Source organism: Lygodium microphyllum, chromosome 29 (genome assembly GCF_053477565.2).
Source record: "Lygodium microphyllum isolate KBCC chromosome 29, Lygodium_microphyllum_v1.1.10, whole genome shotgun sequence".
Lineage (NCBI taxonomy): Eukaryota > Viridiplantae > Streptophyta > Polypodiopsida > Schizaeales > Lygodiaceae > Lygodium > Lygodium microphyllum.
The window spans coordinates 74,048,348-74,120,436 of NC_141163.1; the positions used below are offsets into that span (position 1 = coordinate 74,048,348).

Below are 72,089 nucleotides of genomic sequence, written 5' to 3' on the forward strand. Positions count from 1 at the left end.
ACCTCTTAGATACATGTAAGATATCAACATGGTATTTGATATAATTGAATCCACAAAAACCATTCAAGTAACCTCTACTAGGAGATCTAAGGACCAAGCATCACTCCATCCATCCTCTAGAGGATACAAATGCATAGTAGACAACTTCATATAAAAGGCTAGCTTTTGCTGTTGATAGTGCACAAAGAAAGAATGATCTTGTTGTTGATAGTGCACAAAGGCTAGCTTTTGTTGTTGATAGTGCACAAAGAAAGAATGATCTTGCGGGATGATGTATTCCATAAACTACTTAAACAAGACCACAAAATATCCATTATAGATTGAAGCCTTTCCACCTTAGCTTGGAATAAAGGATAGAAGGTTCCATTACCTTAGAGAGCAAGCACATCCATAGTTGATAAAGATGGTACTGATGGTACATTAGAACTTGGAGGAATGGAGCGTAGCTGAGCCAATTGTTGTTTTGATTCCTTAATCTTGGTATTTTGATGCTTGACTGTACAACTTGCTTATTGTAACTCCACTGTTTAGGAAACCATTAAAGCTTTAAGATCTTGGGACTCCTTAAAAAGATGCTCTTTATTCTCATTGATAGTAGCTACTTCAGTCCCCTTTGCTTAAGTCAATTGGTCCTGTAAAGAGGATATTTCCAATTTTTGGATGTCTAACAGTCTAGTCTATAACTCCATTTGTTTGAAAAGATCAAAAAGAGTTTCCTTAGCTAAGGTAAGCTCAACATTAGCCTTATGTAACTCCTCCTCAGTGTGTTGTATCTCCTCATAGATAGAAGAGTACAATTGTTGAACACAAGAAGCTGCAACTAATATTTCTATAAAAATCTAAATGTCTTTACACAAGAAATGAATGGCATCTCCTACCATGAGGTGATGCAGAAGAAACTGGTGTGTCCAAACTACCATATCTCTATGCCCTGAATAAATTGATAGTTGTAAGGAAAACAAGAAGGAAATTGCTTGATATAGCAAGAATCCACACTATTCAACCACATGCTAAGTGCTTCCTTTGAATGATCCGAGAAGGAGGGGAGTCATAATCTTCAAGGGGATAGGTTTTGAATCTTCATAGGAGAGAAACCACTAGACAATTTTCAGGAGATGGTGGAATTTCCTTTGTAGGGGTAGAGTGTGTCAGGGAAATGTACAAGTAAGAACCATATGTGATATTAGTCACATTACCCCTAGTCACCTTGATAAAGTGTTGATCCATTTTGGCAAGGAGATAGGAACTCCAATCAATAGTCATGACCTTGAGCACCATTTTGGAAGCAATGAATAATTCCTTGGACATGCAATAAAATGGAATAGGTTGGCCTTAGTAATAAGGTCCGATTCCAACAATTGAGAATAATCATGACTAACCAAAGAAATATATTGGACTAGGGAAGGAGTTCGAGGTGCCATTTTGGGAAGAATAGAACACATAGACCATGCAAATAGATACAAAGGAGGTTTGCAAAATAGGAGAATAAAAAAATAAATAAGATCTTGATAAGGTATCGACCTCGTGCACAACACAAAAGACCACCCCAAGCAAACCACATTCTGGAAAAAATTCGTACACAACACAAAAGACCACCCCAAGCAAACCACATTCTGGAAAAAATTCGGCATGACCTATCCACACATGCGACTGATAGCTTTATGCAATGCAAACATACAAGTACCCTGATCCTCATATCAAGCAAGAAAATAAATAAAAAATACACTTTATAGCCTAGACTTTATTAGTGTGACCATCAAAACAGAAGAAATACCACAAATTACACCACAGAGACATAACTAAACCAAACCTGACTGAACCCTAACAATATGGACTAAGTAATAGACTACGCCATCTTCATACCCACACATCGTGTTCATTGATTAGGTAAAACATGTGAAGATGGACTTAGATTTAATGGTAGGTAAATTTTACCAATTATTCACAATGGGTGAATTTTTTATTAGGTAGTCAACCTTAAAAAGAAAATCGAGGTTCATTTTATCCATTAAGAAAAATCACTACATGTTCACGGTGCATTAAACAAACCCTAACTTCGGTCTTGACTCTGAAGGTCTCTAAATACATATTCATTTTTACTAATTATTATGTGTGTAGAGCTTTTTTGCCAATGCATGCAAGAGTGATGGTTGGTTCATTTTATTACAAATTAAAACTATATGTGTTTAATGCATGAAGCACATGCAATGTGAATGGTGGGTTTATTTATTTTATTTAAAATGGTGTGTTTTTAGCATGCATAGACATGAAAAATGTGATCAATTGATTCATTTTAATAGTTAAATGTGGTTTGCGGTACATAAAAAAGCAAATAAAATTTTGATACCTATAAGGTGTGTGAATGCACCTTGAATATCAACTATGGGCAGAAAGAAAACCATGGTCACAAAGCAATCCAAAGGACAATCCAACCAAGCTAAAAATTTACAACATGAGGAAGAACTACCAAAAATATCACATGTAATTATTTTCTATATATTTAGAGATATTTTTAAATTTTATTAGATTTTATTACTATGCAACTACCAATGAAGATTGAGAATGGATGATGTAAAATTTTAGGATTTTTGGAAAAAAAATTAATAAAATTTCAGCTACTTGTTTAATTTTAAAGAAAATTTAATAGAATAATTAGGTCTTTATTGGTATTTTAAAAATTTTTCTTTTTTCTTTGTAATTTGTAGTTGATGTATATGAGTAAAATTTTTAGTGAAATTTTGGGTTTTTTGGATTTTTTATTTTTATTTTAATTTTATGATATATTTGATATTTTAAGTATTTAGTTTTCTAGTAATTAAAAATTATAGAAAGGCGTGCATCATGATGCACTACACTGTGCGTAACAGCAGTAGCTCCACGATATGGTTGAGACTCCATACATGGCCTTGCGTGAATGCCAACTTAAACATCACACCTACTTGTCAAGAAAATCCCCACACACGATAAAGGAACTAAAAAAAAGACCATGCACATGGCTCGATGTGAGACCACGACATGTCCGCACGATAGGAGCCTCACAAGGAGTTGAAGTTGGTTTTGGGTCGTGGTTGTGGGGTGCATAAACTTTGGGAGAATGGGGGCTTCGAAGAGAAGGTGGGGCAGGGGGTAGGAATGAGAGCTATAGGGAGGGGGATGTTCTTGTGGGGGGGAGGGTGTGAAGGGGGGCGATGGGGGTGGGGGAGGGTAGTGGGGCATGAAGAGGTTGGGAAAAGTAGTGGTGGTGGGCAAGGGAGGGGGGAGGAGAAAGAGAGGGTAGAGGAGGAAAGAGGAGAAAGAAGGTTGTGGGATGAGGAGGGGGAGAGGAAGGGGGTGGAAGGTGGGGTGAGGAGAAGGAGAAAGGAGGAGGAGAAGGTGACATGAGACATGGGAGAATAGTGGGGTGCAAGAGCCAAGAGGGCGATGCAATGGAGGACTAGTAGAGGGGCAAGGAGGAGGGTTGACGATGAGTACAAATGTCAGTAGGGTGGACCGGACGACATGGGGGGCATAGGGAAAGATAAGGGGGGTGGCATTGTGGCCAAGGGAGAGGTTGGGGAAGGAGGCAGAGAAGGATGCTGGGGGGAGAGGGAGGGAAGGTAATGGGGGCCAAGGGGGAGGGAGATGAAGGAGGGAGATGGGGAAAAAGAACAGAGAGGGGAGATGGAAGAGGAGGAAGCAGGAGAGACATGGAGAGAGAAAGGAGGAGAGAGAAGAAGAAGAAGAATGGAAGAGGGAACTAATAGGAGGGAGGGATAGGTTTTTCTAAATTTTATTTTTTAATGATTTTTGTTTTTAAAAATTTATTTTAAATAAAGAAAAAGGAGAAACTCCTTGTCTCGCGCCTAAGCGCTGGGTGGGGTAAAAAAATTTGTGGTGTTAGAACGAACATAAAGGGAGGAGCACGGGTGGGTCGGCCACAGACAATGGACCCAATAGCATGCATTTTGAGACAAAAATAAAGTGATTGAAGACACATAGGGCATGAACTTTATAGAAAGATTCATTCAAAAAGATCAGGGCCTTGGATTGACATGCAACAAAAAAGAAAAGTGGATAGGACGACAAGGGGAATAGGCTGCATAACATGAACGATACATTTGGCATGAAAACAATAATCCATTTGCTAGAATGGAGTATAAAGAACAGAAAAAATGTTCAGTTTGATAAGACAAACAAGGCCATCAAATCAAAACATAGATTTGATGAGAAACAAGGGTGCTCACATGGAAAAACCAACCAAAACGTACACGAAAAGTGAAACAAAATTAATTTGAGACAACCCATCAATCGAAATAGAGGACAATGAAAAGGAAAAGTATCAGTGGAGCAGTGTTCGATAAGGCTGCTAGGTCATAATACGATTTCAGGGTATATGTGCATGAAAAATGTTAAAAATGTGTATGGAAACACAATAAAAAATTAATAACATAAAATCTGTGTGTAAAAACAAAGGGAAGGAAAAATGAAAAATATTTGGTTAGATGTGTGGCTCATGGCTATTTAAGAAACACACCATTCCGATGAGAAAAATATATGTTTACATAGAAAAATAACAAAAATCATGTAAGAAAATACCCGCAAACACACAAAAATGAATAATGGCCAATTCGTGCAGCAAAGTGATAGGCCGTAAAAAAACATTTATGTCCAAGAGAAGGGAAAAATTAGGGCTATCAGGTCAAACTATAGTTTCGGCGCATGAAAAGTATACATTTGCATGGAAACACATCCAATTCATAGAAAATTCTTCAAAAATTAATAACAAAGGAATCGTTGTTGGAAGTAGAGGGCAATAAAAAGAAAAACTATCGGGGTCAAAGGGACAAATGGGATTATAAAGCCAGGTTTCAATATTGATGAATGTAAAGAGCATTCATATGGAAGAACACTAGAATGAGAAAAAAGAAGAAAGCGACAAGAAAAGAACTTAGGGAGAGGGTAGAAAATGACAATTGGGTGGGGAAGGGACCTCAACAGGGCATAGATAAAACATTATATTATATCGTTTAAAGATTAGATAGTGGGGTGTTCATGAGGGTATGTATACAAGACACGCATGAACATGTCCCCACACTTAAAAATCTTAATCGGCTTGACTGATCAACACTAGGGGCCTAGCTTTTGACCATGAACCGAATCCCTGTGTCCCCATACTTAAGTCATGGCATATATATGTAAACACAAGAGGTAGGGTTACAAACACTTGGCCCATTCACATGGTCAAGGTGGGACCATTGACGTGCTAGATATCAGGGTCATCCACAAGAGGTACCACAGCTTGCCATATCATGTGTCCAACATGACATGGACCATGTAGCACCATCCAGGGAGGTAGCATTGTTAATGGAGAACTGTTAAGTAGATGCGAAGAATATAGCACTCAGCTCAATAGGCGCTCATGTGAGAATGATAGATATGTCTCTCGCCCTACAACTCATATCACTCAGAGAGAAAGAAAGGAGAACACATATCTCACACCCGATTGAGAAATCGATAAAAGGAATGATGTAGAGAGAATATGCCAGCATGCAAAGTTGATAATGCATCAGTGCATCCCAACCCATCTAGTGTAGGTGCGAGAAGGCATGCCAGAGAGCCTTGGAGTGCAATATATAGAGTAGCATGTTGTGTCTGATGGTGATGGTAGAGGACCCATCCTATGTATGTATAGGGAAATGAAAATATACCCAATGCTAGTGTCATAATGTCCCTCAATCCTTAGCTCTCAGAGTTGGTTGAAGGGAAAATCAGTCATACTTGGCTCGGCCTCTGTCTCATGTTTTATAGATAGATATATGAGGAAAACCTATACTTACATCCCTATCTGATTAGGATAAAAGCTCACATCACTCAAGGGGATGTCAATGAAGAGCAGCTTCATCTTGTTGATATTATCAAATAGTGTTTGTTGTGATTAAGAGGTGTACCCAAGGAGGTAGCCACAAGAGATTAGAAACTTGAATTGCATGTAGAAGAGGTCATTTGCTATGGGGCTTATAAGAAACTATTGAAGCACATGACACATCACACCGAGGGAAGTGGCTTCAGATTGTATCTTGGGGATATCAATTAAGGATTCAACTATTCTGGACTACAGGGTGTTGCCATGTTTTCCACAACTAGTTTCTTGTCCAAGGGTGTTTGTTACCTTCTCCTAGGACGAGGCCTATTATGACAAGGAATTTCTTTCTTTTCTCTTATAATAATTTATAGTATTCTTTTATTTTTTTGGTTTCATTTTTAAATCTCTTGTTTATTTGTATTTCTTTCATTTTCCCTACTCCCAAGGGTATTTCCACCTTTTCTTGAAGAGCAAGTTAGCATGACAGGGACTGAAGTCTTTTTCTCTCATGACCTTTTTTTCTTTTTGTTCTTTCTACAGGCAAATAGCAAAACACCATAGATCAAAACCAACCTCGCCACATCAATTGGATTGAATAGGGAGACAATTGAATAGAGGCAAGAGGTGGACACAAGGGGCTAAAAAATGAGACCACATTATCAGAATGAGAAGTATGGATATCAACAATAGCACGAGAAGTAGTAAGGAAAAATACCTAAGAGGGAGAGAGATTGCCGACTGTAATTTTCAGGATCCCCAAAGACAATAATCCTTCTTTAGGCAGTAACCATTAATGAGGAAGGGATCCACAAAGGCATCAATGGCTTGCACTTGGATAAAGCCATTAGGATTGACATTGATGCCCATCAAGCATTATTAGAGCTTTCCTAGAAACTTGGCAAAGCATGAATCATAGGCAAGGACTCGATCACCTTCCTTGAATTCTTTGTGCTTGATGAAGTTGTCATGATAAGCCTTTCATCGAGCATGTGTGGCTTCCATACATCGTAAAGCCATCCTATGAGTCTCATCCAAACATTCCAAGTATAAGAGGTAGCAATGTAGGGACTCATCATCTCCCAAGTGCTCTATGATAGCCACTCACAAGGAGGTTAGTTCTAACTCAATAAGGAAGACGACTTATGTACCGTATACTAGTCGGAAATGTGTATGTCCTATAGCAACCTTATGGGAGGTTTTGTAAGCCCATAGGGCCTCTGTAAGTTGATTGTCCCAATTACGGCGATGTATAGCAATCACCCTCACCGAATTCAACCAAAGGATGTGATTGCTAACTTTGACTTGGCCATTCGCTCTAGGGTAGTAGGGTGTGGACATGTGATGGCGGATCTTGTAAAGCTCTATCATCATAATCTTATTCAAAAAGCGAGTACCTCTGCAATCATTGACCAACTCTAAGGAACTACCAAAGTAGGTGATGATATTCTTATACAAGGACATGGCCATGCTATTACTATCATCTCGTTTAAGAGCCTTGACGTCACATCACTTCATCACATAGTCAATACATTCCAAGATGTATGGATTCTGCTTCCTTTTGGTTGATTGATCCCATGAAATCGATGCCCCACTTCTCAAATAGCTTCAGGGGAAGGATGGGCTATAGTAGCATGGCATTAGATTTGATAAGCTTTCCCATTTGTTGATAAGCATCACAACGTTTGCAGTAATCATAGGTATCTTTATGTAGTGTAGGCCACATAACATGGAAGGAGAGCCTTTCTACTTATCGCTTCTTTGACCAAGTGTTTGCCACAAGGCTCATTGTGGCATGCTTTCAGTACTATTCCGATCTCATCTCCCGCAACACATCTCTGCGCACTTCATATTTTCCTCTCTTGTATAAAGCATCACCTAGTAGAATGTAGAGGGTTGATTCCAATAGAAGCTTCTTCTTCTCTCTACTAGAGATGCCAATGGGTTATTGCTGTGTGGCCAAGAGTTTGGCAATGTCTACATACCAAGGGATTACTATTTAGACTAGAATAACAGAAACATTAGGAATGTGAGGATCATCCTACTCCTCTTCTTCAGTCTCTGAGGGATCTACGATAGATGATCAGCTAAAACATGGGAGGGAAGAAGCTTGGTAACCACTTCAAAATCAAACTCCTAGAACAAGAGTAACCATCACATCATTCTGCCTTTAGCATTTTCCTTATTCATCAAGAAGGACAGTGCTACATAATCCACATAAAACCTAAAGTGCATCAATAGCATGTAGTATCAAAACTTTTCCAAGGCAAACAACATCGCCAAGCACTCTAACTCCATTACTATGTAGTTCCTCTCTCAATCAGTGACCTTACGGATTTCATAGTAGATAGATTGATCAAGCTTTTAGGAGTCTTTCTGACATAAGACTACACCTAACTCTTCTATAGATGCAATAGTATACACATGACTCCTTTGTCCAATCATAAGGTTACAGGATGGATGCTTCAATTAGACACTACTTCAAAGTGTTGAAGGTGTCTTCACAATCATTTGTAAAAATGAACTCTACATCTTTCCTCAAGAGCTTATGCAAGGGTAAGCCTTTGTTGCAAAGTGTGTGATGGATCACATGTAATAGCCCACATGGTCAAGAAACCCCCTCACTTGTTTGATGTTGGTTGGTGATGTTAGAGTTGTAATCTTCTAAGTCTTAGTAGGGTTTTGTATAGGTTTATGTTGTGAGGTTCTTCTTGCATAATCAATATGGCTTGTTTTTCCTCTATAGAGTCCCTACTACAGAGGTAGAACCAAAGTCTAAAGAGAATGAAGATGAAAGTCAAGATGAAGATTATGAAAGTGAGATGGAGGAATCTATTCAGCTTGAAGAGGATACTAATGAGGTGGACATCCTAGAAGCTTTAGAAGTAGAAGATCCCATGATGTGGGACAAAATGAATCTAGTGCCGTTTGGACTGGTAAATGAATCTCATCATATACAAAGGATTTATAAGAAATGGATTAAGCAAAATAAGTCCTCCTTTAAAAATAGTGGCTCTTGTCACCCTAATCTACCCTTTTCAAGAAAGGATGATGATGATGCACCTTGCCACCAAATACTATCTCTGCAGTCGAAACTAAACTTAGATGGTTCATGCTATGTTACATTTTTGGATGTGTTCTCAGAAGATGAGTCCTTGAGTCAAGAAGTAATTAACTCTCTAACAAAATCTAAAATAGCCTTGATACCATTTCAGCATCCCAAAGAGCCAAACAAGCCACCATTGAAGGAGGAAGCCACTCCTAGTGGAGCATTACACGAGGAGGCCACTCCCTTGAAGGAGTGAAGTAATTCGAGGGACATTCATCCACCAAGTGGAAGGTGAAAAGCAATTAACTTTTGTGGATGCAAATGGCATTGAATGTCACTTGAAGATGGGTATCAATATTCTAGAAGAGGAGCTATTGGTCTTGCATGACCTAGTGAAGGAGAACTTGGACATGTTTGTATGGTCATATAAAGATCTTAAGGGGATTGATCTTACGGTGTGTCAGCATCACATAAACCTAGAGCCCGATACCAAGCCTGTGTAAGGCAAAGAAAAAGGTGCATGAATCCAAACTACTTAACCCTAGTGGAAGCAAAATTGTTGAAGCTATTAGAAGTTGAGTTTATTTATCCAGTGGTGAGTTCATAATATGGTCGGACTAGCCAATTTTTATGAGTAGCTTAGAATAGTACAAAGCCAGATTAGTTGCATAGGGATTTTCACAAGTTGAAGGATTTGAGTTTCAAGAATCATTTGATCCAACTACTAGAATGACCATTATTTGCATAGTACTTGTAGTGGCTGGTCATAAAAAGTGGACACTTTACCAAATGGATATCAAATCAACAGTCTTGAATGGTGACCCCAAGGAGGAGGTATATGTATCTTAGCCACCACCAAGGTTTGAGTCCCACCATTCTGAGAAAAAAGTGTGTAAGCTAAAGAAGGCATTGTATGGGCTAAAACAAGCCCCTAGAGTGTGGTACCAATGAATAGATAAATTCTTTTTAGGTTTGAATTTCAAAAGATGTGCCTCAGATGCTAACTTACATATTTACATGGATAGTGAATATTTTGTAGTGATTTTCCCATATGTGGATGACCTTTTTATTATAGGTGACTATGAAGATATGATCCATCAAACTCAAAAGGCTTTGAGCTCTGAGTTTGAAATGATAGACTTAGGCTTGTTGCACTATTATTTGGGAATTGAAGTCCACCAACAAGAGTTGGCAAATCTTCATATCTCAAAAGATATATGGGAGATCTTAAAAAGCATTTGGCATGATTGAATGTAAGGAGATAGCTATACCTATGGAGGTCAATGTGAAGTTATCCATTAAGGATATATCATCACTAGAAAATATTGGGAGGTATAGGAGGTTGGTTGGCAACCTCATCTACTTGTTCAACACCAAGCTAGATATCAATTTTGTTGTTGGTGTTTTTGGCAGGTTCTCAAACAAACCATGAGAAAGTCATTAGAAAGCTGGGATGCAGGTGCTCAGATACTTGAAGGGAACTCTTGAGTATGGTATCACATACCGTTCTGAATGTGCTCTTATGGGGAATTGTGACTCAGATTGGGCAAGTGACAATGATTCTAGAAATTTAGTCTTTGGATATTGTTTCTCTTTGGGTTTAGGAATTTTCTCTTGGATTAATAAGAAGCAACCAATTGTGTCATTGTCTTCTATCAAAGCAAAGTACAAGGCAGCTTGCTTTGCTCCATGCGAAGCCATATGGTTAAGGAGGATCCTATGTCATTTGGAAATATAGGATGAAGATCCAATAGTGCTAAGATGTGACAATCATAGTTGCATTGCCATTGCCAAAAATCCAAGTGGAAGTGCAAGGGTAGATAGAGTCATCTTTGTATCTCTTCATTTGAAATTAAAGCAGTCTATATTCTTCTCATATTTGCTATGTGTTCTCTACTCCTTCCTTAGAAACTAAAGAAGAGATTGCATCATGCATTGTAGGAAAATAGAAGCATTAGTGACTATGTGGTGCAAATAGAACAAGTTGCAAAAGATCTTGATTTTATAAATGCACTAGTTGATGATGATGATTTGGTATCTATCACTCTAAACGAACTTGGACCCACATATAAGTGCCTTGATACCTCCATTTTTGTGAGAGAAAACTCTATGCCTAATTTTGGGGAGTTGATTGCTTTGCTACTTACAGAAGAGATCAAATTGGGCCTCAATTTATCTAGCAATGGAAATCATGAAAATCTAGATAGCATGTTTTATCATCAAAGAGGCTATAGTAGCTCATCTAGAGCTCAATGATCATCATATGGCCATGGAGACACATTTTCATGTGGCTATAGTACCTTTGGATGTGGTGATTTTATGCCTAGAGACAGGGGAAGATCCTACCTAGAGGTAGAGGATGTTCTAGTCCATAGAGAGATGGTGCATGCCATTATTGTGGGGAGTTTGATCACTTTAAGATAGAGTTCTTTCATAATAAAAATGATATGTTTAGGATTTGAGGAAGGACCCAATTTGGGCATTATATAAGTGGATATAGTCCTTGGGGGGGGGGACCTTATAGAAGCCCTCTATATAACATGCATTCAAAGGATACTTTAAAAACCCCTTTTTATTAAAATTTCACCATTTTATATAACCCTATTGTGAATTTTGAAGGCAATAGTTATATCCCCTTTGTAAATCTAAAATTCAAATCAAATGTGCATTTTCATGGCCTCTTCTATACAATTCAAATTAATCGTGATACTACAATATTTTAGCCATGGAATTCTCACAATGATCCAATATGGATATCCGAACATGATGTTAGAATTATGAAAATTTTACAATAGCACTGTAACATAGAGCTATACACAAAAGACTCCAAGATCCACATGTCCAAAGCATGTCTTATACATTTGAATTGTGTAGTATGCACTATCAAAGTGATTACATGTGACGCACTACCAAAGCTAGTCATGGAAGACTCTCATGAAGAGGGTTTACTATCGAAAGTTTTGTATAATTTCCCACCACATGATTTTGAAAGGAATCTACTATCTTATTATAACCCTGTGATCCCTCTCCCACAATGATTGTGTCATTTGTAAGGCATTAGCGATGTTATCCTTTACTTCCATAGAATCCAATATGAGTGCCATCCTTCACATTCCACTTGCATAAATAAAAGTTCTCTTTAACTTTCAATATCTTACAAACTTCCTATATATGATTGAAAGTAAAAAATGCTGCAAACTATAAGACATTAGATCTATTAGGTTCACCTTATGCGACGTTTGATGGCTGTCTCATCTTCAACAATGATAATCGGCACCATTGATGTTACTCCATGTTTACTTTTTGCATCCATGTATATCTTGTCCACTACCTCAAAGATATACTCATACTCTCCAAGCATGAAGTGAATTACTTTCTTCCCTTGCCTTCTTGTAATGCACATGGATGGCCCTCCAAGGTTAGTACTCATAAATTCATGCAAGTGTGACCCACCCCAAAGCTTAATGAGCTCAAGCATGGCCTTTGTGGACTCATTGAATCATTGTGCTTATTTTGTTCATACTATATTCTTTACTACATCTTGAAAAAAGTCCCACAAAACTTGTTTACCTCCAAATTTACCTTGTCAATGGGCCTCAACTATATTATTACAAAAGTGTTGCACATCCTTTCTACTAAAGCATTCAAAGTTTGCTTCTTTCAAGGACCTAATCCTCATAGAAAGCATGACAATTCTTGCTTCTAACCACCATAGCTTTCTCTTGGCTTCTTTCAAGTCTTCACTATCACATTTTTCAACTCTTCACTGCTAAGATAATCTAATTGAATTCCTCCTATATTCCTAGCCCGTCTCTTCTCAATAACACGTACTCTCTCTATATACTCATGCAAAAATCATCGCAAGTGGAAATTTATTTACAATACTCACAAGTAAACCTTTCAAAGGGATTTCCACCATATGAAATATGAAGGCAATTTATGTGCATGTAGCATCCATCTACCTTCATTTCAAGAGATCCTCATATAAGATAGCTTTTGTATATGACTATGGATACCATTCCTTTCCTATTTTAAGGTCATGTATGATAAAACTACAAGCAGAGGGAGACTAAGAAAAAACAAGCATAGGTTAGGAGTTCAATGTCAACTTCTCCTCCATTATTCTCCAACCATATCTCCAAAACAGTCCACACACTAAAATGGTATCCTCAAAAGGTAGATACCCCAAACTTAAGGACACTTTACGTACAACAATATGATAAGGCTTAGACTATGCCTTAGAATTTTGCTTATTTCTCAACACTTCCCCTCAAGCTCAGAATGAGCTTGCAAAGGTAATGCTCCAAGTGCACTCCTGAAGTATTCAAACTTATCTTTACCTAATGCTTTGGTAAAGATATCAACAACTTGGTCATTGGTCTTCACATGGACCTAGTCAATCTCTCCATCAATGACTTTTTCTCTAATGAAATGATAGTGCACTTCTATGTGTTTTGTCCTTTCATGGTAGACTGGGTTCTTTGCTAACATAATGCTGCTAACATTGTCACAATACATAATGAATCCACCACCAATCTCTATCCCCATGTCATATAGGATCAATCTCAGCCATGTCTGCTCACATGCTGCCAATGCAATGCCTCTATACTTTAGTTCAGTGCTTGATAAAGCAACTGTAGGTTGCTTCTTACTGCTCCAACTTACCATGGCTGATCCAAATGAGAATGCATAGCCACTAGTAGATCTTCTATCCATAGAGCTACCTACCCAGTCTGCATCTGAGTATCCAAACAATGTAGGCTTGATTCCTTTTTCATAAAACAGCCCAAATCCAGCTATCTTCTTCACATATCTAAGAACTCTTCTTACTACATCCAAATGTGATTTGCATGGTTTCTGCATAAACCGACTTACCAATCCAACAGCGTAACTCAAGTCTGGTCTTGTAATGGTCAAGTAGATAAGACTACCAACCATCTTTCCGAACATAGTAACATCCTCAACATAAGATCCATCATCCATCAACTTAGCATTTTGATCCAATGGTGTATCAACCAATTTGCATCCTGTCATGCCATATTTTTCCAACATCTCCAATGCATATTGCCTTTATATCAGCCATATACCATGAGGTGTGTCAATAACCTCAATACCCAAGAAGTATCTCAACAAACCAAGATCCTTTATATCAAACTCTTTATGTAACCCATGCTTGACTTCAGTAATCTCCTTCTCAAGTGTACCTGTAATAATGAGATCATCAACATAGATGACCACAACAACCATACCATCTTCTGTATGCCTCACATAAAGTGAATAATCAGCTTTGCTCTGCTGAAATCCCATACTGCATAAGAATTTGCTGATTCTATCACACCATGCTCTTGGTGCTTGCTTCAGTCCATATAGAGCCTTCTTCAACCTGCATACATAATGTGGGTATTTTGGATCCACATAGCCCTATGGTTGATCCATGTACACTTCCTCTTCTAAGTTGCCATTCAAAAATGCATTTTTCACATCCATTTGATAAAGCCTCCAACCATAGATAGAAGCCAAAGCAATTACCGATCTCACTGTCGTCATTTTAGCTGCTGGACTGAATGTTTCTTCATAGTCCAAACTATAAGTTTGTGCAATCCTTTTGCAACTAGCCTTTCTTTATACCTTTCAAGAGAACCATCCAACTTACATTTGACCTTATAAACCCATTTACATCCAATGGACTTCTTGCCATAACGTAGTTTCACCAAATCCCAAGTCTTGTTTTTCCTTAGTGCATTCATCTCTTCATCCATTGCTTGTCTCCACTCTTTGCTCTCTACTACTTCTTCAAAGCAAGTAGGCTCCACATGTTGTACATACTTAACCATGTATGCATAATGCATCTTCATGAACCCATTATAAGTCAATCTATCAACTGGATAGCTTACTCTTTCTGACCTTCTCAATTGAGGTGCACTACCGTGTGTCTCATCTGATCTAGCATGTGGTGGCACATATTTTCTTACACTTCTAGTGCCAGGTGTTTTAACATGTGGAATGCTATACTCGTCATTTATAGATTCATCTTCTGAACTTTCAGTCATTGGTCTCTTACCTTTTGCAACTTCTGCACTCTTTTGTGCATTTCTCAATCTACCACTCCATGGACTGTAGCTACCACTGCTTTCCACATTCTCTTGAGGTCCTGAAGCATCTTCCACATGCTGATTTTCAGCCTTGTTGTTTGCTGAAATTTTTCTTCCATAGCCATTATCATCATTGCTTTCATAGGAATCAACATCCACTGCAATTTTGGGCTTGTACCATGATTCATATTCACTGAATTTGACATCCCTGCTTATGTATACTTCCTTACTCACTGGATCATAGCATTTGTATCCCTTCTTCTCATCAGGATATCCAAGGAAAATGCATTTTACAGCCTTAGGTTCCATCTTCTTTCTCCAATCATCCGGAACATGAACATAACAGACACATCCAAAGACTCTAAAGTATGCAACAGTGGGTTTCATGCCATACATTCTCTCATTTGGTGACATATTATGAATCAAGGTTGTAGGTGTTCTATTCATAATGTGAACTGCAGTATGCACTGCTTCTGCCCAATATGACAATGGCATGTTCATTTGGTTCATCATTGCCCTTGCAACCTCTGCAATAATCCGATTCTTCCTTTCAGCCACACAATTTTGCTGAGTTGTATACCTGCATGTCAATTGCCTTTTGATACCATGATCTCTCAAGAAGTCACAAAACTCATATGACATGTACTCTCCACCATTATCTGACCTCAAACATTTTATGTAGCATCCAAACTGTTTTTCAACCATAGATTTAAATTCTAAGAACTTTTCAAATGCTTCACTTTTATGCTGCATAAAGTACACCCAAGTCATCTTGCTGAAATCATCAATCAAAGTGATATAGAATCTACATTTTCTGCTCATGGAAACATTCTGACATGGGCCCCAAATATCTGAGTGTATTATTTCCAAAGGATAGCTGCTTATTCTCCCCCTCTTTGGAAATGGTAATCTGGACTGCTTGCCAAATTGACAAGCCTCATATACATGATCAAAATTCACATATCCTAAATGCGGTAAACCACGTACTATCTGTTTTGATTGCATTTGCTTCAATCTTTGCAAATTAACATGACCAATCTGTCTATGCCATAATTCCACATCCTTATCTTGCCCATGTCCTCTCTCAACATACATAGAGTTTTGAATCACTGGAGTACCTGCATCCAAAGCAAACAATCTCCCTTTCTTTCTACCATGAGCAATCACCCTGCCAGTTCTCCCATTATGGAACTCTTCAATGAAACATCCAAACTTATTGAATCTCATATGCAATCCTTGATCTATCATTTGGCCAACCGATGCTAGGTTCTTAGTTATTGTGGGCACATAAAGTACATCACCAAGCTTGTTCTCAATCCCATCTTTAGTAACAAGTGGCACACTACCAATATGAGTAATTTTGTGTAAAGTATCATCACCAGTGGCAACATATTCATCATTCTGCACTTGCTCCTTGCTATCAAACCACTCAGCATGATGAGTCATGTGGTTTGTAGCTCCTGATTCCAAAAACAAGTCATTCTCACGAGGAGGATGAGTCATGCTCCCAAGCACATGCTCCATAGCAAATAAATGACCTCTAGGCGATCCACCTCTAGGTACATAACCTGTACCACCATAAGTGCCAGTGTAATGGCCTTATTGGGTTCTTCCACGACCTCTAGACATAGCATTCTGTTTTTGATAACAATCCTTCTCAAAGTGACCAAAATGCCCACAATAATGACAAGTGCCATCTCTTTGTGAAGAAGGACTAGACCGTCCTCTACCTCTAGGGAAATATCTCCCCCTGCCTCTATGCATGAAGTCACCACGACCAAAGTTACCTCTTCCATGAGCAAAACCATAATTACTACGACCAGGTGAAGAGCCTCTAGCTCTAGATGAGCAGCCACGACCTCTCTGGTGATAGAAAATACTATCTCCACCTGCATTTTTGCTACTGCTAGATGCATTCAATCCCAACTTGATTTCTTCTATAAGTAGCAATCCAATAAGCTCCTCAAAGTCAAGCATAGAGCCTCCCCTAGCGGAAATAGAGGTATCCAAAGATTTAAAAGCTGGTCCAAGCCTATTTAGTGTCACTGGCACTAAATCATCATCATCAACAGGTGCATTAATAGATGCAAGGTCTTCTGAAATTTGCTTGATTTCTGCCACATAGTCACTGATACTGCAATTGTCTCTCCATGCACTATGTAATCTCTGCTTAAGTTGTATCTTACGAGCCTCTGTACATGTTCCATACATTTTTTCTATGATTTCCCATGCCTCCTTACAAGTACTTGCCTTTTTGATATGAGGAATCAATGTTTTTAAAATACATATGGAGATCCAATGCAAAACCTTCCTGTTCTTCCCAGTCCAATCCTTGTACGCTTTCTTTTGCTCTTCAGTTGGATGTTCAGGAACTTCTGAACATTCATCATCACCTGTTATGAGATCCCATAGACCTCTATCCATCAAAAAATTCTCCATCTTGTAAGACCACACACTATAGTTGTCTTTGGTCAATTTGTCCCCCACGATCTGAGTGATCTGTGCCATGTCAGACATTATGATTGCTGCAAATTCAAAAGAAAACAACAATACAATCTGTCCAGAAATAGTATTCAGCAATATGACTGTCATACATGTGTCCAAAAACTGTCATATACATCCATCCATGATGCCAACATGTCATACATTCAGTTCCCAGCAAGAACCATCCAAATCGGATTCCACATGATGTTTGTATGACCCAAAATGCATTAAAACATGGGTCTAAAGTTGACCACTTTTCCTGCAATTTTTAAATTTCTTTTGGCTCAAGTCTATCAAGCAAGGTATTTGGTTTTTCCTGTAGATTGTGGCATAGTTTGGAGTCCTGGACTGTATTTATGGCACTTGAAGCACACTATCCCTGCACTTGGCACTTCTACAATGGAACACTTCATCCATAATATTCTTCCAATAGCAAGATGTGGACCTAGCCTTGCATTTCTTTTCATCAGGATAGTAGCTGGCTTCTTGGTTTTACTATAACTAGTTACAAGATGTCACTCTCTCCTGCTGTGATGAGCACAAAGAAACACAAACTCTGTATTTTCTTAAAAGGTAATGATTACTGATTATCCCTTCAACTTCTTTAGGCTGTACTTGCAACAAACAGAAACTGGCAGAATACAGGGTTGACCTCCAAAACTGATCATTGCATCATAGGCAAAGATCCTCCTGTAGCTCAAATCTGTTGCTCCAGCTGTAACAAAGTGTCTAGCTTGTTCTTGACCACATAAAACTCTTGCTTTATCTGTTGCAAAGCTTGTAGGCACCCTTACCTTGGTTTGAGCTGTTAAAATGAGGATGATGATGACAATGATGACTGTACTGGCCGCAAGAAGAAGGAGGCTCTCTCTTGAATCTTCAGATTCAGCGTAAAACAAAGGAATGGCCAATGTATCTCTTTGCTATTTTTGCATCAGTTTCAAAAGAATTCACATAATGCATTAAGAATTCATAGACGAGTTGCAAATGTGGCCAGGCTGGTTCCAGGGCAGGTTCCTCCTCTTCAGGATTAAAAGCCTCTGACCCTGAATTCTCATGGCCAGATGATGGTAGGGCTCTGAAAAGGTTTACTGATATCATTCTGAAACATACTTCGATGACAGCTTCTGTGAGTTTCGCAGTCCCAGAGGCCACATATTCAACAAGCTCTAGTAGAGTCTGGCACTTTATCTCCTTCTCCTTCATGTTTTTAGTAGGATCAGTAAAGTTGAAGACCACATAGCACAGGCTAAGTTTCTTCAAAAACAGGATTTGCCTTTCAGAGCTGGGCACGTCTCTGAAGGAGGGCAAGGGTTCAGAATAGTACGAACTGGCACTACCATTAGCGCTTGGAAGCGTCTTCTCTCTGCCAACAGGGTATCGTTGAGCTGCAGGAATGTGAGTTTGCCAATCAGAGACAAAGCTCTTTTAACCCATATCAACTAATCAAACACGGCATGATGCTCTGACAATCCATTCAGCTCAAGGAAGCATTGGATAGTTCAGTTCTTCTTCTTGACCTGAAATCTCATGTATTGTCAATTTTGTAACTCAAATCAGAACTGATTGAGTTCGTCTTCCAAATCTTTCAAGCATTCAGGATTTCTTCTAGGAATTGGGCTTATTCCATTCACAGTACAGCATAGATGGGTTCTGAAGTGCCTTAGCCCTTTGTGCTCCATGTGACGGGTTTCAAGAAATTCCATGGTGTAGATGAGAACCCAACAGAAATCATTGCACTTGAACTGCAAGATTATGTAGAGAAAAAGGGTTTGCCACCAGGAATGAGGTTGGGCAGCATCACCATCCTTGAGACTGCTGGTAGTGGTGGCCTCCCTGCTCTCCTTAACCTATTAGATTCAGCTCTGATACCAAATGATAAAATTGCAAGTAGAGGGAGACTAAGAAAAAACAAGCACATGTTAGGAGCTCAATGTCAACTTCTCCTCCATTATTCTCCAACCATATCTCCAAAACAGTCCACACACTAAAATGGTATCCTCAAAAGATAGATACCCCAAACTTAAGGACACTTTACATACAACAATATGATAAGGCTTAGACTATGCCTTAGACTTTTGCTTATTTCTCAACAATGTAGAATAGAATTTATGTTGACATCACATGCTTTGTAAGCCATGGTCCTTTTCCATAATCCCCAATATAGCAAATTTAAATCACAAGAAGAAGGCATATATGGATCACCTCTACAAGTAGAAGATCCTTCTAAATCTATTAGTATGGTACTTTCTTTGGTTGACTAAAGAAAACAACTTACTGACATTTGCTGTGGATCTGCATGAAAGAGCTTCTTTGGTCGCCCTCTAGCATTTGTCAAAACTACATGGTTGGTAGATGTTTTTTGGATACATCTATGATGTGAGACTTTGACTTGATATGCTCTGTGAGAATCGTATGCAAGTCTGATCTTGAAGGGCACAAATGTAACCATTTCTGATCATACTTGGATACAACTCTTACTCTCCCTTTATCTTTGTAGTCATTCAATGTTGCCTTAATAAGCTCAAAATCAGATCTTGTATGATTTCAAGTCAAGACTCTCACAAATTAATCTCCAAAATGTTTAGAAATTAGCCCTAAGATACATATACAACAGTGATTTTAAAACAAACCCAAACCTTCCTAAAGTTCAACTCTTTCATAAACCAGTAATTGTCCTATATGAAAATAACATTTTATTAGAGGCTTCAATGGTTAAAAATATGTCACTTGCCTCCATGAGTGCTATTAAAAATATCCATCTCCTCTACTATAGCTAAAACCATAATGATATTATCTTCATTGCTTTCTTCTACGTCTTTTGAGCTAGACATCACTCCTACCTTCAACCCTTGATTTGTCAAATATCTTATTTGATGCGCTTGACCTTCCAATATATGGGTTCTCATGAAATTAGAAAAACACAAGTGAATTGATTGCCAATGACTCCTGATCCATAAGGAGCTTCACATTCATGGCACCTTACTCGAGCCAAGGATGCACCATTAAGATATTTTGTGGCAAGCTCAAACCTATCATCTTTTGGTGGGTTTTGCTTCCTCAACTTCTTGCGAGTCTTCTCACATTGGTTTAGCCAACTTTCAAGAGTAAACTTTGAAATCAATGTGCTCTTGAGCATGCTTTTAACATGCTTTAGGTTATTACCTGACTTGTGCAAATTATGATCACCTTCATCGCTTGCATTGAAGTTAGTGTCCTCGAGAGTATCCTTCAAGCCTTCACACATGCATTTTCTAGGCCTACCCTTATCCCCAACCTTATCTACCATGCTTGAATCTCTCTTTATACCAATAAACTTAACATTAGCCTCAAGCCCAAGCCAACATGAGCCCTAAGCCCAAGCCAACTAACAATATTTATTTCACATACATGATAACTTTTGACTTTTAAGTTTTTCATCTTTGTCCTTTGTCATGGCTAGACCTTTTGAATTACTAAGTGTGCTTGATTGGTACACAATAAATTTTTTTGAGCTATTTATTTTAAAGCCCACTACAAGCTCTACTTCCCTTACTAAGGATTTCAATTGTCATCAAAATACAACCTATTATAGCCCCTTAGAACCCACCCAAAATTTTCCAACTACCATATGTTTTGGATTCAATTTCCCAAAACACATGTTTCATGCTCCAATATTGAAATAGAAACATTATACCATGGGTTTTCTTACAAAGCTAGCATTATTTCTTCATGAATTCACCACAATCCTTAACAACCTCCCAAGCTCCTTGGTGTGTAAAAATTTGTGTACTTTGCTTGCAAGAAAACATGTAAAGAATAAGCATATGTTATATCATACCTTGGTGCCTTAAAAAAAATAGTCACAACTTGCTTTCCTTCCATAGATGAGTTGCTGTAATTCACTGCCTTGATAATCTTTGTGAGAGGAGGATTACTAGGCGTGCTTGGTTGGGAACATTGGTTTGTTGTGGTAGAAGGGAACTTTGTTTCAGAAATCTACAACTGTGAAGGCTTAACTTCCATGTGCCCACCTTGTGTGGACAACAAATTTCCCTTCAAATTGTTGTCCTAGTCCACAATTTCCTATGACCTCTCCTCATCAGCAATTGTATTTGCATCCTATTCTTGAGAATCCAAACTTAGTCGAACATGTCTCACAAAACCTTGTTTCCTCTTTTTTGTCATTGTTAGCACTCTTATTAAGTTCCCCATTGCCGGATTTTTTGTCCAGCTAAGCATCATCCTTATTCAATGTTCCTTCATCTGGCAGAGAAGATTTTGATGTCAAGCTACCGGGTAGCACTTATATCACTTTGCATAATCTCCTCCCTAGCTTCATGATGTCCATTGGCTCTGCTTTTTTCTGTAGCTTTGTTGTGCTTGCCTCCTCCTCTAGTTCCATGAGGTGAGATAGAACCTAATTGTTCTTGCGACAACTTTGGTTGGGGCATGTCTGTTTCCAACACCAACCTACTTGAATTAGATCCTTATTGGTTAATCATAGGATTTATCACCATCTCTTTTGTTGTCTCAGTTTCAAGGACACTGCCATTTCCAGATGTTAACCCTAAAACGAACGAAGGTGGAAAATTCGGAAAAGCTAAAGCAAAAGACAAAGACAAAGGCCAAGGCAAAGAGAAACGGAAGACAAAGATGCACAAGGAGAAGAGTCCTAAATAAGGGAGAAAGGCGCACAAGGAAAAGCGCAAGTCAAAAATTTTGTAAAAGAGTGCAAGCGCATCATGGTTTAATTCAAGGAGCGTCGGGCTCTCACTTGTGCAATTTGTAAATGTAGATGGGCGGTGGAAAGGAAGCTATGAAGATAGAAGGACAATGGGAAAAAGGGCCTAAGCTATGGCCGGCCATGTAAAAAAGGGGAAAAGGGGATGACCGCCCAAAAGGGATTTAGGGTTTTGTATATAAAGTTGAAAAGTGAATGAGAAGCTCATTCTTGTGTGTGGCCAAAAGTAGCTCTCCTCCTCCTCCTCTTCTTCTTCTTCTTCTTCTTCTTCTTCTTCTTGTTCTTACTTGCTTGAGCTTGTTAGGAGAGAGGGAGTGTGAGAGTGTGAGGGAGTGAGTGTGTGAGGGTGAGGGACCGTGGGGTGGAGAAGCTCTCCATCTTCTCCTCTCTTCTTCTCTTCTCTTCTCTTCTCTTATCTTGCTTGTAGCGATGGAGCTTGGATCTTGGAGTGGGAGGATCGAGCTTGCTTGAGAAGCTTGCACTTGAATCGTGGAGCTACCGGAGTGTGCGGGAACGGAGGCAACTCGCTTGGCATGAAGGTAAGCTCACTACACTCATAGAATCAACGGCGCATCGGCTAGGTGAGAGATAGCCATTAGAGCTTGCTTGAAACGCTTGAAGTAATAAGCGGTCCGTGGGTCTTGGCGGTTGAGCGTGAGCTCCCACTACATTTTGGTTCCATTGTGCCAGGACCAACAGATTCAAGCTTGAGCACTTGCGTGCCTCATATCAAGCATCGAAGTAAGGGATTCATCCCCGAAACGGAGCTTGAGATAGGTAGGAAGTTTGGGTGTTTTTGATCTTCAAAACAAGTAAGTATTTTGGGATATTTTGTTTGTTTGATGATTGGGAAACATGGAGAAATTATTTCAGTTTTTTGCTTTTGATTCTTGTTGCATTTAGCGTAGGTTAGGATTAGGAAATTGCACCGAAGAAGGGTAGGGTTTATTGTTGCAAAACGGGAAAAACATGACAAAAATCGTGCAAAAAATGGTAAAAATCTTGCTTGTGATGCCTAAGATCAGCAAATGAGTGATTGGGGGCATCAACACCATACTCGAGAAGGGGTATAAGGGCCAAGAGGCCAAGGGAGAGCTCATTTGTGACCATTTCAGAGAGAAAGAGAGAGAGAGAGAGAGAGAGAGAGAGAGAGAGAGAGAGAGAGAGAGAGAGAGAGAGAGAGAGAGAGAGAGAGAGAGAGAGAGAGAGAGAGAGAGAGAGCCATCGCACGATTCGATCCGATCTCACCATCGACGAGCCTACCGCTCTATTCAGGTATATGAATCCCTTCCCCTATCCCCCTAGATAGGATCTGGAGGTTCATGCTTGCTATGATTGATTAAATAGTAAGAATCGAGAAAAATTAACCTCTCGCTGTTGACGTCGTGCTATGTTTGGCCCGTCCGAGCGGTCGCTTCTGGGCCAAGTCCCAGAATCGGCCCTCGGTCCTCTTTCGTTTGGCCCACTTGGCCGAAAACCCTAATCGATCCTCAGCCCAGACCTACTCGGCCCGTTTGAGTCGACCATTCGGACCATCGACTAATTCGGCCCTCCGCCAGTCTGAGCCAAACCGTCCTAGCCATAGGATTCGGCCCTCGGCCATGTGTCATATTCAGCCCTCGGCCCAAGTGCCTCAGCCTGTCCAAGTGACCTCGTCCGAATTGACCATTCGGCCTGTCCGAGCCAACCTGTCCAAGCGACTTTGTCCGAGTCTACGCCTCAGCCCGTTCGAGTGACCTCGTTCGAATTGACCATTCGGCCCGTCCGAGCCAACCTGTCCGAGCGACTTTGTCCGAGTCTGCGCCTCGGCCCGTCGGAGTCTACCTTGTCCGAGTTACGAATTCGGCCCTCGCTCTATGTACCTTGGCTCATCTGAGTGACCCACTCAGACCCTGCAAATCGGACCAACTGGGCCGAGTGTAAATTTTTATCAAATTCTTAGAAATTTGACTTGACTTGGCAGCAGCGCAAACTGTCGAAAGTCCTTCTGATGCTCAGAACTTGATTCTGGCACACGGAGTAGATAAAATCGTAGGGAGCATCCGCTTAGCAGCTTGAAGTAGGCAGCAGCGAGACCCAGAGACCTAGACGCAAAGCGCGGAGCAGTTAAAACCCGATTGGCCAAAAACAAACGAGGCAACATATTAGAAAAACTTTGAACCCCGAAATTGACCCCAAAGGCTACGTAGAACTAAAGGCACATCACAGATCCATCATTGGGATGAAACTTAGAGCAAGTAGTTCAAAATTTGGCTGAACGGTCCTCCAAATTGCACATGGTGTTTACAGTAATGGCCCTATGGGTCGGGGGGACTGCCCCCCCAGACCCCCATAGAGGGGGCTCTGCCCCCTCCGCACCTCCCCCAAGTAGGTTGGAGTGACAGGTCCTGCAAATTAGACCCTAATGTAGTAATAGCTCCACACGAACATGGATTCTCACTGACAAAAGAGCAACCAAAAGCCCATACCCGAACTGAGAGAAACAGAGACCCTAGAGCCTCAATGGGCCAATCTAGCCACCAAGGGCAAAAAGGCCACATTGCAAAAACACATACATGTTGCATTCAGACTGCATCTAGTCAAAGCGGAAAGCAACAACATCAAGTTACAATAGTGAGAATGACTAGATATGATAGTCCTGACAATAGATGCTCCTTGAATAGCACTATACTGACGAGCCAAGACATCAGTGGAGAATCCGCATCTGGTCGTGCAGTTGGGGACTCAAGGGCATTTGTCAGAAGGCTTAAATTTACAAGCCAAGACCCGGAAGATGAAGACGTAGTACCACCTGCTTATCTTAGGGTCAAACTCACAGCCGAAAGAGAGCATACTATTGATGCTCTGATTGATGAAGGAGCAGATTTTAATGTCTTGACCTATGAGGCATGGACCCTACTAGGCCAACTAGAGCTGACACTGACTAATGCAACTCAACCCTTATGGGAGACCTCCACAAGCACTCATAGGGAAGTGCAATATCCTTACAACAATTAAAAATGAAAGCTTGTCTATCCTATTTCATGTTCCTCCAAATAGTGCTAAATATGGTAAGGAAACTCTCTTGGGAAGACCCTTCAAAAGGGCGACCAAATGTGAGGCTGACTATTATCACAGAGGATACACTTGACACTACCAGGTGTGAGGATAGTCACAACCTTTAGCAAGGGTGACCTCGTCGAACCTCGAGGGAAAGGCAAGGAAGGTGCTGACGTAATAGTCAAGTCTACTAATGAGAGCAAGGACTTGTTGGAAGAGTTGATACAAGCACATGTTGAACAACGAGAACTAGTGAGTGAGGCCATGCTTGAAACAAGAAGGTCAAGAGACAATGCCAAGGACGGGCTTTGGACTTACAAATATCGTAGAAGACCCCAAAAGAAGCCCAAGCCTTATAGCGAAGGCATCGATGGAGGGTCAGCACAATGCCGTGATGGATATCCAAAGCGTTGCTACGTGCTCAAGGGTATTATGCAGGTAATCGATGGATTTGGGTACCAAAATCCCTTGCTAAACCATCTCTACCAGCTGAAGGCAAGATTGCATCAAAAGCAACGAAGCACAGGAGGAAATCTAAGAGAAACTCTAGGTCTCGAGGCAAGAAACCAAACATGAGTGTTCGAAAGAAAGAGCCTCAGCCTACATGCTTAATAAGCAGATGTCATATGTAGCCATTGAGCGTGCACAAAAGCCATTAGTCCCCAAAGAGCCTTTGATTTTCCAAGAGGATAACAGGCATCATAGGCACAACATTGCTCATGGCAAGGCTGATCGCTCAACAAAGAAAATGACACAATTGTCTAATAGCCTCAAGCAACTCGCTCAGCCAGTGCCAAGTCCACCTAAGAGTCCTATTTCTCCTACATTCTCTTTTTCCAAATGGACACAGGAAGCACAACAACGGTCGTCGATGGTGGTAGCTGCTCACTCCCAATCTCTATCTCCATCAAAGCTTCCAAATATCCAAGAGGGGGGACATGACACTAGCCGTAGCTCTCGGCCCAAGGATATGCTTGTGCAACCCAATGTGACCAGAGCAACTCATACTCAATCTACATAGATGAATGCTCAAAGGGCAACAAAAGACGCGACCACTTCCGATCACCCTGGGGACCTGACACCACAATCCACCAAGAGTAGCGAGCCCACTGGACTAGCCGCTACTACTGCCAATTAGGGATCATAGCAGTCACAGCCCTGGCTATGACAATGCCCCTTGCGGAACGTGTCCTTAGCAGTTTGCCTGTGAAGGAGGTGTCAAAACCAAATTCCTTGACAACTCCAGCACTTCCAAAGTGCCTAAAGCCTAAGCTGGAGGAGTTAAACATATGGGAATTGGCTGAAGAGCTAGAATCTCCCAAATGGGAGACAGACGTACCCTCACAAACTGGCGAGGCTATTCAGCAAGCCATGGCTATGTCCCATGAGGACACACTAGAGAAAGGAAATGCTAAGGCCCAACCAAGCACATCAACGGTTGACCTAGTCCAGGGTCTTGAGTCGTTGAGAGATGCACCTTCACTGACCAAGAAAAGGAGGAGAAAACAACGAAAAAAACAACAGTTGTAGGTGGTTGTGGACCCCAAGAACATTGAGACGAAGAGTGCTGGAGAGCTGATGAATAAAGCATCGAGTCCATCCACCAATGAACCCATTGATGCCTTTCCTAATAGCGGTAAAACCTTAGACACATCCGTGTGCTCTGAAAAATCAAAGCAGTCATTACCATCAATGGCTGCTTGCAACACTCAATCCACTGACAATAGAACTTGCATTGACCAATCAAGAGTGGATATAATGCTGTCACAACAGGGTGACAAACCTATACCAGTCACATCCAAGGAGAACCATGATGCAATAATGAAGCCTCAGGAGAAATATGGAAACCCCAAGAGCATAAGAAATCCTAGCATTGGCCAAACTTGCGCGTCTACGCCTGAGCCCCTAGCTACGCTAAAGCCCAGGCAAACTCCTAGAACCTTGCATGAGATAGCAACCGAGCAAGCCCTCGTTGAACATAGAAGTGTCATAGAGTGCTTAACTGAGTTGGATGCTAAGCTCAAAGTGTTAACATCTTGACGAGCACTATAACAGGCTCATGTATGAACGCATGTGACTCATCTCTGGCGAGGAAGTCAACTATGCTTAACTGTCACATTCAATGATGCACTCTACCAACCAAATCTCTTAGAGATAGAGCAACTAAAGCGACTATCAGAGGGCCGAAGTCAATTTGATTAGCGTTGGTGTGAAAAACGCGTTGCAATGGTCGAAATAGGAGCCCAGATCATGACAGTCTCAGAGGAGCGATTGGCCAAATGGCGGTCTCAAAGAGACCCAACCTATGTGGCACCAACTTCCCTTCGTGCTGACTGCCATTTGGGGTACGGACTTAGTTGAACCTAGCCAAGAGAACTCTCTGTTTGATAGGGTTCTCACTGAGGAGGAGTTACATGTTGCCAGTAGACTCAGACAAGGTTCCATGCTACTCAATGTTGCAAAATATCTATTGGTATTGAGTAAGCTGCCACAAGTACTGGATGCGTGTGCCACGCTCCAGTACAATCTAGAGTTCTACAATTGGCTTTTATCCTCATGAAGTGACATGGATTCATGGATATGTATGTAAATAAACAATGACTTTTGTGACCCTGTATAGACTGTTGAGATATCGAGCTCCACTTGTGATATGCCAGGGTGACCATTGTGCATTTACGTCACCGACTTCTTAGCTACAGATGCGATTGGTACACCACCCATGAATAATAGCTAGATGACAGCTATCCTTATCTACTCTAGTTCGTGGCTCAATTAGTATGCCACCTTAGTTAGTTGAGTTTGGTTTGAGACCCATATATAGGGATCTTCTATTTCTCTGTACTAGAGTACTTTTGGCTTACACAACTAAGAAGAGGAAAACTGTTTTCAGCCTCCACCTTTGTGTGTATTCCCCCATTGTGTAAGTGTGAAAGCTACAAGTGAGACTCCTTCCTTCTCTCCCACAATCTTGACATGGTATCAGAGCCTGGTTCGTGGTAAGGAGCTCAAGAAAGCAAACCAAGTTCGCGGTGTTCTGTAATAGGGCTAGTGTTGCTTTCATTTTTCATGTTTGGGAGCAAGTCTCTACAGGTAGCACAACTGAAAAGTGCAAGAGTGCATTGTCTCAGATTGAGATGTCCTTCGCGGTGTAGCAAGAGGGTGTTTTTTTTGATTCGAGGCCATTTCGGGGCCTGTTTTGGAGACGGAAGTTTTTTGCACGCTCTCAGGAAAAGGCCCTATTTTTGCTGTGCGTCCACTATTCTACAGGTCGGTGAAAAGTTACCGTAGAAATTGCATCGTATGTCTGTGCACAGAGACATTGGGAGTTACAGAGTCATCCTTGTTGCCTGTTGATGCAAAATTGTCACTAGGAAGTGACTGTGTGGTCAAATACCACTTTCGTCAGTTTTGGAGATTTGCCCTTGTGAGGCTGAAGCTGTGTTTTTTGCAGTGACAGAAATTTTGCAGTGACAGAATTTTTTGCAGTGTTCTATAATGGCGTGTGATTCTCTTTCACAAATTGTCACTGAAAAGCTTGAAAGAACAACTTCCAAGCATGGAAGTTTAGAATGACGAATTTCCTTATGGGAAAAGGATATTGGAAATTTGTTGTAGGAAATGAAGAAGAACCAGTTCTTTTTGATGTTCCCAATCAACAGCAAATGCAGGCATTTAAAGGATGGCATGAGAGAGCCAGAAAAGTTATGTACTGGGCTGTCTATCAGTATTTCAGACTCTATGATTGTGCATATTCAAGATGTAAGTATGCCAAAGGAGGCATGGGATACTTTGTCAAAAATGTATAGCACAAATACGCAAGCTAGGAAAATGCAGCTCAAGCAAGAGTTGCACAATGTGCAAAGAGAAAGTATAAGCATCAATGACTACCACATGAAGGTGAAGAAGATTGTAGATACACTTGCTTCCATTGAATCGCCAGTGGAAGATGATGATTTAGTTTCTGTGACCTTGAATGGTCTAGGAAAGGATTATGCATAGTTTCAAACATCCATTTTCGTCCGAGAAAGATTTCTTGATTTTGAGGAGTTGATTGTTCTTCAAATTTCTGAGGAGTAGAGAAATGGTGGTGCATTTTCTTCAGGAGGAACTTCAAAAGAAGCTGTCTTCTACTCAAATGCTGGAAGAGGTAGAGGCAGAGGTAGAGGAGGCCGATCAAGAGGCCGTGGTAGAAATCAGAATATGCAGCAAAATCAAGAAAACCAGTCCTATGGAGGAGGATGTGGTAACTCTAGAGGCAGGGGGAGCCAAAGAGGTCGTGGTGGATGGCAAAGAGGCCAAAATGCAAACAGCAATGTTGAATGCTACTACTGTGGTAAAATGGGTCATATGGCTAAAGATTGCTATAAAAAGCAGAATGACATCATGAATGGAAAATTGCAACAAGGGAATTATGCATCTTCTAGTAGACAGGGTGATGACAGAAATGAGTATTTGTTTATGGTGCAGCACATGACCAATTCTATGACAAGTGCAGAAGAAAGCAACGATGTGTGGTGTGTTGACTCAGGTGTATTAAACCACATGACAGGTCATGCAGAATGGATGCAGGATGCAAGGAAAATGGAAAAACTAGGATTTGTGGAGACTGGTGATGATATTGCATATCCTATTGTGTAGATTGGAAAAATTCCTTTGTCTATGCAGGATGGGAAAAAGAAATACCTGTCGGATGTATTTCATGTCCCGAATATTACCAAGAACCTGGTTTCTATTGGTCAAATGGTTGAGTAGGGCTTGCAGATCAGATTTAATTCTCATGGATGCTTTGTTGAGGATATGAAAAATAAAGGTTGCTTGATAGCAAAAGGAAAGAAGAAGGGCAAAATGTTTACGTTGGATGCAGACATGCCTGAATTGAGTGCAGCAATGTTTGCACATGGGACCGGTGTAGTTGCAGATATTGATATCTGGCATAAACACATTGGTCATGTTAATGTACATCGACTTAAATCAATGCAAGCCTAAAATATTGTTGCAGGATTGCCTAAATTCAAGGTTGCAGAAATGCATAAGGTATGTGAAGCCTGTCAATTTGGAAAATAGGCAAGGAAACCATTTCCTAGACATGTTCAAGAGAGTAAGAAGCCATTGAAATTAATCCACTCTGATGTGTGGACTACTAAAGCTGCATCTATTGGAGGCTATCATTATTTTGTCACTTTTATTGATGATGACTATAGCAGAAAAGTTTGGGTATATTTTATGAAAAAGAAAAGTGAAGTATTTGGGCATTTCAAAACTCTTAAAGCTATGGTTGAAAAAGAAACAGGCCTGCAAATAAAATGCCTAAGGTTAGATGGAGGGGGAGAGTACCTCTCAAATGAGTTTGCAAGGTTCCTGCAGGAGCATGGCATAAAGTAACAATATTCATGCAGTCATCATATCCCACAACAAAATGGAATTGCAGAAAGAAAAAACATGCATATTGGAGAGGTATCTCGTGCCATGCTCAATGAAAAAGACTTGCCAGTTTTTTACTGGGCTAAAGCAGTTGCTACAACAGTCTACATAATGAACAGGACTCCCATTGCAGCAATACATGGGATGACTCCAGAGGAGAGGTATACTGGTAGGAAACCAGGTATTTCTCATTTGAAGATTTTTGGTTGTATTGCCTATGTTCATGTGCCAGATGAGTTGAGATCCAAGTTGGATCCAAAAGCTGAGTAGTGCATCTTTATTGGTTATTCTCTGCAGAGCAGAAAGGGTATAGATGCTATAACCCTTCTACTCGTAAGTTTACAGTGAGCATAGATGTTTTTTTTGATGAGATGAGTAGCTGGTATAAACTAGTAAATGTGATTGATGATGTAGATGCAAAAAATGGTAATGCTGCACAGAATTCACAGCATCAGTCACAAAATATTAGTGGACCTGGAGTGTCCTCTAGCAGTGGTTCACATTCTTCACCATGGACAGGCAGATTGAGATCAGGAGAATCTCCTTAAAACAATGCAGATAGTGGTATGCAGGTTTCACGAAAAGGAAAAGAGAAGGTAGATCAGCCCATGTTTGATGTGAATGCAGGTCACTCTTATGTGGATGGTAAATCTAGTGGCTCAGAACAGAGCATTGATGATGAGTTGGGTATTCCTTCTATTGTTGCACCTGGAGTAAGGAAGAACATGGATGTTTTGAGAGCACCTGGGAGTGAACTTACTTTGCGCAGGTCTACCAGAGCTAGGTATCCTGTGGATAGGCTGAAATATGATGGATTTACAACCATTCACTATGCCTATATGGTCAAAGTGATACAGGAACCAGAACCCACTTCTTTTGAGCAAGCCATGGGAAAAGAAAAATGGGAGAAAGCCATGGATGAAGAAATGGATGCCTTGGAAGCAAATGCTACATGGGAATTGGTACCTTTGCCTAAAGATAAGAATGCAATTGGTTGTAAGTGGGTTTATAAGGTGAAACACAATGCAGATGGTTCTGTGAATAGATACAAGGCAAGGGGTATGCACAAACATATGGCATTGATTATGAAGAAACATTCAGTCCAGTTGCAAGGATGGCAACCGTAAGAGCAGTCATTGCTATGGCTGTATCAAAGGGATGGTTTTTACATCAGATGGATGTAAAGAATGCCTTCTTGCATGGTGATTTGCAAGAAGAGGTCTATATGGAGCAGCCACCAGGTTATGTGGATGCTGTTCATCCTGAGTTTGTTTGCAGGTTGAAGAAAGCCTTGTATGGCTTGAAGCAAGCACCTAGAGCATGGTCTGACAAGATAGGATAGTATCTTGTCACTATTGGCTTTCAGATTTCCAAGGCAGATTTCTCACTTTATGTGAGAAAAACAAAGAAAGGTATTATGATACTTGTCATTTATGTTGATGATTTGATTATGACAGGTGATAGTGATGAAGATATCCTTCATGTGAAAATGCTATTGAAGCAGAAGTTTGAGATGAAGGATTTGGGGAAGCTGTGTTATTTCTTGGGCATTGAGGTGATTAGATCACCAAGTGGGATACGGCTCTTGCAGAGGCAGTATGGATTGGACATGCTGTCCAAATATGGGATGACAGGCTGTAAGCTTATTTCAGTTCCTTTGGAGCAGAATGTGAAGTTGAGCGCAGATGTAGGTGAGCTTCTCGAAGACCCTACTATGTACAGACGCATAGTAGGAAGTTTGATTTATATGACTATTACTAGGCCAAATTTGAGCTATGCTATTGGATTGGTAAGTCAGTTTATGCAGGCTCCAAGGAAACCGCATTTGGATGTGGTTAGACGTATACTCAGGTATGTGAAGTCCACATTGTAGTATGGACTAATTTATGAGACTGGGGTTCAGATACAGTTGCATGGATACACTGATGCTGATTGGGCTGGTAGTATCTCTGATAGACGATCTACCAGTGGATATGTGTTCTCTTTTGGGAGTGCTACAGTCACTTGGAGTAGCAAGAAACAACCTACAGTTGCCTTGTCGAGCACATAGGCTGAGTACAGGGGTGCAACAATGGCTGCATGTGAGGTAGCTTGGTTGCATAAGCTACTTTATGATATGCATCAGCCTATAGATAGGCCAGTTGTCATTTATTGTGACAACATGAGTAGTATACACTTGGCAAATAACCCAATCTATCATGCTAGAACAAAGCACATTGAGGTGCATTATCACTATGTGCGGGAGAGGGTTTTACTAGGTCTTATTGATCTAGTTTATGTCAACATAGAGGATCATGTAGATAACATATTCATGAAGGCATTAGGCACAGAGAAGCTGCACAAGTTTAAAGACCTGCTTGGTGTGTAGGAATTGGGATTGAGCTTGAGGGGGAGTGTTGAGATATCGAGCTCCACTCGTGATATGCCAGGGTGACTGTTGTGCATTTATGTCATCGACTTGTTAGCTGCAGATGTGATTGGTACACCGCCCATGAATAATAGCTAGATGACAACTATCCTTATCTACTCTAGTTCGTGGCTCAGTTAGTATGCCACCTTAGTTAGTTGAGTTTGGTTTGAGACCCATATATAGGGTTCTTCTATTTCTCTGTACTAGAGTTCTTTTGGCTTATACAACTAAGAAGAGGAAAACTGTTTTCAGCCTCCACCTTTGTGTGTATTCCCCCATTGTGTAAGTGAGAAAGCTACAAGTGAGACTCCTTCCTTCTCTCCCACAATCTTGACATAGACACTATCAACACACACAAGCAATAATAGTCAAGTGCAGGGAGAAGAGTTGGGGTCAACAGGATAAGCTTGTCAGGTCCTCCTCTTGCCACATATTTAGAAGTTGTGTGACCATTTCCACCTTCGGGCGGAGGGCATGCACCCCTCATTACCACCATAGGAAGCCCTGACCAACATCTCTAATGGTGTAGATAGGGTGCAGTCCCTTTCTATACACCTTTTTTCCTTTCTGGTCTATCCTTCTGAGGATGAGCCCTGCCCCAATCCATGACCACCAGTCCGCGTAACTTAGCATGAGCCAAGATCTGCTAATGGCTGGAGGCTAAATGAACATCATCATGGGGGCCATCCCTCTACAACAAGCACTGCATGCCTCACCCCTCCCCTTCTCGTCATATGCGCTTGATAACCCACACTATAATCCCTTACATGCAAATGGTTTTATCTTGTATGAAGGCCTAATCCTTGGTTTGCATCTTGTAGGTCCCCCTACGAGGAAGACATGGAGCGCCTAGGGCAGCTGGCTTGCAAATACGCTCTTCGCTGTCGATGGGAACATGTAGCACATGCCCCTCCGCTGGTGCTCTACGTGCCTACCCTCAAAAGGTATGCAAAGAAACAAGGTCCCAAGCGACACTGCCCCAGACATAGGCCAAAGAATCCCCAGGTCAGGGGAGTAGAAGCTCAAAGAAGCACGGAAGGTGTAGAAACACCGGTTGTGCAAGCCCCCAATAGGTGCTTGGGCACCAGGTGCTCAAAGGCTGAAAGGGCAGCTTGAGACAAGGAAGAATTTGATGCATTGTTCAAAAGCATCTTGGAAACAATCGCGGCCAGAGACTATACCATTCAAGTCTCAGCCGACATCTTCCCTGCCCAACCTCATAGGAGCCCCTCACCAGTAGAGCCTTAGTCGCCTAACCACCCGGACTCACCCTGCCTTGTGCAAATCGATAGCCCCTATGATATACAAGTAGCTTAACAAGCCATCCTGCCATAACTTTTTGTCTTTTGATGATTAAAGGGGTAGGCTCTCCACTTGTACACACTTTCTTTACCTATCGTTAATATATGCCACGTCTTTAACAAGCACTGGAATAGGCATTGCAATCAGCATCGTAGCATTTTGAAAAGTTATATCTTGACATGATTGCATTTGTTCATTGTATTTGACGCATGCGACTTGCATATACTCTCATGAAGTGACAAGTGTATGCAGGATGATACAGGTCTTTGTGCAAATGTGTTCAACGCCCAAGTCACCGCAAGACCACCAGCCGCACAAAGAACCACAACAAAGCCATGCTGTCAAACGCGAAAAATCACCCTTGCGAGTGCCCACATTTCACGAACCAAAGCATAGTCATGGGCTAGGCTCTCTTCTTGGGTCAAGCTCTACAGTGAGCTCATGACGGTTGTTACCTCAATCGTACCAACATCGCAACAATGGCTTCTCTAACAACGAGGCTAGGGCACAATCATCACTGTCATATCCATTTCCTGAGCCTTCGAAGCTTGACATTTTCCAACCCATTGAAAGGCTGATAGCCTCAACATATTGCAATGGTTGTACTCAGGCAAGTTAAAAAAAAAGAGGTAGAAAGAAAGAAAAAAGGTATAAGAAAAAAGGAAAAAAAAAGAGAAAATAAAAGAAAATAAAACAAAAGAACGAAAAGATAAGAAGCACACACGATCACAGCACTGCACCTAGGGGTCCTCAAATTAGGTGCATCCAGTGACCTTGGTCGGCTGGCTCTGTCCCTAGTCCCCTAGCCCCCTAGCATCATCCACAATAGTTTAGGGCACATCAAGTGCAGAACAGACCTAGGAGCTTGTCTCGCCTATGGTTAGACTTGTCACCCTGACCCATTCACACAATTCCCTCTTGCACTCTGCCTTAATACCATTGCAATCAATTGTGGTAAGCACTGTACAAATGGCCATGAAAAGTACACTGTCCTCATTGCGCAGGCCCAATGTCTACCAGCTACCGATAGTGCAGTATCCCTGTGTTCTATTATGTTACGTCGTGCAATCACAATGCATAGGATGTTGCATACACCTTCACGTGTACTTCTTCCCACCATGGATGACTTTGCTTCATACACACGTCGTTATGAGAAACCAACCCACAGTCTTCTACCTATGTAATATCTAAGTATGCACGAGCACTCACATAATATCTGCACCAAAGTATATACATAATTTGGGTCCTCAAGTGCATGACAATACTCTCAGCTTGCTTAGAGTTCGACCTGTCTCCCAAACTAATTAAACTATGTCTTGTGCACAATAAAGAAGACTAGCACTACCCCTAGGGAGAAACCACCTATGAGAGGTTTTCAATTGCAGGTATTGAAGACTCCAACAAAGGTGTCATTCGCTCTTCATCAACACTCAGCTCTGAATTCCTATCCTTATCACCCTGTAAGCCTGCCAAGAATCATCATGTACAGAAACCCCAACAAACTGCCACTTGTACTCCATCAGTGCACCCCCCCAAAGAATAGCCCTACCACCAACTCCCATTGCCCTACCACCTACCACTTAACCCACCAATGACTTTCCTCCCCACCACTACCAACACTCCGCCATGGCAACCACAGACGTCCTTGCCACCCACGTCTTCGGTTCATGCTAACGCCTGCTACCTACGACGGTGAGTGCCATGGGACTGGCACTCGTCTAGGAGGGGGGTAATGTTAACCCTCAAATGAACGAAGGTGGAAAATCCGAAAAAGCTAAAGTAGAAGACAAAGACACACAAGGAGAAGAGTCCTAAATAAGGGAGAAAGGCGCACAAGGAAAAGCGCAAGTCAAAAATTTTGTAAAAGAGTGCAAGCACATCATGGTTTAATTCAAGGAGCGCCGGGCTCTCACTCGTGCAATTTGTAAATGTAGACGGGCGGTGGAAAGGAAGCTACGAAGATAGAAAGACAATGGGAAAAGGCCCTAGGCTATGGCCGGCCATGTAAAAAAGGGGAAAAGGGGATGACCGCCCAAAAGGGATTTAGGGTTTTGTATATAAAGTTGAAAAGTGAATGAGAAGATCATTCTTGTGTGTGGCCAAAAGTAGCTCTCCTCTTCTTCTTCTTCTTCTTGTTCTTGCTTGCTTGAGCTTGTGCTTGAGAGAGGGAGTGTGAGGGAGTGAGTGTATAAGGGTGAGGGACCGTGGGGTGGAGAAGCTCTCCATCTTCTTCTCTCTTCTTCTCTTCTCTTCTCTTCTCTTATCTTGCTCGCGGCGATGGAGCTTGGAGCGGGAGGATCGAGCTTGCTTGAAGCTTGCACTTGGATGGTGGAGCTATCGGAGTGTGCGGGAGAGGAGGCAACTCGATCGGCATGAAGGTAAGCTCACTACACTCATAGGATCGACGGCGCGTCGGCTAGGTGAGAGATAGCCATTAGAGCTCGCTTGAAATGCTTGAAGCAATAAGCGGTCCGTGGGTCTTGGCGGTTGAGCGTGAGCTCCCACTACACCAGGATTGCCAACTGTTGTTGTTGACCTGTCAACATCCTTTCTCTTCTATTGTCTCAGTTGCAAGGACACTACCATTTCCAAGATTGCCAACTGTTGTTGACATGTCAACATCCTTATTGGTTAATCATAGGATTTATCACCATCTCTTCTTTTGTCTCAGTTGCAAGGACACTACCGTTTCCAGGATTGCCGACTGTTGTTGAGCCGCTTTGAATTTAAGGATGATGAAGACTTTTGAGGACCCAACTGCCCAAGCAGACCAAGTATCTAAGGCAAAGCCTATGCAAATTGATATGATGTGTAATATTTCTACAAAAAAATATTATAAGACCCTAGATCTCACGCATAAGTAATTTGAAGTAATCTCCCACAACAAAAAACTCTGGCCTAAGTACTCCATCCTCATGTAATAACCCCCCCTCCCCCCCGGCCCCGCATTGTGCATAAGAAACCGTAACCCGCAAGTCACCGCGGGAACTCCTCTTCAAGGGAAAAATGGATAATCAATAATTGAAAATAAAAAAAAAACTCCCTCTCCTTTTCTTGTTGCATGGCGGGGAGAGAGAGGGTGTGTATGAACTTATGGAGGGGCATGGGGAGGAAAGCATGCGACTGCCACCTGTGTGGCCACCCCCCCTCTCCACTCCTTTAGCCATTCTCACCTCCACCTTATATGAACCCCTCCTCCCAAACTTCAAGGCCACTGTCATCCGGCCTGTTGCCAGCATCGTCAAGCTACTGCTAACGCCATGAGGCTCTCGCCATTGCCGTTAGGCTGCCACCATCACCACTGTCTTCATCATCTTCACCATCATCATCCGAATTGTCGTCATCATCCTCACGTCGTCTTTGGAAAATCAAAAGATTGAGAAGCGTCTATTGAAGCTCCACTAAACCAAGTTCACCCGCGGTTTTGGGGGTTTCATAGATCATGTCCTGCAAAGCTTATTTCCTGTGCTGTGAAGGAGATATCCGAGCAGTAAGAAATTTTGGAATTCGAAAAAGGGGTTCAAGGGAGAGCTCGTTGATTTGATATTATTTTCGTTAATGGCTCCTAAAGAGGAGCACACGCGGGAGCTTCCACCCAAAGCACGGGAGTGGACAATGCCCCAATATTAAATGCCCAGGTTTCAAAAAATGTCTTCGCATGGAAAGGATGCATAAATCATGTTTTAATTCACATAGAAAAACTTAAATGCATTGGAAAATTTATATATTTTGCTCAGTTGCATGACGAGGTACGTGTAATACTTGCACTTCCATGGTCAAGGGTAGTCGCATTTTGAACATATGATACACAAGTTAAAAGATGCACTTGTGAAAAGACGTCCTTGCTGGATCGCGCATATAGGTTAAATGCATTTTGAGATGTTCTTACGTATTGGGAGGTTCACATTGTTGGAAAGGAAGGGGCATATAGCACATGATGCACTTATGTAATAAATTCCTTGTTGTGACTCGTATATAGGATAATTGTAGAAGGTTGTTTAATGATGAATAAATAGTTGCAATGAAAGGAAAATATTTATGAACTTTGACAAAAAGCATATAGTATGCAACTCGCATGAAATGATAGATACATGAAGTGGTAAAGGAAGGATTAAATCAATGATGTAATCATTGGCATCTGGTCATGAAGGAATGATGCATCCATGCATAGAGTTCTTTTATCAAAGTTCACAATTGGAGGAAAGGATGCATCTTCATTAAAATACAAAAGCTTTGAATTGGATGCATAAACGTAAGGTTTATAAGAGATAGTTCTTAATGTCAATCAAAATTGTATAGGGCAAGGAAAGATGAAAAGATCATTGTAGATCCTATAGTTGCATAAAGGTGAAAGGCCTATGGTCTTGAAATTGCATATTCGTATGGAGTGATACATCTCATACACCTTGCAGTTACTTACATCTTTTAAGGAAAGTACTTGCAAGTTTAGAGGAAAGTATTTGCATATTTAAAGGGAAGATAATCTTTAATTGTAAGTTGGTTAGATCAACTAAGAAATTCGTGTGTAATTGAGTAGCTTACATGAAATTCATAAAGATATGATTAGCTAGCATACGACGGTGTACTAGGTTGGGTTAAGTTATGATAAAATTCTGCTTAGTATCGCACTTAGGATGCCAATTTAATATTTTTGATCTTAAAATTTCTACCCACATTCACGAAATGTTAGGGTTATCAAAACAACGGACCATGCAAGAATAATCTAGGGTTCTCACCCTAAGGATTAGATGACCAAATGCTAGACTTTCGCAGGGAATTTAGGGACCCTAGGGCCAAAACATTTATCAGCCTAGTAGGTTTAGGGTTTTGGATTGTGGTCAATGGGACTCCAAAACCCTATATCTTGATCAAAGGTATTCTTGATCAAGAAATACCGTATGATGAGAGATATAATCCCTCATGTTAGGTACTGACACCTATCTCGTACAACAAGCCTACAAGGTCATATGCTCTTGCAACTAAATCACAAGATAGTACTGATACACCTTAGACCAAGATTGGCGAGTTCAAATTACAAATTAGATTCTCTAAGAAATGAGTAGGTGCCCTACTACAACACTCCCTCTCTTGGGAACAGATTTGTCAAGCTTAGGGCAGTAGTGAATTGCCAAGAAGCAAATTGACCAACCAAGTTAGGACGACGGGGTTGTCCAGGATCTATTTGACTACAATATAAGGAAATCTAAGGTAGTGACAATTTGGGGTCAACAGGGTATAAACCCTAACCCAAGGAAAAAGGGTAAACAAGCAACCCAGCTTGCTAAACCTTTGGGATCTTGCCAAGTCACGAATGATCCAGGATCGAATGCTAGGAGTATTTGAGAAAAAGGAATCACACCTTAGTAGTTGGTCGTACGAACGACAACTGGAATGCTCGTGATTGTACACGTAGGTGCACTGTTTGTACTTCTTTGCTCAATGAACTAATTCAAGAAAAACAACTAATGCTTCAGGTTAAAAGCTTGGAGGGAGAGGTAGGTTTAGTTACCTCCGACTGTCTGCCTGACCCTATCCAAGGGGGTTGTTAGCCGCGCCGGGTACGTGGACCGAACCCGCCGCGAGAGGTCTCTCCATGGGTGCTGCTTGGAGCAGGAGAAAGCTTGGGTGCTAGGGAGGCTCTGGCCCTAAATTCCTTGCCTTTGAATCCTACACAAGAGGCCGACGTGACTCGAGATGGGATCTCGAGGCCCGTATATTAGTCAACAGGTGGAACTTGGAGTAGCGATCTTGAGGATTGCTGGTATAGCCTTTGGGCAAGATATTTGATGTATTCCAAAGACTATGATAAATAAAGATCAAATGTTGAAAAAGGAACTTGCTTGACATTGTTTTTCTATGGCAGTGCCTAAGTTACGTGAAGAAACCCGTGTTTAATTGGTTAATAAAGGAAGCTGTTTTTGTATGTCAAATATAATGTGGTAGGTAATTAGATAACTAAATAGCCTGAGGAAAGTGTGGTGGACGTGACTCTGGGTCTGTCCTACGAAAGGGTGGTCCCGGTTAGCCGGTACCTTTTCTCTAAGGAATTGCTAGCGAAATAGAGATGAACTAGAATCAATAGAGTTAGAGTCCCGATTTATACTGTTTTAGGGGAATGGAGTGGGACTATGCCTTACACGGGCAGAGAGGTTGAGCTTCGCATCCCTCTCATTTCCCATTCTCCTTGAACCAAGTGCAATATAAATCCGCTTCGACCCTGATGTTTCTGCGCAAAGTGGTTCGCGACGCTAGCTACTTCCTAGAAACTTGACTATTAGGAAATTCCTGATTCAGGTCGGTCCTAAGTGGGAACGGCCGTATACTTCCTCTTCGTGGAAGACTCAGAAAGACGTTAATCACCAACACCGTGACATTCCTTGTGAGTGCTAGGCGGCGCTTTCTAGACTCTCTTCCCGATGGGCTGCTAAGATGTGTCCTACAACTGGATAGGGGGGCACATTACAGTTGGTATCAGAGCGAACCAACGGGATCTAATATTTACAAGGGAACTTAATGGGGAAAAGTAGAGAAATATTGTCGTTAAGAATATTTCCTTACTTACTTATGGATGCTGGGCTGCAGAGTCGTGAAGCATGGAACAGGTTCTTGGTGCTCCATGTTATGTTTATGACTGCAATGCGTGCTTCGGATTATCGATGAAGGCTAGGCATGATGAATATTCTAGACTGCATCTACAATCCTTCACCCCTGTACATGGAACGGAGATGGACAGGTGAATCAAGAATATATTACATAGCAGCCCACCGACTTTCGTACCTTCAAACCAACTTGAAGAGAATCAAGTGGATAGAGGATTTAAAGATCGTGAAGCTGTTCATCTTTGTCGAGGCTCAAGCAAATGCAATCATGCATGTCGACGGTCAAAAATTCAAGCAGAACAAGTATGTGTACAAAGAAGTGACCTGAGTGATCCCTGTCGATAGAATCAAGGTGTTGGGATGTTATGAGAAGAACATGTACCAAAGGAAGGGATACCCCAAGCTTCCTATGACCTATCGATTCCTAAAAATCCATGACCCCTCTCCATATTATTACTCAGTCCTCATAGAGCCAAATATAACACAATCCTATTTTTCCCAAACTGATGTGCCAATCAACTTGTTCTACTTTCCCAAAATAAATGTACTCAAAAGGGCTATGCCCTCATGAATGAATAAAATTTTTATCACTGTCTATCATGGCTGTAAGTGTTGGTAAAGGAGTTGAGTGATTAGGTCACTTGACTAAAAGCTGTACTGGGCATATTAATGTAATATGAGAAACGTTTGGTATGTTTTTAACGTAAAGAATCTTATTGCCTAGGCGCAACCCCAAGTGCAGTTTCCTAGTCTGACCCCTGCACTAAGTACAATTGTAATTCACGAGAAGAAGTTCCTTCTCAAACAAATCAAGCCACCTGAATTCGATGGTAAGGGAAGGACTATTCAAATTGAAGTCGAGGTCTGGATCGAGTCCATGGAGGATTATTTTGAGGTAGCAAGAACTACACCCGCTAACCAAGCTATGCTCGCCAAACTGAAGCTTACCGGCAAAGCAAGACTTTGGTGGAAACAATGGTGCAGAGACCAAGGGATCTCGAAAGGGATAGTCACTTAGGAGAAGCTTAAAAAAGCTGTGTGAGGGAGATATCTGTGGTGCGCAGATCGGATGCCGTATGCTTGCGTAGTGAATGACGGAAGGTCCCAAAGAACAAAAGAAGTCTATTGTTTGCACAAAACTCAAGGTAAAAAGCATACATGACCTGAACAAGAGACCAATTGGGTGCAATCTCCCCCCATGCCTTGTGTGAGCGCTCCACAAAGCATGTATTTTTATGTATTAATCATCTTCAAGCTCAAATAATAGCCCCAATTACAAAATAGCACGCTTTTGGCTTTTGAGTTTGCTTTAGCACAAAATAGAAATAAAGCTAATGGGTGGCACCCAAAAAGTCAGGCGTACCCAATACAATGTCCAAATACAAATAACATAATCGTGCGCCCATGCGCATACAAAATAATAAACAAATATCCAACGCCTCAATAAATAGGCGACAAAATATAGGCGCCATGCCTAAGGTATGCGCCCAACAAAATATAAATGATAACTCGAATACTCGCTATCCTTCAATGCTTTCCTTCGCCACCACTGCTGCTATCTCTACACATCAACTGAAGCATTCACAATCGTTAGTAAAATAATACAATTAAACCGACAAAAGTGAATACCTAGCAGTCTTCAGCTACATAAATAAATCAACTGGTTAGAAATCAATCCTAACCTTAATTTATTACGAGTGCGCACTCTAAACTCATAAACATTTATTAATTTAATATGCATTTTGCGGAATCACCCGCTATGGAATCACCCATGTACACACTAAATTAATGAAATGCCCGAAAAGGATAGTGTCCCCATCAACTTCTCGCACAAAGAATCCACTTTGTGTATGAGCCCCGGTCAACAAAGTTTACAGAATCCACCGTAAAACCTCACGGAATCCACCTGGCACGGAATCCACCGTGAAATATGCCTCCTGGCATCATACCCCCGGGGTGGGATAGCAATTGACCTCAATTGCTATTAGCTCAATGTGGAGCTAATAGAGTGGGGAAAACATTTAAGTCTCTAGCGTGCATCCATTGGGCTTCCTCTATAGGATGGTTTTTAAACTTGACTAAATATCTAGAATATCTTCGGCCAGTTCTAGTGGTCATAAAGTCAGTATCTATGATAGCTTCAGGTTCAAGTATTTCAGTCTCTTCCTCTAACAAAGGTGGGTTTTCATAAACAGGATGTATAGGTAATTGGCCTCTAAAGGGTCGTAATAAACTAATGTGAAATGTGTTGTGAATTTTCTAGTGAGGTGGTAATTCTAACTTGAATGCATTGTCATTAATTTTTGAATGATCTTAAATGGTCCATAGAATCTAGGTGCTAATTTCACAATTGGGTGTCTATCTACACTTTGTAATCTACGTTTTTCTATTCTCAACCAAACATAGTCATCAACTTTGAAATTCATTGCTTGTCTTTTCTTATTGGCTTGTTTGGTATATGATTGCTGGGCTTTGGCAATCATGTCTTTAACCTCATAAAAAATAGTAGCATGCATAGTAGTAATATCATCAGCACTCTGAATTCTATTTGATAAAGATGCAACAGGTGTAGACAATCTATAACCATAAATCACTTCAAACGGTGTTTTCTTTGTAGATGTGTGTGGTGTACTGTTATATGCAAACTGCAGTAAATGCAAATATATGTCCCATGTCTGTGGTTTAGAAATAGTGTAAGCACGTAAAAGATCTAAAATAGTAATGTTAGTGGCTTCTGTTTGTCCATTAGTTTCAGGATGAAATGCAGATGAGAAATCAATTTTTGTTCCTAGGTTAGCAAAAAAAGTAATCCAAAAGTTGTTGTAAAATCTAGAATCACGATCAGAAATAATAACTTTTGGTAATCCATGGTTAGTGAAAATGGTTTTCAAAAACAATTGTGCTGCCTGAGATGCTGTTAAAGTTTTCTTACATGGAATGAAATATGCTTGTTTACTAAACCTGTCTACTATAGTCCAAATCATATCATGGTTAGCTTTAGTATTAGGTAAACCAGTAATAAAATCCATAGAAATTTGTTCCCATGGTCTTGATGGAATAGATAAAGGCATAAGTAATCTATACTGTTTACCATGATGTCTCTTAACTCTTTGACAAACCAAATATTCAGAAACAAAGTTAGATACATCAGTGTCCATATGTGGCCAATAAAAATCTTCAGTTAATGTACATAAAGTAGATATGATACCTCTATCACTACAAGATATAGACCTTATACTGACGTTTAAAGCGACGAAAATACAAACAACAAAATTTGCCCCCGTCGTCGCAAAAAGCGTCGTTATTGACAACGCCATAGAAACGTCGCTATTGGTGTCGCTATATGCGTCGCAAATGCGACGCATATAGCGATGCCAATAGCATTTGCAATGCATATAGCGATGCATATAGTGACGCCAATAGCGTGCCCTGCCACATATAGCATTATGTACTATATGAGAGTCATACAAAATAGTTTCTGCACTACTGTATACAAAGCACTTGCAAACAAAAGAATGTATACTGAAATCATAAAACTGATACATGAAATAAATACATGATCGCATAAAAAGTAATTGGTAAAATCATGACAGGATATCACTAATACATATAAAATGTCTACATAGATCAGGCGACTAAAAAATAAAGGTGTGTGAGCTCCAAGGATCCAAGGGCGAGCTACAAATCCTCGTCCCCCGAAAGCTCGTCCCGCCGCAAAGGAGCATCGAATGGATTCTGCAGAAAAAGAAACAACACATCAATCCACCATACAATAATGCATTCAAATATCTCATGGTAACTACGGATAAGAAAGATGAGTGACTTACAGGGCCGCCGCGTCTATACAATCGGTTGATCAATGCATTGAGACCGTGCCTCTCTGCATATCGAGTCTCAAGGCCTTACGGATCGCGATTTGTAATGGAGTGCTGCAAAGAAAACAAAATGCTAACGGTTAGAAACATGATTGTCAGTACAAAGAATATTTCAAAAAAATAAACAAGCAAAACAAAAGAGAAACTTACAAAGTCCTCCAAATATGTCCTGTGGCCGCCACTCCCAAGATGATGGACCACTCCGGCCTCGAGTCGTGCCCTCGCCGCCTCGCGCTGCTGACTCCAATGTCCTGGCGAATCTGTAGCCTCCTCCCTCAGTCGGCGCCAGTCGTCTGCATCTAACCACTCAGGCTTTGCAGCCCCACTCTTGATTGCCTTGCATGCGTCGGATCGTCTATGTGACATGTATGCACGCATGCAATCCATCATCCAGCTCGTAGAGAATCTATCTACTGCAGCTGGCACTGGAAACTCCTCGTGCAAGGATGCTACTATGTAGTCCTTGCTCCCCTCCGGTATGTTCTTCCAATGATCCAGGACGTTGTGCCGAAAAATTTGCTGGCACAACTCTCTCATGCGAGTCATCACCCTCCTCCCCTCATCATTCATGATGATGGCTCTTGACCTACTATCAACCAGATATCCATAACCCCTAGGAGTCTATCTAAGATGGGTCCTCTCCCATCTCCGTCCATGCTCCTTGGCATATCCAGGAGACCCCTCTACATTCGGTGTACTGACGGGGGTAACCTCTCTCAGAGTACCACCCAAAGGGGTGCCACCAAAAGGGGTGCCACCAAAAGGGGTGCCACCAAAAGGGGTGCCACCTACTGATGGCTGCGCAAAAGCCGGAGTAACTGGAGTAGACATCCCCACAGGTGTGACAAATCCTGGAGGTGACGCAGCTCCAGCTGAACGACGAGATGGAGACACCACATCCATGTCTCCACAGCAGCATCCCTATGATCCCGATGCAGTCTCTCCCTCTGGCCCAAGTCGTGAGCGTCGAGATCGTCTGCTCGAAGCTGAAGCATCTGATCGCGCTGAAGCAGATCTAGTAGAGCGCCCTGACGAAGAACGAGACCGAGCCAAAGATTCCTTGGCTCTCGCGCAAAGCCTGGGAAGGTAGAGTCAATGTGGCTCCATGCGCGCGAATCCGCTGATATTCGTTGAACTCCATCCGTGGACCTATTCTGCACATGCCATGTTGTCAAGCTTGCTATGCCGGACGTGTAAAACATGTGGTTTATGCGAGGGATGAGCGAAAAGTGTCTGAGAACTTCTTGAGGGATGGTTTGCCCTTGCAAGTCCTGTCGATACCTGTGAGCACCACACTTTGAACATGTCTCCATAGTCTCATATTCATCTCAAAACAGTATGCAGTCATCGATACATGCATGGATGTTATTGTAGTCCATGCCAAGCTTTCGTAAAACATGTCGTGCATCATCACGAGACTCAGACATGGTATTTGCAGGTGGTAATATATGATATTTCAATAACCTAAAAAAAATCATAAAACACTTTGAAAAAGCACAAATGTTTGTAATAATAGTGTTAAAAATAATAATCAATGAAGCCTATGTGCAAGGTACCTGAATAACTCGGTCACACTCGTATCGCTCCACCCGTATTTTGCTTGCACACTTAAGAGTGCAAGCAATGTCTTCAACCGAGATACTCGGCACCCATCATATAATGGTATGGATGCTTCCTCTCTAAGAGGATCAGATGTCTCGACATCCATGGGGATCAATGCATCGATCATTGCCTCCATCTCAGGCTCCAAGATTGTAGGTAGTCGGGAAGGTTGTCTGTCTCCTCTGGCATTGACGGTATAGATGGGCCTTGCGAGTGGTGGATTGGCTCCTACAATCCATCCATCGCATGTCCACGAACTCTTCTAATTGGCCGCAAAGGGTGCACTCTCCCTTAGGTTGAGACATCACCCCCCTGGATAGAAAATTTACCAACAAGACCCAATCTTATTGTGTATGGTTTTCAATTAGCTTGCGAGTACAATGCATGATTAATATTAACTTCAAATTACCGTTTGCTGAAAATCCGCAATCGCCTGATCAATGATCTCAGATTGAAACTCGCCAAATCGTCGTACGTGTTCTATAGACAATCGGTGTTTTTGTCTATTTACCAACTTACATTGAGAGCAAGGACATGGGACACGCTGATTAAGATGCGCCTCATGATCTTGAACAATAAGACCTTCTTCATTTTCCATCTTATCTACATTACAGCAAACGAGGCTCAAATGGATAGCTTTATGGAGATGTATGTCAAGTTGCAAGTTGACCATAAGCTCTTGCATTGTACATAGTAGTTGAGAGATTTATTGATGTTATATCTCGGCCCTATATCATGCTCAAGGATTTGTTTGTCCCGGTAGATAATTATTCGTTATTGTAAAAAAAAAAAGCATTGGTTCATAAGGTTCATGAGTCGAAGACTAAATGTTTGGACTTGACTAAAAGATTGGATAATGGCTTCGATGCTAAAAGGAAAAGTGATGAATATGTTACTTCATCATTGCAACAAAAATATTGGTGACAAGGATGCTATGATTAATGAAGTTCTTCACGAGGTGAATATAGAGTTGAAGGGGATGGAACACGATTCTTCTTTGGGATTTAATGGTGATAAGTCAATTATTGAGATGTCTTCTTGTACAACCATTATACCTTATATACCTAGCTACGGTTTCTAGGTTATGTACTTTGAGTATCTTAGCGGGGCTCTACTAGGATTACTTATACAACTGCACTAGAGGGCTTTGAGTATAAGTAATCCATTATGAGCATCATTGAGGATCTCTTAGTTTAATAATAAATCAATCTCAACAAAAAGCATCTTAGAAATGTGGTTTTTTAATCCTAGGATCGCGTATTAAAATTAATGCCATCTATGAAATTTATCAACTATAGTAATAAAATTTGTTTCAATCAATTCTACTCATAGTCATAAGACCTGAGAGAAAATATCCTATGCTCAATTTAAGGGATTCTTCTTCTATAACAATAGTTTTGGGTTCATTTTGATGAAGTACCGTAATGACCATTAGCTAGGGTATCATTTTCTTTTAGTCCTTCCGTTGACTAGTTGGCATGATTTCTAATTTGTTATGCCTATAAAGTTAATACAAAAACAATGAATTATGCATATCACAATTAGATCCCCTACTTGGACATTATGAAGGACATGACCAATTTTAAGCCATCTTAAAGAGTCACCAATGCACGTGGCCCATGGAAAAGCACATTGCATACCATTATCGATAAGTCTATTATCGTGCATCTTAAATCTCCTAATTAGACTTTATAAAGTGTATGACTAATTTTTAGCCCTCTTAAGGAGTCGATGTAATGGTACCCATAAAAAAAGCAAAGTGGATACCATTACCATAATCATGGATATGCTATCATTCCAATATATGTTATCTTTCTCTTTCTCTCCCTCTCCCTCCCTCTCCCTCCCTCTCTTTCTCTTTCTCTCGCATTTCCTCTCCCTCTCACAATATATCTTAACACTCTCTAAAAGCAAAAGGGAGAGGGAGAGAGAGAATGCACTTTCCCTCCCTCTCCCTCTCCCTCTCTTTCTCTTTCTCTTCCTCTCTCATTTCCTCCCTCTCCCTCTCCCTCTCCCTCTCCCTCTCCCTCTCCCTCTCCCTCTCTTTCTCTCCTTCTCTCTCATTTCCTCTCCTAAACAAGAAAAAAAGAAAGTGATTTAAACCTTTAATAAGCAAAAGGGAGAGGGAGAGAGAGAATGCACTCTCCCTCCCTCTCCCTCTCCCTCTCCCTCTCTTTCTCTTTCTCTCTCTCTCTCATTTCCTCCCCCTCCATCTCCAACTCCCTCTCTTTCTCTCTTTCTCTCCCATTTTCTCTCCTAAACAAGCAAAAAAGAAAGTGATTTAAACATTAAACAAGCAAAAGGGAGAGGGAGAGAGAGAATGCACTCTCCCTCCCTCTCCCTCTCCCTCTCTTTCTCTTTCTCTCCCTCTCTCATTTCCTCCCCCTCTCTCTCTCTCTCCCTCTCTTTCTCTTTATCTCCCTCTCCCTCTCTTTCTCTCTTTCTCTCACATTTCCTCTTCTAAACAAGCAAAAAAGAAAGTGATTTAAACCTTAAACAAGCAAAAGGGAGAGGGAGAGAGAGAATGCACTCTCCCTCCCTCTCCCTCTCCCTCTCCCTCTCCCTCTCCCTCTCCCTCTCCCTCTCCCTCTCCCTCTCTTTCTCTCCCTCTCTCTCTCTCTCCCTCTCTTTCTCTCTCATTTCCTCTCCTAAACAAACAAAAGAGAAAGTGATTTAAACCTTAAACAAGCAAAAGAAAGAGAGAGGGAGACTCACCGATGAGATATGGCGAGTGTGGGGTGGCTCCTCTTTGAGATGAAAGCTCCTCCTCTCCTTCGCGAACAATGGCGGCGGCGGCGGCGGCAAGTCTTCTTCCTCTCCTTCTCTCACGACGGTCACTCTCTCCCTCGCTCTCGCTCTCAAAACACACAATGTGCAAACGCGAAATGAAACCACACTCGGTTTCAGCCCACTTTTTTTCCTTGTAGAGCATCTCTATTGGCGTCGCTATTTGTGTCACTTTTTTTGCTAAGCGACGCAAATAGCGACGCCAATAGCGATGCCAATAGCAACGCCGCTACCCGTCGTCGCTAATCGGTATCGCTACTAGCTCAAATCCTTGTAGTGTATGACCTTGGTATGGAGGACAATGAATCTCATTCAAAACAAAAGATCTGAATGGAACTGTAACATATAATCTCTTTTCATAAAACATGAATCCATCATTATAAGACAGTGAATCAATAGGAATCCAATTATTTCCAACTAATTTATTCCAATGAGCATGAAAAGTAATGTCTTGATGATAAGTATCTTTCATAGGAGTTAGAGAATCAAATGATATAACAGAAATATTATGAATGGCGGGTCTTCTACTTAATGCATTGGCCACTACATTTTCTTTACTGGTTGATATTGGATAATTGGATGAAAACTCTGAATAAAGGCTGCCCATTTGATATGTCGGTCAGATATTTGAGGTTGGCTAAGTAAATGTCTAATACTTTGCTGGTCAGTCTTAATCATAAACTCAGAAACCATTAAATAATATTTCCATTGTCTTAAAGCTTGTACTACAGCTAATAATTCTTTATCATATGTGGAATATTTAAGTTCGGAGGGTTTCAGTTTACAACTAGAATAGGCTATGGGATGATTATCTTGCATAAGTACGGCTCCTATTCCAGATCCGCTAGCATTAGTAACTACTAAAAAGAATGGTCTATTAAAATCAGGCAGTTGTAATACAGGAGCATGGGTTAATGCATGTTTCAATAAGTCAAAAGATTTCTGTTGATTATCAGACCAATGATAAACAATACCTTTCTTCAAAAGTTTAGTCAAAGGCAAAGCAAGTAATGAAAAATTTTGCACAAACTTCCTGTAAAAACTAGCAAGACCTAGGAAAGATCGTAACTCATGCACATTTTTAGGTATAGGCTAGTTCAATACTGCTTCTATTTTCTTAGGATTAACTTTAATACCATTTGATGATACAATATGACCTAAATATTCAATTTCTATTTTAAAGAACTCACTCTTTTTTGGATTAGCATACAGTTGATTATCTTTCAATAACTTGAAAACCAAGGACATATATTCATAATGTTCTTTCTCATTTTGACTAAACACAAAAATATCATCAAAGAATACAATAACACAATGCTGATATTTCAGAAATATACGATTCATCATTCTACTAAATGTAGTAGGTGCATTAGTCAATCCGAAAGGCATCACTAAAAATTCATAATGACCAAATTGTGTCCTAAATGCAGTCTTGAATATGTCAGACTTATCTAATCTCACCTGATGATAACCAGATTTAAGGTCTATTTTACTAAATATGGCAGAACCTTGCAGTTTATCCATAAGGTCATCGACTCTAGGAATTGGATATCTATTCTTTACTGTGATCTTATTTAAAGCACGATAGTCAATGCACATACGATAAGTATTATTATTCTTCTTCACTAACAAAACAGGTGCACCAAATGGAGAACTACTAGGTCTAATCAATCCTCTATTTAGTAATTCCTCAACTTGATTTTGAATTTCTTTTTGCTCTATTTGGTTATGCCTATATGGTATTTTTCAAGGTGGTTGTGTACCAGGAATTAAATCTATTTTGTGGTCTTCTGGACGTGAAGGAGGTAAACCAGGTGGTAGATCTTCTGCAAAACAGTCTTTAAAGTGTGCAAGAAATTCTTTATGCCTAGAGTGCATGTGATTTTCTTTAACTTGCAGTTCATTCACCCAAATGAGATAAGATTTAGTACTTTTGCATAATGCACATTTAGCTTGAGTATGAGAAAGTAGTGGAAAAGCATTAGGTGCATGCATACCATACAATGTAATATGTCTTCCTTGAAATTGAATATTAATTGAATGTGTGGAATAATCTATATCAGGGTTATACTAATGACGCTAAGGCATACCTAAAATAATATCACTAGACTGTAATGGTATAACTAGAAAATTCCTTCTTTCAGTGTATTCACCAATTTGAATTTCTAAATCATGCACTTCCTGTGTTCCATTATACCTTGTGCCTAAGAATGCTGCTTTAATGCGATAATGCGTAGGAACAGTTTGTAATTTCAATTCTTTCACTAGCTTTGCAGAAATAAAATCATGAGTATTACCATCATCATGCAAAATAATCTTTTCTTTTCCATGCACTAAACATTTCATTGTCAATAAAGAATGTGGAGTTGGCATACCTGGCAAAGTATCCGAAGGAGTGGTAATGTCGTCTTCATCTTCCATGAAATCAGGCATTTCTTCATGTTCTTCGTCTTCCATTGCTCCAAGGTAGTTGATGTGGACAGGTGGCTTCTTCGATTGGGAATTAGCTGCTAGATGTCCAGGTTGGTGGCATTTGTAACACACTATAGGTTTGGCTTTGGTTACATTGTTTGCAATGGCAGGAAGTCTAGGAATATTAGGATTTGGCTGTGAAGTGGGCTTGGGGTTTTGATTGGTATTGGATGGTAAAGCAGGTGGTTTTGCCCAAGTTTTATGGAAAGATGATGAAGGAAAACGATCTTGATTAAATCTTCTAAAATATGAGTTGAATTGCTTAGATCCATAGTTACCATTGGCTTGAAATTGCTGTGGATGCTTATCTCTTCCTCGAAGCTTGTCTTCAGTGTCATGAGCTAAAGAAATTGCGTCTTCAAAAGTTGCAGGCTTGAACATATTGACTTCAACGTAGTAATGCCCAAGTAATCTAGACATATACTTGCGCTTGTGTGTCGCTTCAGGTACGTCTTCAAGCATGCGTAACTGGAGTAATGCATTCCAAAAGCGTTTGATGTATTAAGGAATAGGCTCACGATCTCGTTGCTGAAGAAGGTCCCATTGCTTTATAGCTTTTTCATGGAATTGTGGAGGAAGGAAATTCTGCATAAACTTCTTCTTGAAACTCTCCCAGGTAGTGGGACAATCTATACTCTTACGAACCACGGTCCACCAAAGAGATGCTCCATCCACTAAATGATTAGTGACACACTTGATTTTATCTTTTTCTGCGTATGTTTCCTCATGAAAGTAATCATCAAACTAACTGATGAATGCAAGAACAATTTTTCCATCTCGAGTGCCATTGAAAGTACGGAATTTGAAATTTCTTTTACTTATCTTTGTTTCTTTGTGGATGGATTGAGCTTCGAGAGTCGCATCGATGGTACGTCGGATAAGATCTTCAAATTGTGGTTCTTCTTTGTTGGTAGTCGATCTTTGTAAATTAGCCAATTGAACTTGCAATGCTTGTGCCAAGCTCGTCGTTCTTTATCCAACTGCATCATAATTAAATCCAACTTTTGCTCCATCGTAGGTTCAGGAAGATCGCCTTCAGCCATTAAATCATCCATATGTGGTTCCGTCATCCTGCAAAACTTTAAAAGACCTCACACTCTCAAAATCCAATTAGCGGGATGAGCGTAGCTCAAGATCGGGTGTACAAGGCTTATATATTTTTGTGTGTGGCTTTCACAATCTTCGTCTTTGACTATTGCGAGATTTGTAATCTTTGAAAAATCTGCATTTTGACCTTCTGCGTGTGCTGAAACTGGTTCAGCAAGCCTGCGTATGCGAAGAGTACCTTCCAGTGAACAACTTTGCAGTTCGGAGTTTCTGCGCAGGAACAGTCATTCTAGGAGTTTTGGACACAAGTCAGTTATGACTTCAAGTGACTTGTCTGACTTGCAGAGTTGCAGACTTATGAGACTTGCAGAGTACCAAAACTTGCAGAAATTGAGTGACTTAGAAGACTTGCAGAATTTGTAGACTTGCAAAACTTATGAGGCTTGTGTGATTGGAAGCTTGGGTGATTTAGCTTATAGCTAATCTGGATTAAAACGACGAATTTTAGGGGGGGGCCATTTTTCAGCCAGCGAAAATCACGCTGGACACCTCCTGATGGGTCGATTTAAAAATCGATGGTTAAGTAAGCTTTTTAAGCTTACTATTAAGCTTTCTAAACTATCAAATAAGCTTTAAAGCTTGACAATGGATATGGCTTATCTCTGTAACTCCACGACTTGTATAAGAGGATGTAGGAGTGGTCCTATCTCTGTAACTCCACGACTTGTATAAGAGGATGTAGGAGTGGTCCTCTGCTATTGCAGGCCAGTCCTTCGCGATTAGAGGATGGAAACAGAGGTTCTTGACCACCAGGAATCCACCCGTATCAACTATTCGCGATGAGATTGACTGTAGAGCTCGATTGTTCCAAGAGCTCCGCCTTCGCACAAGATGGGTAGCGATTGGAAGCTCTCGATCTCAGCTTCGCTCTGATACCACTGGTGCGCAGATCGGATGCCGTATGCTTGCGTAGTGAATGCCGGAAGCTCCCCAAGAACAAAAGAACTCTACTTTTTGCACAAAACTCAAGGTAAAAAGCATACACGACCTGAACAAGAGACCAATTGGGTGCAATCTCCCCCATGCCTTGTGTGAGCGCTCCACAAAGCATGTATTTTTATGTATTAATCATCTTCAAGCTCAAATAATAGCCCCAATTACAAAATAGCACGCTTTTGGCTTTTGAGTTTGCTTTAGCACAAAATAGAAATAAAGCTAATGGGCGGCACCCAAAAAGTCAGGCGTACCCACTACAATGTCCAAGTACAAATAACATAATCGTGCGCCCATGCGCATACAAAATAATAAACAAATATCCAACGCCTCAATAAATAGGCGACAAAATATAGGCGCCATGCCTAAGGTATGCGCCCAACAAAATATAAATGATAACTCGAATACTCGCTATCCTTCAATGCTTTCCTCGGCCACCACTGCTGCTATCTCTACACATCAACTGAAGCATTCACAATCGTTAGTAAAATAATACAATTAAACCGACAAAAGTGAATACCTAGCAGTCTTCAGCTACATAAATAAATCAACTGGTTAGAAATCAATCCTAACCTTAATTTATTATGAGTGCGCACTCTAAACTCATAAACGTTTATTAATTTAATATGGATTTTGCAGAATCACCCGCTATGGAATCACCCATGTACACACTAAATTAATGAAATGCCCGAAAAGGATAGGCGTCCCCATCAACTTCTCGCACAAAGAATTCACTTTGTGTATGAGCCCCGGTCAACAAAGTTTACGGAATCCACCGTAAAACCTCACGGAATCCACCGTGGCACGGAATCCACCGTGAAATATGCCTCCTGGCATCAATCTGCCACGTGCCTACCACACACAGAAGATGAATGAATTCTATGAATTGAAGTAGCTCGGATTATCCCTTGATGCATATTATTCAAAGTTCGTCTCTCTCTTAAAGTACGTGCCACAAATGGATATGACACAACAGGTATCAAAATTTTGTGCTGGGTTAAATCCACCCATAAACACCCGCTTGGAATCAATGTGCCCAACGGACCTACAAGATGCACTCATTCGAGCTGCACCAATAATACAGGAAGTGCAGACCAAGCGAAGGAACAAAAGGACTTGGTCTTATAGGAATCAGAACAAGGGAATGTATAGGTCTCAGGCTAAGAGAGCGCAAGGCCAAAATCAGGGACAAAGGAAGAAAGCTAGGGCCAATGTTGTCAACAACTTCATTCCTACACAAGATAATGGCTGCAATCTCCGTTGCTTCCATTGCAACGAGCCTGGACATTTCAAAAGACAGTGTCCCAAGCTTAGCAGAGGACAACGCCAAGGGCCATTCCAAGGAGCCATTCATGGCCAAGGAGCCACCGTCATGGCCAGAGGGAGAATCTCCAGTGTTGCCAACAAGGAGCTGGGTGATGAAGAAGATCCATCCATGGAAGCTGACATTGAGAGGGCAACGGTTCATGCTGCTCTTCACAAGAAAGGCCCAAATCACCAATTCTCGGTGATTCAAACTCCATCGGATTATAAAGGTAAAAGCTTCAAAACCTTGATTGATTGTAACAGTACACATTCCTTCATTTCACCGGTTTGTGCAAAAAGATTAGGAATAGCCACAATAGATGCACCTACTTTACTTGTGGAATTAGCAAATGGTCATGAGGTCTCTTGTACCAGGAAAACTGCTAAGGTGAAATTCCTACTGGGTGGAAAGTCGACTTTAGTCAGATTCAGGGTAATGAACCTAGGTGTCCACGAATGTTTGCTCAGAATGGATTGGCTAATACCCAATGATGCCCACATTCACTATGGAAAGGGCCAAGTTTCATTTCGAAATTCTGAAGGGGAACTAGTTACAACTCAAGGAGAGGCTGGTAAGCCAACCAGTTGGCAAAAGTAACACGGATAATAAAAGGAGTTAGGAAGGGCCTACTCGTCTATTTGATTAAACTAAATAAGCTAGATCAGAATCAGGAATCTAGGAAAGAACCTTCATGGTTAAAGGAATACGAAGTCATATTTCCTGAAGAGCTCACAGAACTTCCTCCTCAAAGGGAAGTCAATCATGAAATCAAGCTGGCGCCAGGAGCTGCACCAGTTAATTACAAAGAGACCATATAGGATGTCCATCCCGGAAGCGATTGAGATGAAGGAGCAACTCAAGAAACTATTAGACCAGGGCTACATCCGTCCAAGTAGTTTGCCAAGGGGAGCTCCAGTGCTGTTCCAAAAGAAGAAAGATGGAACGCTTCGGCTATGCATTGACTACAGAGGGTTGAATCAATCGACCATTAAAAATAAATATCCCATTCCAAGAATAGATAAACTTCTTGACCATCTTCAAGGTGCAAAGATATTCTCAAAGATAGATCTTAGGTCTGGATATTATCAGATAAGGATCAAGGAAGAAGATATCCCAAAGACCGAATTCAGCACAAGGTATGGACACTTTGAATTCCTAGTCATGTCATTCGGGCTGACAAATGCTTCTGCTACCTTCAACAGGTTAATGCATGATATCTTTAGGCCCTATCTTGATGAATTCGTACTTGTCTTCTTTGACGATACCCTGGTCTACTCCAAGTAGGAAAAAGATCATGAACCCCAGCTTTGCATTGTTCTTGAAACAATGACAAGCTTTATGCTAAGAAGAAGAAGTGTGCATTTTTCAAGTGACAAATTGAATATCTGGGATTCATTGTATCAGCACAAGGAATTTCAGTGGATCCGGCCAAGGTCAGCAGAGACGTTCTGGAATGGTCAACACCAACTTCTGTCAAAGAAATACGTAGTTTTCTTGGATTGATAGGATGGTACAGGGTCTTTATCAAAACTACGCTTTGATTGCAACGCCTCTAAGACTGATCTACTAAAGAAGCAAGTATCAATTGTATGGTCACCTGTTGAACAAAACAGATTTGACAAACTAAAGCAAAGCTTGGTATCAGCACCCATCCTAAAACTTCTTAGTAAGGAGTTTGAAGTGATAATTGATGCTAGCGCACTTGCCTTAGGATGTGTGCTTATACAAGAAGGCCATCCCGTAGCATACTATTCAAGGAAACTGAAGAGCCATGAAATGAATTATGCTACCCACGATTTGGAGCTGTTGGCTATCATCCATTCTCTCAAACTTTGGAGACACTACTTGCTGGGTAACAAATTTTCCTTAGTGACGAAACACAAGAGTCTTAAATGGATTTTCACCCAGAATGAGCTCAATATGAAGCAACATCGATGGATTGAAGTACTGAAAGAATATGATTTTGAAATCAAATACCAGCTTGGAAAGGAGAATGTAGTTGCCGATGCACTCAGTCGTCGCAAGGCATTTCTGAATTCTCTGATCTTGTAAGATCCATCAACAGCAATATCTCTAGCCACAAAGGTATCAATGCCAAACAACCCAATTCTTGAGCTAGCTAGAGAAGAGGCATGTCATGACCCAACCTATTAGAAATTGCTAAGGGAGATCCCCATCAAAGATCAGGACCTGAAGCTAAAAACGAAGTATCAAGAATTCTCTATCAATAGTGGACTTGTCTACTTTAGGACAAGATTATGTATCCTAGCAAGCCAATCACTCAAGCAAAAGATACTTTGGGAAGCCCATGACTCCCCTTTCTCAGGACATCCTGGCTATGCCAAGACCCTTAATGTGGTCAGGAAGAGCTATTATTGGGATAGGCTCAAAGGTGACGTTCTCAAATATGTCACAGAATGTTTGTCTTGTCAATGCATTAAGTTCAAACATGTCAAAATGCATGGGAAATTGCAACCACTTGATATTCCCCAAATGAAATGGGAATTCATTAGTATGGACTTTGTTGTTGGCCTACCCCAAGTTCAGGGAGGATACAACTCCATTATGGTCGTGGTAGATATACTCACCAAGGTTGCACATCTTATCCCTACTAAGACAAACTACAAAGCCTCAGACATCGCAAGATTATTCATCAAGGAAATATTCAAACTACATGGGTTACCCGGAAGAATCATTAGTGATCGTGACTCTCTCTTCACCTCACACTTTTAGAGGGCCATCTTCGAGGCCATTGGGACTCAACTCTATTTCAGTACAGCTTACCATCCCCAAACCGAACATAATGAATCAACCGAGTCATTGAAGATATGCTTAGGGCACACTGCTGTCGTGAACCCAAAAAGTGGATTCAATATTTGCCACTGGTTGAGTTTGCCTACAATGCATCTTACCAACAAAGCATTCAGATGACCCCTTTCCAATCATTGTATGGGCACGATTGTCATACTCCTTTGAGCTTTTCGAATCCAACCTTGAGGGTAGAAGCTTCAAAGAAGATGCTGGAGGACATGGATGACCAAATCAAATCGATAAGACAAGACATCCAAGCTGCCAAGGACAGATAGAAGGCTTATGCGGACTTGAAATGACAAGACAGATCCTTCCTTGAAGGTGATATGGTCTTCATTTGCGTACGTCCAAAGAAGAGTTCCTTATCCTTGGGTGAGTGCAAAAAGCTAAGTCCAAGGTATTGTGGACCCTACAAGATTCTCAAGTGCCTAGGGCCTAATGCTTACAGACTTCAACTCCCTGAAAACTTAAAAGTTCATAATGTATTCCATGTCAGCCTATTGAAAAAGTATGTGCCTAACCCTAGTCATGTGCTTGTTGATCAACAAATTATAATGCCTAGCCAAGGAGTCCTTGAGCTACGGCCTGACAGAATCCTAAATGTTAGGGAGAGGCATTTGAGGTCCAAGACCCTGAGAGAATACCTCAAGTGGAAAGATTACCCCGAAGAGGATGCCACCTGGTGGATGGATGAAACTACTCTCAACCATCAATACCCGCAGATCTTCTCGAGATGAGGACATCTCGATTCCTCTAAGGGGGAGAGAATGTAATAATTCTACAACAAAATATTATAAGACCTTAGATCCCACACAAAAGCAATTTGAAGTAATCTCCCGCAACAAAAAAACTTTGGCCTAAGTACTCCATCCTTGTGTAATAACAATACCATCCCCCCCGTCCCCCCCCCCTGTCCACTCCTGTATGAGCTTATGGAGGGGTATGGGGAGGAAAGCATGCGACTGCCACCTATGTGCCCACACCCCCTCTCCACTCCTTTAGCCATCCCCACCTCCACCTTATATGAACCCCCCTCCCAAACTTCAAGGCCACAGTCATCCGGTTTGCTGCCAGCGCCGTTAAGCTACCACCAATGCCGTCAGGCTGCCGCCACTGCCGTCAAGCTGCCGGCATCACCATCGTCTTCATCATCTTCACCATCATCATTTGAATTGTCGTCATCATCCTCACGTCGTCTCTGGAAATCAGAAGCTTGAGAAGCTTCTATTGAAGCTCCACTAAACCAAGTTCACCCGCGGTTTTGGGGGTTTCATAGATCGTGTCCCGCAAAGCTTATTTCTTGTGCTGCGAAGGAGATCTCGGGCAGTAAGCAATTTCGAAATTTGAAAAATGGGTCCAAGGGAGAGCTTGTTGATTTGATATTATTTTCGTCAATGGCTCCTAAGCAAAAATTGAGAGGAGCACACGCGGGAGCTTCCACCCAAAGCATGAGAGTGGACAACGCCCCAATTTTAAATGCCCAGGTTCCGAAAAATATATTTGCATGGAAAGGATGCATAAAGCATGTTTTAATTCACATAGAAAAACTTAAATGCATTGGAAGATTTATATATTTTGCTCATTTGCATGACGAGGTACTTGTAATAATTGCACTTCCATGGTCAAGGGTAGTCGCATTTTGAACATATGATACACAAGTTAAAAGATGCACTTGTGAAAAGACGTCCTTGCTGGATCGCGCATATAGGTTAAATGCATTTTGAGATGTTCTTACGTATTGGGAGGTTCACATTGTTGGAAAGGAAGGGGCATATAGCACATGATGCACTTATGTAATAAATTCCTTGTTGTGACTCGTATATAGGATAATTGTAGAAGGTTGTTTAATGATGAATAAATAGTTGCAATGAAAGGAAAATATTTATGAACTTTGACAAAAAGCATATAGTATGCAACTCGCATGAAATGATAGATACATGAAGTGGTAAAGGAAGGATTAAATCAATGATGTAATCATTGGCATCTGGTCATGAAGGAATGATGCATCCATGCATAGAGTTCTTTTATCAAAGTTCACAATTGGAGGAAAGGATGCATCTTCATTAAAATACAAAAGCTTTGAATTGGATGCATAAACGTAAGGTTTATAAGAGATAGTTCTTAATGTCAATCAAAATTGTATAGGGCAAGGAAAGATGAAAAGATCATTGTAGATCCTATAGTTGCATAAAGGTGAAAGGCCTATGGTCTTGAAATTGCATATTCGTATGGAGTGATACATCTCATACACCTTGCAGTTACTTACATATTTTAAGGAAAGTACTTGCAAGTTTAGAGGAAAGTATTTGCATATTTAAAGGGAAGATAATCTTTCATTGTAAGTTGGTTAGATCAACTAAGAAATTCGAGTGTAATTGAGTAGCTTACATGAAAGTCATAAAGGTATGATTAGCTAGCATACGACGGTGTACTAGGTTGGGTTAAGTTATGATAAAATTCTACTTAGTATCGCACTTAGGATGCCAATTTAATATTTTTGATCTTAAAAGTTATACCCACATTCACGAAATGTTAGGGTTATCAAAACAACGGACCATGCAAGAATAATCTAGGGTTCTCACCCTAAGGATTAGATGACCAAATGCTAGACTTTCGCAAGGAATTTAGGGACCGTAGGGCCAAAACGTTTATCAGCCTAGTAGGATTAGGGTTTTGGATTGTGGTCAATGGGACTCCCAAACCCTATATCTTGCTCAAGAAATACCGTATGATGAGAGATAATCCCTCAAGTTAGGTACTGACACCTATCTCGTACAACAAGCTTGCAAGGTCATATGCTCTTGCGACTAAATCACAAGATAGTACTGCTACACCTTAGACCAAGATTGGCGAGTTCTAATTACAAATTAGATTCTCTAAGAAATGAGTAGTTGCCCTACTACAACACTCCCTCTTGGGAATGGATTTTTCAAGCTTAGGGCAGTGGTGAATTGCCAAGAAGCAAATTGACCAACCAAGTTAGGACGACGGGGTTGTCGAGGATCTATTTGACTATAATATAAGGAAATCTAAGGTAGTGACAATTTGGGGTCAACAGGGTATAAACCCTAACCCAAGGAAAAAGGGTAAACAAGCAACCTAGCTTGCTAAACCTTTGGGATCTTGCCAAGTCACGAATGATCCAAGATCGAATGCTGGGAGTATTCGAGGAAAAGGAATCACACCTTAGTAGTTGGCCATACGAATGACCACTGGAATGCTCGGGATTGTACACTTAGGTGCACTGTTTGTACTTCTTTGCTCAAGGAACTAATTCAAGAAAAACAACTAATACTTCAGGTTAAAAGCTTGGAGGGAGAGGTACGTTCAGCTACCTCCGACTGTCTGCCTGACCCTATCCAAGGGGATTGTTAGCCGCGCCAGGTACATGGAACGAATCTGCCGTGAGAGGTCTCTCTGTTGGGTGCTGCTTGGAGTAGGAGGATGCTTGGGCGCTAGGGGAGGCTCTGGCCATAAATTCCTTGCCTCCGGATCCTACGTAAGAGGCCGACATGACTTGAGATGGGATCTCAAGGCCCGTATAGTAGTCAATGGGTGGAACTTGGAGTAGCGATCTTGAGGATTGCTGGGATAGCCTTTGGGCAAGATATTTGATGTATTCCAAAGACTATGATAAATAAAGATCAAATGTTGAAAAAGGAACTTGCTTGACATTTTTTTTAAATGTCAATGCCTAAGTTACGTGAATGATCCCGTGTTTAATTGGTTAATTAAGGAAGCTGTTTTTGTATGTCAAATATAATGTGGTAGGTAATTAGATAACTAAGTAACCTAAGGAAAGTGCGGTGGACGTGACTCTGAATCCGTCCTACGGAAGGGTGGTCCCGGTTAGCCAGGAACTTTTCTTGAATGAATTGATAGCGAAATATAGATGACCTAGAATCAATAGAGTTAGAGTCCCGATGTATGTTGTCTTAGGGGAACGGAATGGGACTATGCCTTACGGGCAGAGAGGTTGAGCTTCGCATCCCTCTAGTTTCCCATTCTCCTTGAACCAAGTGTAGTATAAATCTTCTTCGACCCTGATGTTTCTGTGCAAAGTGGTTGACGCTAGCTACTTCCTAGAAACTTGACTATTAGGAAAACCCTGATTCAGGTCGGTCCTAAGTGGGAACGGTTGGATACTTCCGCTTCGTGGCAGACTTGGGAAGACCTTGATCGCCAACACCGTGACATTCCTTGCGAGTGCCAGGTGGTGCTTTCTAAACTCTCTTCCCAATGGGCTGCTAAGACGTGTCCTACAAGTGGACAAGGGGGCACGTTACATGATGCAGTTCAAGCCATTAATAGCTCAAGAAAAACAAAGGCGTCACATTAATGGATTATGCATGTATTGCTGCTAGTCATCGGGACAATAGCTAAATATTTTCATAATAAGAAATGATGAGAATTCATGGTGCCACTACTCCATCACTATCAGGAAACGTTGACGTCTTGTCTCAATAGAGACCATGCAGTTGGAAAAAACTTCAAGAAACCCAAAAGAAGATCTCCTTCTATTTGCAAATCCAACATTTAGCTCTATGTTACCAATAAAGATTCACATAGAGGGAAGATAGATAGACTGACAAGCTTTATTAGACTCTAGAACCACAACATGCTTCATGGACAAGATATTTGTAAAGTGATATGGTATACAACTTCTAAGGAAAGCAAAGCCGGTATGCACAGAAGAAATTGATGGTCGACCTTTTGATTCATGAGATGTTAGTTTTGAGTGATGTCAAGAATGAGACTCAACCCATAAAATTTACCATAAGGAGTCTTATATCAGATATAGCCTTCAACGTCATCCATTGCCCAAATAGTCACATTATTATTGGGATACCCTAGCTAAAATTGCATAACCTTGACATCAATTATAGATCTAGAAAGGTTGAATCAACGCGAGTGCAAAACAATAAAATGAAAACTTCTTGACCAATATACATTGGGGAAAAGGTGTTCATGCATCAAACAAATAAGAAATCATCATTTTTTATTTATGCAATTCCACTGGAGAAACCAAAGGATGAAAACTTGAACATACTCCCAACTCAATGTACATAGTTCAATGATGTGTTTGGAAGAATGTGGATATGGTACCAGAACATTGACCTTATGATTGTGCAATGGATTTACAAGAAGGAGCTCGACCTCCTTTTGTCCTCATCTCTAAGCTATCCCAAGATGAGTTAGCTAAACTTAATAAATATCTTGATGAGAATCTTTCCAAGGGATTTATACATCATTCAAAATCTCTAGCAGTAGGTGCTCCAATTCTATTTGTCAATAAAAAAGATGGATCCCTCTACATGTGTGTGGATTATAGAGGGCTCAATAAGATTACTATCAAGAATCACTACCTTCTTTCCTTGATTGTAATACTCCTTGAATGACTTGGGAAAGAGAAAGCATTCACCAAGATAGATCTTCATGGTGCTTAAAATCTTGTCAGGATAAAGAAAGGTAATGAATGGAAGATGGCTTTTCACAGAAGCTATGGGCATTTTGAATATCTTATCGTGCCATTTGGCCTCATACTAGCAATTTTCCAACATATGATGAAGGATATCTTTCAAGAATACTTGGACGACTTTATTGTGATCTATTTAGATGACATCTTGATCTTTTCCAAGAACTAAGAGGACCATGACCATCATGTCAAAATAGTCTTAAATAAATTGCAAGAAGAAGGCTTGTATGCAAAACTAGAAATGTGTTCTTTCCATCAAACTAAGTCCGGTTTTTGGGTACATCATTTTTGAGAGGGAATTTCTATGGACCATAGGAAACTCCTTCATTTATGTAAGATGTTCAATGATTTTTGGGATTTGAAAATTTTAATCGAATATTTATTAAGGATTACTTTGATACTGCTGTCCCTCTAAATAACCTAATTGGAAAGGACAAGTTTGTATGGGTATCAAAAGGCTGAACAAGCTTTTCAAAGATTAAAGCAAGCCTTGACCTCAACACCCATTCTCATCCATGCAAATCCATTGAAGCCCTTTATCATGGAGATAGATGCCCTCCTATTGCCTATAATCCTCAAACTTGGAAGTTGTCTATATTTTAATGTGAACACAAGGTAAATTCATATTGATGAAAAGCTATGATAGAATCCACCCCCCATGCTAGTTGTAAATATTTTTCTCATGAGAACATATATGCCTTTAAGTATTGATTTCACTCCCTCCATCATCTCCTCACCCATCCCCTTCCCACCCCACACACCCCCCTAAAAAAGTGTGCTTCTGAAAATTTTTGAATAAAAAGACCCCTAATGTAAATTTTATATGAGGCGCATTTATAAATCCCTTCTGTTTTTGGAAAACTGTAAGTCAACATAATAAAAATACCCTTTCTTTTGAACTCACGTGGTATATCACATGTTCTATAAGGTGACCCCCGAGATATAGTCTATGATTCTAGAGGTGGTTCATTACCTAGATGCCATCTCTTTGCCATGGAATATGTACTTGGCAGTATGATGCACCTTCCTAGAGAGGATAATTGGTTTTTGGATTCAAGTTCTACAAACCATATAACTTTCCATGTAGAATGGTTTGATAGAAAGTAGTAAATGCAAATTGAAGAGTATGTGGCTACAAGATGTGACAAATTGTATAAGATAACTCATATTAGAAGTGTGCATTTGGTGACTAGACATGGAGTTGAAAATAAGCTTAAGGATTTCTTATATGTGCCTACTATTAGTAAGAACTTGGCTTCAATTGGTCCAATGGTTGATGAAGGGTTGCAAGTGAGGTTTAACAAGTATGGTTGCTTCATTGAGGAGCCAAAAAATGGCAAACCTAGCAAGCTTGTTGCTCATGGTCAAAAGAAAGGAAAGTTATTTGATTTGGATGCAAGAACTCCCATCATATAAAGATTTATGTATGTTGAGACACGCCATATAAGATAAAGATGGAACTATGACGTAGAAGGATTTGGCATGTGAATTTGCACAACCTTAAATAGATATAGTCTATAGAATGGTTTATAGGCTTCCACAATTTGGATATGTAAATTATGATAATGTATGTGAGGCTTGTCAGTTTGGTAAGTAGCCTAGACTCCCAATTCCAAAGAGGGGAAGAGTGAGCAACTATCCTTTGGAAATGGCACATTTAAATATTCATGCACCATGCCAAAATGTCTCTTTGAGTGGGAAATGCAAGTTCTATATTACTTTTATTGACGATTTCAATATGATGACATGGGTGTACTTTTTGTAACAAAAAGTGAGGCATTTGAAAAGTTTTTGGAGTTTAAAGCCATGGTAGAAAAGCAATTTGGTAGCTACATAAAATGCTTGAGATTGAATAATGGTGGAGAATACATATCCAATGATTTCTCTTACTATTTGAGAGACCATGGGATGAAAAGATTGGTTACTTGCACGTATACACCACATCAAAATGGTTTGGAAGAAAGGAAGAACATGATTATTGTGGAAGTAACAAGGGAAATGATGAATTGGATGCACATGACCTTAACTTATTGGACTAAGGCAGCATATATAATAATCCATATCATGAATAGGATACCTACATCTTTGACTTATCATATGTTTCCATATGAGAATATGTTTGAAAGGATACCTATAGCTACATACCTTAGGGTGTTTAGCTGTATATGTTATGTACACATCCCTAATGATTTGAGGAAAAAGATGGAACCAAAGGCTATTACCTGCATTTTTCTTGGGTATCCAGATGAGAAGAAGGGCTACGAACGTTATGATCATGTCACTAGAGAGGTTCACATATGCAGGGATGTGAGGAGTATGAGTCTTGGTATCGACCAAAAGCTGTAGTTGAGATGGATGTCTATAAGAGTAATTATGATGATTGGTATGTAAAGAAAATTTTAGTCAATAATGGAAAAATAAATTAGCATACTAAGGATATTTCTAGACCTTAAGACCATGAAGAAAGTAGTGGCAGTTATAGTCCATAGAGTGGTAGGTTGAGTGTACAAAAGAGGGTAGATTTTGCACAAGGAAAGAAGCCTATAGGTGAAATTTGTGATGATGAGTCTATGGATTATGAGTTTGGCATACCACATGTAAGAACTCTAGGATAAAGAGTGTAGGAATATTAGCAAAGAATCCAATCTACCATGCAAGGATGAAGCATATCGAAGTGCTCTATCACTTCATCAGAGAGAAGGTTAGACCAAGTCATAGATATCTTTACCAAATCTTTAGGTAAGTATTGAAAGAAACATTTAGCATTACCTCATATACTTGAACTTAGATGAATTTATTGATTTATAAAAAACATAAAAAATAAAATCATGCTTTGTCTACTCAATTAATTCTTACTCTATCCCTTTAAAGGATAGCCTCTTTTTTGTTAATTCTTATAAGAGATGCTTTACATGTGTTTTTTCTCTGTCCAAAATAAAAATCCATACAATAAGTTAGATTATTGTAAGAAATGTGAATTTCTTGGAGACAAACTAAAAATTCACAAATTAAAATCACATTTTGTAAAACAAGGAAAAAAACTAAATTTCAAGTACTAAAAGGATCAAATCTTGTTATAATACATGCACAATATAAATATACACAATTAATTGGGGTAATTATACTTGTATTCTAGCCCAAAACAAATATCTACACAAAAAGTTAGATTATTGTAAGAAACACAAATTTCTTAGAGAGAAACTATAAATCATGAACTAAAATGGCATTTCATAAGGCAAGGGAGAAAAACTAGTGCTAAATGGATAAAATCTTGTTATAGGACATGCACAATATAAATCTACATCATTAGTTGGGGCAATTATACTTTGCATTCCAACCCAAAATAAAAATCCATACAAAAAGTTAGACTATTATAAGTAACACGAATTTCTTGGAGATAGGGTATAGAGTCATGAACTAAAATCACATTTCATAAGATAAGGGATAAAAACTAGATTTCAAGCACTAAATGGACTGAATCTTATTACAAGACATGCATAATATAAATCTACACCATTAGTTGGGGTATTTATACTATGTGTTTCATGAAATAACGAAGTTTCCATGTAAATGTAAAGATTTTAAATAGTATTTACATGAGAAGTCTCTCAACATGTTTCAAACACACATTGCAACCAAATATATTTCCTTATAGTCCAATGTATAAATATTTATCCTAACTATCAAGAAAATAAGTAAGCTATATTTTGTTAGATCTCAAAGGAGCAAATAGACACATTTGAAAGGATATCTCACTCGTAGCGTGAAGGTCTTGTGAGTGTACGCATAAGGTTATATTGTTTGGGTGCTTTTGCTTGGAGAAATGAGCTAAGAATGAAAAAGGAGGGTTTAGGACTCCAAAACAATAAAAACAAGGAGCACTTTTGGCCTTGAAAAGTGTGTATCTTTTTTAAAAAAGCGTTTTTAAAAAAAATCTAAGGCTATTGAACTAGATTTTGAGATGTTTTATATAAAAAAGCTCTCTATTTCAAATAATACTTTTACAAGGACTTAGTCATTGCATTTCAAATCTACTTTACACGAGAAGAAGTCTAGTTTTGGCAAGTAATTGCTTTTCCTTAGCATTTCACTCTTCATAAGACATACTGTAGGCATCTAATTTTGTATCATTCTTTACCATTCTTTGTGTTGTATGTAGTATGTGAAGCTCCTAATGTAGAAGCATTACCAACTTAAAGATTGAAGGAAATTACTTCACATTTATAAAATCTACCAATATAGATATTCAAATAACCTTGGGTAGACCAAAGCACATAGAGCTAGTTCATGTCAATGGATGTAATATGACATAAATTACTTGGACACTGCTCTTTACACAATGTGTTTGGTGAATGATCAAGTAGGTGGGTGTACTTGAGTACAACTCATATATTTGATTGCGTAAGAGCAATACAGTACACATTATACTTTAGAAGTGTCAAAGCACTTCACAACATATGATACAGGTCCAATCACATGATAATGGAGTAAATGTCTCATGCCCTTGCAAACATCTTGCAAGTCATCATGCTTGAATGATCTTACACATAACAAAGTCTTACCTATCAATATGCCCTGAAAGTGTGTGCGATAGCATACATTGCATTGATGACTTTAATATCAACTCACTACTTTAAGCATAACGAAATAAGACTTTTTCATCGGTTTTCATTTTTATCTCAAGTTAATGCAATTTAAAGTTCAATTAAATCTGTAAGGTATCCTTGAATTTACCTCTCTTTTGTCATATCTTACTAAAATGCTACTGAGGTCATGTAAGTCCTAACATTGTGTTCAATCCTAGAAGCATTTAATTTTGTATCCTTCTTCCCCATTGTTTTATGAAACACTAATATGATGGCTTGTATTACTTTTCCTTATCAATATTTTGCTTTTCATAAGACACACTCTAGGACTACTAATTTTTTGTGTTTCATAATTACCTTATGAAACACAAATATGGTAGCATGTACTACTTTTCCTTCTTTAGTATCTCACTTTTCATAAGACATACTCTAGGATTGCAACCTTAAAACTTTAACTAGACCACAAATAGATCATGCAGTTTACAAACATTTTTAAGGGTTTTGGGGCTCTTGAGCTCGATTTTGAGGTCAAAATCACCAAATCTTTAAGTATTTGGTATTTTTGTGTGGATCCAAATTTTTAAACTAGTAATGGGATACTATAGATCCAAATTATTGCAAAGCAATCAATGAAAATGAATCTAGTAAGACATTGTCAAAAAATTTAACTATTTATTTTATAAATCATTGTTAGCATGGGAAGGATAAAATCAATTTCTAGAAGATAAAGTATGATCCTAGACAACTATCATAGAATATTTATTAGGTTGTTCTAGGCCAAACAATGTTATTTCATTAATTCTTTGAAGGGATCCCATGGTAATGCCATGATGTAAGTGCAATGGTTCAAGAATTCTCTCATAATCTAAACTTTTGCTACTTATATGTGTCTTTTTTTGGCTATTGAAGCATATGGATTGGATCAGCTTCTTGCTCCATTTTATGGACTCCTTTTTTGTGGCTTCTATAGTTGTTTGATATTGCTGTTGTTTCTTTAGCTTTCTTTTCTTCCTCTTGGACAATGAAGATGTGGACTTAAGGGATTATGTGCCTTTACTTGGTTTGAAAATTGTATTATCAATGGGCCCATCGGTGATCTCTTCTCCTTTTGTCTCCTCATGGGATTTCCGTAGGTTATGTTGAGAAATATTGCTAGGCTACAATGATTCAATTGCCTCTTGTTTTGAAAAGTCGAGCCTTTCAACTATCTCCTCTTTATCAGGAATATTACTTATGGGTTCCATCAATTGTTATTGCTTAGTTGTTGAGTCTAGGGCTTTATCCTATTCAATTATGGAATCCTTGTCCTTAGGGATTATAGTTAGCATTGCCTCCTTTTAAGCTTGGTTTTATGTTTAGGTTTGTTTTTCTTTTGTTTTAGGAGACACGTGTATGTGGCATGAAATAGGTGGTTTTGTAGGTGGTTTGGGCAAACAGATCCAATGATGTGTTGCATAGTACCCTTGAGAAAGTAGGAGGAATCAAGGGATCCATTGCTACATACTAGCTCTTCATCAATGTCTTTGCCAATGAGGCTTAGGCTTTTTTTGTAGTTTCTTATGAGTTTTGTAACTCCACCTTGTATCCTTGGTATCGCTTCCTAAATTTTTTGGTTGGAGAATGGATGTGCTGATAGGTTCTCTTTCTTCATTGTGTGCTTGAAGCAACTCAAGTGTTTCGCGCATGGCGAGGCTGTTGGTCTCGATAGTTGTAAGGATTCTGCATTTTCCCAAGAGAGATTATGATTTTCCTCCATAGGGATTGAGGAATGCATTTGTCACTATAAGCTTTGGTTGGCCTTTTTCAATCCATGTCTCATAGGTCAAAATATTAAAGTCCGCCCCCTCATTGATAAGAGCATCAAGAACATGTTGTTTTTTTATTGTAAGTTTAACCACCCTAAGATAAGGAAGAGATATTATCTCATCATCTTCTAGGTCTAGGCCTATAATCCCAACCTTTCGAATGTAGATCTTAGACTCCTAGTTGCACTATTAGATGTGGATTTCATACTAGAATTATGGCTCTTTTGTGCAATGCTACTCTTATTGCATTTAGGGTCAAGGTTGTTGGGTTGATTCATCTTTGTGTTGATCTTTTGATGGTGTTGCATTCTACTTAGACTAAGTGCAATCTAAATGTAGTGTGCAAGTACCTCTGCATGGCCTAGTTGCCCTAGATGGCTAGTGTGGCCTGTTGAAGTTCTATGGTCTCCCATAGGCTTGGGTGTAGTCAGTCCTTATTTTAATCCCCCACAGACTCTCAATTTGATTCATCTTTAGCCATTGTTAGTGGTGTAATTGTCCCCCTTTCATCTATATTGACTTTGATGTAGCTCGTTATTTCCTCTTACCGTTTCACATGTGCAATTCTTGCGTTACTTGTTTGCATGTAAGCTATACTCATAACTTGTTCCTCTCCTCTCGTGTTTCTTTCAAGATATTCTACATGTGTGTTTTCTTGCCAAATTAGCAATGCATGCACTTCTCTTTCCAAGAATTTGAGATGCATGAGTATGCAAAATTGTGTTCACCTTTTTTAGACAATGTGTTCAATTATCATTAATGTGACTCACATGCTTCTCATGCTTAGTCAGACTTTGGATTTTCTAATCAATAACATGTTAATGCCATGTGACTTTCCAATGACTTGTGCTAGTGATGGTGGACAAAATTGTTTGCTTTCTAACCCCTTTCTGATGCTTTTCTTAGCTAGTTTTCTTTAATCACACTTATCACCCTTGCTTGGTGGGCTCTCTCTTGCTAATGACAATGTAGCTTCTCTTTTCCCTTCAATCTAGCCTCTTTGCAAGAGCTATTCTAGGGAAATTTGCATAGGCTCTAGGGCTATAAAGCTAAATAGGTTTTTCACTATGACCCTACTTGTAATCCAAGTAACTAATCTAGCTATGTGGAGTCCCAAGAGTGTATTGACCTAGTTGTGGAGGCAACACTCAAAGAGGTTACATGGGGTGCCTTACAGATTACTAGAGATGAATGCACAATCAACTATCCTCAGAATGCTTGCAATACACGGCATGGTAGGAAGTCCTAGACCATTGTTCCAACTTTTACCTTAGTGGTCAAGAAGAGTTTCTAAGTATTCATTTCGCCAAAATTTGGTGGCTAATTAGTTCTCTCATGTCCTTGGGTCACCCTAGAGCTCTTTTTGTTAGTACCGAGAATCCTCTAGTACCCTATCTATCACATGACACCTTTTAATGTGCCTTTTTATAAGTTGTGGGTAAGGAGTCTTGAGAATATTGCAATTGATGGAGGTTTTGCCACTTATTCCAAGTAGAGCTCTTATAGTAGTAGCTCTCAAGCACTAGACTTGGTTGGAAATATTGTGGATCACCAGCTTTGGTTTTAGTCTTAGATAATGGGTTTAAGGCTTTTTGGGAGTTTATTCAAGGCAAGATGGTTGATTAGCCTCTATGCAAGTAGGCCCAAGTAGAATGGAGTCAAGTCAAGTGGTAAATCTAGCCTCCAAGTTTGTTGGAAGTGTTATCTCAATATATTTTGCATCCTTGCAATGCTCGCAACACCCCTAAGGATGCCCTTTACTGACAAGTTCTCTAGTTCTCTACCCGTGAATACTTGGTTGCTACTTCCCAATTGTGATGGTCCTTATATTGTCAAGGATCAATTATTTGTTGCGTCTAGCTCTATGCATGCTACCCACCATAAGGTTTTCAACTAGCCCATGGGCCCAAAGAAATTGTGATGTAAAGGCATAGATCATTGATATAATGATCTATTAAGTACCTTAAACCATTTGCAGAGGTTTCTTCTCCTTCTTAGCTTTGATATAATGGTTTCACATCTCCCTCCAAAATATTGACTTGTCTCTTTGGTCTTTGCCTCCCTACCCCTACCTTTGTGTTGTTGCAATCTCTCGGCACTCATATATCTTCTTGTTTGAGTATGCCTTTCTTAGGTCTCACCTTCTTGTTGGTAATCCTAATTGCAATGCAACCTCCCTATGCCTAAATCCAACTAGTCAAGGTGATAGTCCAGTACAGTTTTGGTGGTGCTATTATGGCATAGGGTATCCAAATTGATTGTAGGTACATAACAACTTGCAAGGCTCCTGGCAAGATACTCCTCTTCGTCGCAACTTGGCCGTAAGAAGGTTCTAGTATCGCTCTTAAGTTTATGGTGTTTGAAGGTATTC

At 40.3% G+C, this 72,089-nt stretch overlaps 1 pseudogene; it reads right to left on the bottom strand.

Moving 5' to 3' along the window:
* Positions 1-18,349: 18,349 nt before the first annotated feature.
* Positions 18,350-20,753, bottom strand: LOC148010799 (serine/threonine protein phosphatase 2A 57 kDa regulatory subunit B' beta isoform pseudogene; annotated as a pseudogene).
* Between the last annotated feature and the right edge of the window lie 51,336 nt (positions 20,754-72,089).